The 56,211-nt window shown below is 37.8% G+C and overlaps 4 protein-coding genes and 1 long non-coding RNA gene across 5 annotated transcripts; 3 read left to right on the top strand and 2 right to left on the bottom strand.

Moving 5' to 3' along the window:
• Positions 1–664: 664 nt before the first annotated feature.
• Positions 665–2,112, bottom strand: LOC135077205 (tRNA (cytosine(38)-C(5))-methyltransferase). The gene is made up of 3 exons (XM_063971750.1): positions 1,919–2,112; positions 1,230–1,708; positions 665–1,151 (listed from the first exon to the last, which is right to left on the bottom strand). The coding sequence occupies exons 1-3, from the start codon at positions 1,977–1,979 to the stop codon at positions 693–695; spliced, it is 999 nt and encodes a 332-aa protein (XP_063827820.1). The 5' UTR covers positions 1,980–2,112; the 3' UTR covers positions 665–692.
• Positions 2,113–2,323: 211 nt separating this feature from the next.
• Positions 2,324–27,245, top strand: LOC135077683 (sphingosine kinase 1-like). Its single transcript, XM_063972247.1, has 3 exons — positions 2,324–3,207; positions 14,225–14,324; positions 24,843–27,245. The coding sequence occupies exons 1-3, from the start codon at positions 2,333–2,335 to the stop codon at positions 25,689–25,691; spliced, it is 1,824 nt and encodes a 607-aa protein (XP_063828317.1). The 5' UTR covers positions 2,324–2,332; the 3' UTR covers positions 25,692–27,245.
• Positions 27,246–27,278: 33 nt separating this feature from the next.
• On the bottom strand, positions 27,279–28,565 carry LOC135077684 (ankyrin repeat domain-containing protein 54-like). Its single transcript, XM_063972248.1, has one exon. It carries the CDS (start codon positions 28,436–28,438, stop codon positions 27,644–27,646), a length of 795 nt encoding a protein of 264 aa, XP_063828318.1. The 5' UTR covers positions 28,439–28,565; the 3' UTR covers positions 27,279–27,643.
• Positions 28,566–32,136: 3,571 nt separating this feature from the next.
• LOC135077331 (armadillo repeat-containing protein 8-like) lies at positions 32,137–41,505 on the top strand. The gene is made up of 13 exons (XM_063971858.1): positions 32,137–32,183; positions 32,246–32,365; positions 32,428–32,547; positions 32,610–32,729; positions 33,283–33,417; positions 34,078–34,180; positions 35,138–35,353; positions 36,030–36,101; positions 36,202–36,337; positions 37,435–37,526; positions 37,744–37,923; positions 38,475–38,621; positions 41,332–41,505. Exons 1-13 carry the CDS (start codon positions 32,137–32,139, stop codon positions 41,503–41,505), a joined length of 1,662 nt encoding a protein of 553 aa, XP_063827928.1.
• A 401-nt stretch (positions 41,506–41,906) lies between these two features.
• Positions 41,907–46,395, top strand: LOC135077682 (uncharacterized). The gene is made up of 2 exons (XR_010258489.1): positions 41,907–41,993; positions 42,679–46,395. It is a non-coding gene; the product is annotated as an uncharacterized LOC135077682 (long non-coding RNA).
• The last annotated feature ends 9,816 nt before the right edge of the window (positions 46,396–56,211 follow it).

The following is a 56,211-nucleotide window of genomic DNA, read 5'->3' as shown; positions in this document are numbered from 1 at the left end:
TCAATAATATATCAGATGTGTACTTAGGAATAAGAAAACATACAAACAGTAGGTATGCTGTAACAAATTTTCTAAGGTAACTTTCGTTCGTTCGTTCGTTTCAGCCGAAAGACGTCCACTGCTGGACAAAGGCCTCCCCCAAGGATTTCCACAAAGACCGGTCCTGCGCCGCTTGCATCCAGGAAGGTAACTTTATTCTGTTTAATTACAGATTTCGAAATAAGAAGTAAGAGCATAGGAGTGTGTATTCATACAAGTTTCAAGGAGATATTGAAATGTGAAAATGGGGAAACAGTTACTAGAAGGTAAATCTTACATCATGTTTTCTTATATGGCATCTTTTCAGTTACTAAATATGATCAATGTAATGTCTTATAATGATAAAAAATATTTTTTTTATGATTAAAAAATCGATTTTCATTTTATTTTCAGTTGTGACAGAGTGGCCTATTTAGAAGAGAGAGCATATTGGAAGTTCACAATCTGGTCTTTTATCATAGGCGCAATATCTTCTGTAGCAGTTATGCTAAGAATGAGAGTCCTAAACTACCGAGCCAAAAGAAGAGCTCGACAAATTCTAAGCAATGGATCTATTTAAAGTAAAATGGTTATTATAAGCATAAATTATTATTCTATTGTAAATTGTAATGCAATAAATAGTGTATCATAGATATAAAAGTATAATTTCATAATCAATCAAACAATATTTTTAATAATTCACTAATAACTTTGACATTAACACTATTGCCTAATAATCTGTAGCATTGCTTTATGGTTACTGTTTGTGGGAAACTATAGTCCTTTGGGAACGCCATTAGGGCTGATATCTCTTTTGGAGTGAAAAACCTTAATTTAAGTTCTCTCATAGTTTGTATGAATTCAGGACTACTGACTTCTGATGCATTGGCCTTTTTAAAGCACTCTTTGACAGTTTCTCTGCTAGCCTCTGTAAACACAGAACCCGTTCCTTCCATGTAATGTGAGTAAGCTTTTGTGAAACAACATGATCTTCTTGAATCCCTATGACATATGTCCAGAACGTTAGCCCTTCGTAATTGTTGATCATTTAATAAGAATTTTTCGGAAACTTCATCCTCCACAATGCTTTCTAAACAATATGGGTCACTGAATGGTCCTGGAAGGTTCTCCACCTAAAATTATTGTATAAATTAGTATGATTTATAAAAACAACTAGGTATGATAATTCAAGCAACTTTTTGATAACTTACTATTTCTGATTGTGGTTCAAATTTCCAAGGTTCTTTACTTCGTCTTGCTATGCAGTAGTAACGAAGCCTAGAATTAGGCATTCCAACAGAAATAGGATTGAGTAGAAACTCTTGCAATTTGAAATTGCACTCTTGTAGTTTGTTAATAAAAATATTTCTCACTATAGAACATTCAAAACCTTTCACGTTTTCCATTAAAATGTATTCAACTGTTTCAAGTTGGTCTAGAATATTTATAAGATAAAGGAAGGAGTCTGCTCTAGTGTCGTTGTCGTCTAGGTATTTACCGTTCCTTGTAAATGGTTGACATGGGGGAGACATGAGAATAACGTTCACATTATATTGGGCAATCTCCCTTACTGACATAGACTGAATGCTTCTGGTGATCTGATTTGTGCTGGGAAAGTTATGCCTGTACACCTCATTGGCAACTGTATTTATGTCTACTGCAGTTACTATTTCACCATTGAGACCGGATTCTGAAAATATGTATTGATTTAAGATAGTAATCTGTGATATTGGAGCTTAAAAAAGTGTATGGTAGTAGTATGGGTTTCAAAACTTCAGGAAAAAGTTTATATCTGGAAGTTATATCAATACAGTAATTTATTTCGGTCATATTAAGAATCTTCTGATAGTTTTCTATTTTCAAGATTGGATTAAAACTCATTCAAAACATGCTTGCTTACCATTCCAAGCACAATGCATGCCCCCAATTCCACTGTAAAGTTCTAAAATTCTGTGATGCATTTTCGGTTGGGTATAAAATAATAAAAAGGTCAATTTAATTAGGATTCAGGGATTTTTTGAATTGGATAACCTACAAAATACTTTGTTTATTAATTCATTCATCGGGTCGAGGAGTACTATACGTCAGCAGCAGCAAGCAAGCAAGCAAGCATATGACATTGACAGATGATCAGAGACAAAAAGATAGATTTTTTTAAAGAAAAAAATGTTTCATATCTGTGAACGACTAATCGATAACTCAATTGAATCATATGAGATATGGATTAAACATTCAATTGTATGAGATTACCATCCAACTGCAAAGTAATTTATAAAAAAAAAATTTACTATCATTTATTAAAAAAAAATTAGTCATGGCTGATTCACAGATGGGTAAGGACGTGTCAATCGTATTGGAAGACGGTTATTCCGATTCGAAAGAACATGTTTATCTCGAAGAAACATTTTATATTCTATCTAAAAAGAATTCTGTGTTCCGTGTTAGGCTTACATCCAAAGGATTGTCCTTAACAAAGGAGTCTGAAGGTTGTAAAAAGGAACAAACGATACTGTTGCACGATATCATAGGCAGCAAATGCATGAGAAGCAAACGTCGCCGCCCCGGAGCCAGTTCCTGTGTGTGCAGCTCATTAGTTGGCTCCCAACAGCTGAAAGTGGTCGATGAAAACAGCGGGGACTTGGACGAGAACGATATCAGCGCTTATCTCTACATTTATGCTTACATCCTGAAACAGAGTCGTCGTTCGTTGAAAAGGGAGAGGACGACCATAACACTGCGGTTCCGGTCTTTCGATAAGTATGAAGACAATAATAGAGAGGCTCAAAAATGGAGAACGACTTTGAAGTGTTTGATAGCGGGTTTGTCGATCACGAGCGTTCCACCGCCGAACGATAAGAAGTTGTTGATACTGTTGAACCCTAAATCGGGGTCTGGGAAAGCTCGGGAGTTATTCCAGACCAAGGTGGCTCCATTGCTGCAGGAGGCCGAAGTGCCTTACGACTTGCACGTGACGAAGTATGCCCAGTACGCGCGGGAGTTTGTGCGTACGAGGAATGTGTACTCCTGGCGCGGTGTGGTAGCGGTAGGAGGTGACGGCGTCCTGTTTGAAGTTCTCAATGGCATGTTCGAGCGGCTGGACTGGCAGCAGGCACTGGCTGAGGTGCCCCTGGCCATCCTGCCTTGTGGGTCAGGGAACGGACTCTCAAGATCAATCTGCCATTTGTACAAGTAAGTAAACACTCACCTACATCTAAACATTAACATACCTACTTTAAACTAAACCTTACTCTACTGAACATTAACATACTTACTGTTGTAACCATATACTTTGAAATAAACTATTCTATTCTAAACTTATTAGGTGGGGGCACTGCCGTGCCCCCAGATTTATACGTACACAAATAATCAAACTAGAATCTCTTAATCCATCTTATATGATTCTAATTAGATAAAAAAACGATTTCAGTAATTTATTTTGAAAAGGAAAATTACTACTAGGATCTTGTTATCTGTTAAAAACCTCAAATGGTTTTGAAATCATGCATCAAGGCTAGAAATTATAATTGAGATATTATCAATCAATTACCTACTAATCCTTTGATTAATCATTATTATTCATATCACTTATGTTGAGTTAATTTTAAAACTATTGTTTGTTTTCTTAGCTTTTATATTTATTTATATGTATGTCATAAATGCTTTGCTGTCTTTAAACTTATCTTAATATTATTTATTACCTATCTACATTATAGTTATATTTACTTAGTAAAATGCCTTGCAAACTAGAAAATAATAAAATAAAATTCAACTGTAAAATGCTGGAATATAGTTAACATTAATTATTGGACTACATTAAAACAATAACTATTATGTAGACAGGTAATTTATTAAAAATATTTTATTATTGTTAGACAAACTTGTTTTGACTTATAGCGCTTTCAATTAATGTATCAGCAAATCATGATATCTCATTTCTATTATCTTGATTGGTAAGTCCTTCATACCTACATTCTCAAAACAAAAAATAACTTAAATTAAAAGCAGGTCAATTAAATTAAATTATTGAGCAGTAATTTGGTACAAACATTTACTATACAACTGCCTATGGTCCCCTTGGCATTTACTTCTATTTTATTTTATTTGCCTTTTACAAGATTGCAACAGTGAGTCATAAAATAGGCAGTGTTGCAGTTGCAACTTGCAGTCATTGTTAAGACAAAGGCATTGAAGATTAAATGAATGCATTCAGACAGATGATTATCCTCTTTAAGAGGTACAAAGGACATTATTAGGTTGGTATTTTATTTCACTGCAGTATTCTATGCCCAACTTGCGTCACTCTTGCTTTTTAGGGTACATTAACAATGACGCGTTTGACATTAACTAAAATGCTGAGAACTTGGTTAATAGGTAGCTTAATGTCCAACGTCATTAACAATCATAATTAACCGCAATTTGCCGCAAAAACAATACTACGTCTCGGCGCGAGCTTGGCCGTAGGAGTTGCGGCATTTCCGTATTTTCGTCTCATAGTCATTCATAGTGAGATACTGGGTAGGTATGGGCAAAAGCGTCAGATACGCTCTGGAGGTAGGCCTATTGATTAACCAAAACGTTATGCTGCGTTTACACTGCGCGGAAATTAGCCAAGTCAAGTCAAAAAAACGGTATCCTTCCGTTTGGCCAAATTACTTTTCGCCAAATTTCACTTCGCAAACAACTTATCGCCAAAGTTTCATTTCCCAAATAAACTTTTAGCAACTGTACTTTTCGCAACTAATTCATTTGGTCAAATTATCATTTGGCCAAATTTTACTTGGCAAATGTTTATATAGCAAATGCTTTATTTTGCCAAATATTATATCCCAAATAATTTGTTTGGTCAAATTGACACTTCACCTACTTACCCACCGTTACCCACAAATCAAAGCATAAGCCACGATCGTGGTTTTCACAAGAATTTTATGTAAAACAAAGAGATTGCAGAAAATAGTATGGTTGCAGAAGTTGGGTATTGCAGAAAATAGTAGGTTAGGTTAGGTTAGAACCGTGACCCTTAACGCGCGAAGGCGAGCGAACCGAGCGAGCGTGCCGCTGCAGCGGCCGCCGAGCGCTAAAATCACCTCTATTGTTGGAAATTTGGAAATTTCGATAAAAAGAATGAAATATGAAAAATAATTTAGAACAAATTTTATATTAACTACACACTAAACAAAATAATTCCATTCTATGCACCAATCAAATTATTTTGTAAATAGTTTATCGTGAAATATTTTTGCCAAATGAAACATTTGGCAAAACATACTTTGCCAAACAATAATTTGCTAAACAATAATTAAGCCAAAAACGACATTTGCGAATTAAAAGTTTGCAATAAGTGGTTTTGCTAAATGAGAATTTGCCAAATGAAAAGTTGCGAAACGGTGTTTGCGATGTGATAATTTGGGAAACGTTTTTTGGCCAAACATTAGTAATCCCAAAAAAACAGTGGGGTGGGGATGAATTATGAATGAATTTCATCCCCACTCCTCTGTTTTTTTGACTTGACTCGGCTAATTTCCGCATAGTGTAAAAGCAGCATTATTCTTTTTTTACGTATGCATCTAATGCACACGCTAGTTTTCAGGGTCATACCTACTCTAAATTCGTCCGGTGCCGCCGATTGGCGCCAAAATCCTTGATCGTAATAGTTAACTTTCATACGTTTATTAAGGCCGGGTAGCAGAGAAAATGGCGAAAATGAGGTTTTCATTTTTCATTTTTGAGGTACTAAACAGTAAAATTAAAGGCTAAGATTTTTATTGGACATAGTTGAGGATATTTTCTAGGGCTATTAACGGATGGAAACACGATTTGATGAAGTTGACTCGATAGAATAAATTCCCAAAGTTACCTCTATTCGTTTTCTATTTATGGTTTTATTTTTAAAATAAGCGATTTGAGATTCTAAATCTTTTACTAAACTAAAGTTCAGAAATAACTTGAGGGCTTTTAACGGATGAAATTTTTATATTGCGTCTTATTTAGTTATTATGTTAAAAAATGTGGAAAAAATCGTCCATGACGGCTTGGACAATCTCAATCAGTCGCGCGGTGGCGCTTACGGAGGACGGACGCGTGTCAGTTTTTTGGCCGTGACAGTTCGCGATTTGTCAATATTTTTGACAATGATGACTTTGATGAGTCACAGTATAATAATATCAGTGTTACTGGAGAAAGCTTAAATTTTTGATAATTAAAAATTATCAATTTTGTCTACCTATTGAAATTTAAATCGTTCGCATCCTTTTAAACGAAGACTACTCATGATACATAGTACATTCCTCAAATATGAGACAAAACCAATGAGTTAAAATTACATTTTAATAGTACCTACATACAATCGTCTTACACTCTTTAGAAGAGCACACTGACACAAATAAATAATAAAAAATACTGTCTAAGGTCTGTAGCTAAAGATGGCAGATGCAGCAGATGTCAACGGATTTAAAACTGGAGTTCATGTGACTCCTTGTAGACTTGAGTGTCTAGAGCGTCCCTTCCTCCACCATGCGTAAGAATTTTCACAAAAATACTGTCTAAGGTCCGTAGCTAAAGGTCTACGCTGCAAGATGGAAGAATCTTCTAACCAAAAAGATGGCAGATGCAGCAGATGTCAACGGATTTAAAACTTGGAGTTCATGTGACTCCTTCTAGACTTGAGTCTCTAGAGCGTCCCTTCCTCCACCATGCGTAAAAGTTTTCCAGAAATACTGTCTGAGGTCTGTAATAAAAGTCTAAACTGCAAGATAGAAGAATCTTTTAGCCAAAAACATGGCAGATGCAGCATATATCAACGGATTTAAGACTGGACTGGCACCACCTTGCAATGTCATCCTCTCATTGTTATCTGTAATGTAAATTATTTTTAAAATGTATTTAAAAAATAAAATGTTCGTTTTATTATTTCAATAATCTGACCTCTCAACTCGATGGGTGCCTGGAACAAAGCCGCAATAGCCATAGCAGCAGTTTTCCGATTAAGTGATTTTAGTAAACTGCGGGTCCTTATACACCTATTGAATTTTTTTCAGAATTTTATCTTTGAAACTGCCTGATTTACCAAAAGCACTATGGATATTGAATCGTTATTCCCATTCATCATTTAAAATTTGTTGACCGGAATAATCGTGCCATATACAATGTTAAAACTTTTATTTAAATCTTCTACAAGCAAACGGCTATTACTGTATCCTTCAGATCAGCGCCCGAGGCTGCAATACACTATTGCTGTTTGATTAATTGCACACTTTTTACCGGAATAAAACCACAATGGACTCTTACGGAACCGACTTTCAATGTATGAAGCGGCAACATGTATTTCTACCTTTTTAAAGTATATTCTAAGCACTATAACCTTATGCACATTAAATGTTACTCCAGAAAAAATAACGCATCCTTTGATATACAAACCGTTTTGATACGCCTCGTAGTTTAGAATTATTCAAAATTGACACTAAATCTCTTCTCCTGTAAAATGTGTTTTGTCGATTGTGGCTTTATTCCCGGCACCCATCGAACTCAACTACACTACACAAACACCTTTGTTCGCAACTGTACTGACGAAACCTCGATATTATACCATTCATTTAAGATGGCAAGCTTTTTGCTGCGGTAATGCACTCCAGGTAACCGTGTGTGATGCTTATTGCTCATAGTGATTTTCGATACAGAGCCCCGTACATACGTTATACATAAATTATGGAAAGAAAACACCCAGACCAATACAAACAAATATGTATGCAATTTTAGTATGATATTTTTATTTATTAATAAACAAAAAGACTGAACAAAATTGATGCGTGTACTGATTAATGTAATTAACCACATGCAAAGCTTTGTGAATTGCAACAACTATAATTTATTATCCAAGCTCTAAATAATCGCTACTACGAGTAACTGATCATAAAATGTTTTTCCAATCGCTCAAGCTCCCGAGGATCTACCGATAGGTCGGGTGACGTAATCTTGAAATTCTTTTAGCCGGCGCGGAACTTCCGGAAGGTCGGGTGACGCCACGCCTCTTTGAACCGTGTTTACTTTGGCAGTTATATTCTATATTTATTCGATTCTAAAATATATTCCCAAAAATTTTGAAAGTTGTTTTAATTTGTATCACTTGGATATGATTTGTATTAGAAAGTGCTGTGAGTGTGACGTTTGAACGGAAGGAAGTCAACCTAACCTAACCAACTGCGTATTTCCAAACTGCGTATTTCTATACTGTGTAGCCGCGAGAGCTCTTTGGCGCGCTGTCTTCGGCGAAGTATTGCGCGCGCAGATTTTGTCAGCGCGAAATACCTACTTTAGCAGAAATACCAAGCCTTAAAAGCAATAAGAGTAGCTATAGTTTAGCGGTCGGGCCTAAATTCACCTTCTGCAACTTCAGTTAAAAACATGCTGGTGTATTAATCAACGGCTTTCTTTTAAAGAACGCACAAAGCTTAACAAGCGTAAAAACTCAATAAATAAAATATTTGCACCCATTATGGTACGTCGTACCTACACGTCATTAAAGACAAGCCACATGATCATACTGCAATATTTTTGTCAATTTTTACAATACAAAACAATGTGTCCTCTTTAATATTCGTTCAGCCTCAAAATTATTACATTTGTGGTTCTATTGTTATGGTTTTACCTTGAGAGTGGAACTAAAATGATTACAATATGTATTATTTATTTCTAGTAAATTTTTACCAGTTGTTTCATGCGAAAATTCAATTCTAAAGTATTATTTATATTACCTATCTAAGTCAGGTATAATATTAAATTCGAACTCCTCCTCTGTTCTTTCCCCCGAGACAAACTTGACCTTCACTGGTTGGGTTTTTATTGGCGGTCAAGCTGTAGATCCTGGCTACACAGGAGTTGCAGCGGTGGGAATGAGAGGTGGGAATAGTCCCGAAGGTATATTGTCATTTGTCTGTAAAAATAAATAGATAGTTTGGACTGTTTAGCAGTGTCGTATAGTTTACGAATCATCGTCATTAATTCATTATAGATTACTTAATGTGCTTAGATTAATGTGCTATTAAATTCGAAATCGTAATAAAAAGGCCATAATTAAAGTTTGTCCTTATCTATTCTATCCTAATCGTGATTAGTGAGGGTCGTAATTAGATAAAGCGCAATGGAATGATTGTTTGTGTTACAATACAAATTGACACTAAGATTATTACAGTAATGAGTTTGTTTACGAGTTCTTACCTATTTTCACCTGGGTAAACTTCCATTCCAGTCAATAGACACTATGTTACTGAGATATTGGACAGATCTTTATTGAATTAAAAATAGCATTTCTATTACAACAACTACGAGATTGCGACTGATGGAGATAAAAAGGTGATAAGTTGCAATTTGCATTTGAAGTAATATTCATTATGGACGTTCAAGGGGTGTTTTGTCCAATGACTGGAAGTTTACCTATTATTATTCTAACATTCACCTGATGGGATTTTATTAAATATTGGTATTTTTTAAAAAGATCAAGCTGTCTTATTTATCCTCCAATAATCACGCGAGTTAATGTCTCCCCGATTATGTGCTATCAATATGTTTTGGTAATTTGTTTATCGTGTCGTCTACTAAATTATTTGAGTTAATACAGACTAAGTTTGAAATAATTCGCTGTGGTCATGAGCGTCCTCAGAACTCCAGATTCTTTATTTTTATCGGTAGTGCGAGGCAAATGCGATTGGATACGCGTTTTCAGTTCCACCACTTTGTGCGTCAATTTCTTGTGATATATGAATGGTTAGGAGTATTGTTTTCACAATAGATTTTTAAGAAATAACATAATGTAACCAAAGAACCTCAAGTAGGTACAGACGACAGCCACGACTGACGACGCACAAGTTCCATGTCCTTGTATTTTATCCAGAAATGTAGGTACAGGGTGGCCCAGAAAGAAATTCACTTTTGAAAATTCAACGAAAAAAATTCTGTGTAACTAATTTTGTAGAACTTTATTCATTACAATTCAAAGAAAATGAAATGAAATTTATTAATAAATTTACCTTTATTAAATTACATCGTCCAGGAGATTTCCTTGACGCTTTCAACATTCGATCAACATACATCAAAATCTTGAAATGCGTTCGTCAGAATTACCTCGAAACCTATTTTCCATTTTTTGCCGAATGCTCAGCTTCAGTTGCTGCATGGTTGTTGGATTATAAAAGTATACTCTATTCCTAAGGTAACACCACAAAAAGGAGTTTTCTGGAGTGAGATCAGGGCTTCCTGGTGGCCAGGAGATGTCACCCCTGCCTAAATTATTTTTTTTGTGGGAACATGTCTCTTACAATCTAAATGCTCTCATTTTGAAGTGTGACACGTAGCCCCATCTTGATGAAACCAAGTGCTCCTGTCATAGCCTTGCGAATCTTGCCACTTTGAAATCAAAAAGCTTTTCAGCATGCCAGTATAGCGCACTCAAAAATTAATCATCCTTCCGATGCAACAAACCAATTAAGCAGGGGTGAAATCTCATTGCCACCAAGAAGCCCTAATCTTATTCCAGCAGACTTCTTTTTGTGGGGTTACGTTATGAGCAGAGTATACTCTAATTATCCAAAAACTCTGACGCATTCATCCATCCTGAATCCATTTCGAGGTAACTCAGATACCGAAAGTTTTCCAAAATTTTTATGTATGTTGATCGAATGTTGTAAACGTCAAGGGAATCACATGTACGTACGATCAAATTATTAAAATAAAGTAATTTTAAAAATAAATTGCACGAAATTTCCTTTAAATTGCAATAGTTGAAATTCTACAAAAAATTTAGGTACAGTTTTCGTTTCCTTAAATTTTCAAAAGTGAATTTTCTTCTGGGCCACCCTGTATATGTATTTAGGATGTGCAGTAAACTGTACGAGTTAGTGATAATTTTTAATTCGGAACATGCATAAGAAAAAAGTTATATTTTATGCATTAATCTTTATTTGACACAAAAAACATAAAAATAGGAATTAAAAACGAGAAAGTCAATTAAATATCAAAAACATACTAAAGTACTGCAGTAACTCAATGTTTTTTGTTTGCCAAAACTTTTTGTGATATAGGTAATCTTTATTTATGAAGATAATGTGGTATCAGTCGAAAACGTGTGCGTAATTATTTATCTGCGAGTTGATTTTTTTCACTGCCTTCACAAATTGTCGTCGTGATTATTTTGCTTCTTATGTTAGGTAGGTAGGTACCTACCTACCTTGCAGAGTTTACAGTCGTCTGTTGTTTTTCGAGCGACGTGGCAAGATGGCGACGTCTGGCAATTTAGTTATTATTTTAACAGCGGCAGGTCATTGATGTCATTTGTTTGTCTTTGGTTTGACCCCCAATAGGTTATTTCTTTACAAGCATTTATTCAGAATTACGTAGATATTATGTACTGTATGTTTATGATATTCGGAATACACGGATGACTGAAAAACCTTTGGATCTTCGTATATTTAAATTAACTATAAAACATTCAATGCAGGCACATAACATAATAATTATGATGCCCTTTCATTTGATAGGTAGGTACCCCTCTCGGGTACATTTATAGACATTTGGTTTTCCATCCCCACTTAATTACACCCCCTATAACTTTTAAACGATTTTCATCAAATATAGCTAAGAAGAACCACGAAGAACACTCGCGCTTATCGTCACCATAAACACAGACAAAAGTCATGATGCCACAGATAGATTATGCAAACAGACACGTCAAACTCTAAAGTTAAAACTTTAGTGCGTGCAATTTAACATAATCCAAGTTGTAAGGTAAACCGGCGACAGTAAAATGACTATGTCAAACTGTTTACTATGCTTGTTTCAGATTAATGATCCTAATTATCTCAGTATAATTCCGTTAACAATGCAACACAACTGGTACAAATATTTGAATAGTGTCAATTAAAGGGTCCAAGTGCAAATAAACACAACAATTAACCAAATCTAGGGCAGCCATGCGAAGTTGATTCGTCACTCGTCAATACACAAAGCAATTTAGGTTTAATTAGAGTCATATTCAGTCAGTTTTATTGCGAGGTAGGCAGTAGGACTTACAAAATGCGAACGATTGATTTCATCATTCGTCGTTTGCCGCTTTTTACCTGTAGGCTAGGCACTGCCTAATTGTCTAAATAGGTACATCCTAACTGCATTTCATGATGTTTTGTCACGGACTGCAGCGCCAGCCAGGAGATGTGGATATAAATGTTTAGGCACGGAATCATTATGCCCGTTTTCATTATCAATCCCTAATATTTAAGTGACCCCCATGAAAACAAAATTTCTGTTATGTGTTACCATAGGGGTCTCTTAAAAATTAGGGATTTATTTATTTAATGGTAAAAACGGGCAATAATCAATTTATATTCGCAAATTCAAATTCTATAAGTCTGTAGGTCCTTTTCAGGGCACTTAGCACGTCCCAAATATAGTTTCCCCTATTATTACGCTGCATGGCCGATATTTTGATAAAACCGGACCCTTGTATTTTTACAGTTCATCACACAGATAAACAGGATTATCTGTCAATAATATATTCTTTGAAACCAGAGGATTTTTTAAATGAAGATATAAAAATTAAAAACTGTAACCTGTGCGGGCAATGTCGTCGTGACTCGTGTGTCGAGTTAGTTATGAATAAAAACATAAACTAATTTATTGTTTTAAATAAAATAGCATGTCCTTTTTTGTTAATGAGTTTTCGACATTTACTTAGCTACAGTTGCACCACAATCACGGATATAATTTAACAACATAATTAAATAAATAATGAATTGAGTTTTATGCCAAGACTTTAACATTTACGTCTCGAACTCTGCGACATTTTTTTGTCTTTTTGTTCACACTTCAAAAGACAGCAATCCTTCAAATTAACCACGTTCATTATTACTTGTTCCACAGAACAGAATAATAACTTGTACATGAAAACTTTGTACAGTGAAACATCTGTTATTATTGCTTTGCCAAGGTCGAGTTGAGTAATTTTTGCGAATTGTGTTGTTCTGTCTTAATTTTGCTTAAATATATCGTGCTTAAATTAAGTTATTTGAAATAATAATTTAGTGGTAAGACAATCTAATTTAAAAAAAATCAAATATTGAAGATTTAAAAACAATTTGTAATAGTAGACATAGACATCCATAACACCAATGGACACATTGATAATTTATTCCAAATGATACCTAGTCCTAGTTCAAATGTTTGAACTGGAATAACCTGAACTCGTAATGAATATTAAATGATTATCTGCAATTATTGCAGAAACACCGGTTCTCAAGAACGACGTCCCTATGAATATCGTATTAAAATGAGATACACTACCTACTTCTACCAATAACATTTTTAATTAACAAATCAAATACATAGCATGCGCTATAGTCTTTTTCACCTAAGATGATCCGTATGACGTTTCGAGTTTGAAAGATTTAGAGATGTCACATAACTAAACCATAGCGATTTATCTATCGATTTATTTCGAAGAGTCAGTAAAACCTACTTTTAGAGAAATATTTTGTATAGGTGTTATTTAACAAAAAACATGTTTTTTTTAATTACAAATATTATTGTAACAATTTTTTATTGATAATATTCAAATTTCATGGTTCGTGTTCGAAAAAACGATTCCTAAAAAGTACTGGTTCTGTTTCTTTAAATTAAAAACTATTAATTTATTTTTAATGCGTTTATTAAAGTCAATAATCGAAAAATATAGTTGATTTTTGTGATGTTTTTAATAACTAAGTATTCACTTCAATCGATTAATGAACCGCGGAAATAATCGATTTTATTATACAAGAAATACCCCAGCACTAAATCTATTCCGTTTCACACATTGCGTATATTAAATAAAAAATATTTTTACATCGTATTTAATTAAAATATAATCAATAGACTCAGATTTTACTATATATTTCAAGACAAGGTAGTTATTTTTTTTGTATTATATTGCTAATAAAATACAAATATTTTTTCAAAAATATTCTGCATATGTAGTATGCGTAATATGGATAACCTTGAAGTGTCATACGGATCATCTTACGTGAAAAAGACTATAGATCAACTCAAAATGACTTGTAATTTTGTTTTTCAGTTGTTTTCAAAGTATTTTGCAATAACAAAATATGACACATGTGTATATTTTCATTTGTTTTTTTTTTTTTCAAGTTTTTATAGTTATTCATATTGTCTACTTCGATTGTTTCAGTGAACCATACATTCCACAAAACCTGACGGGGCAGGCGATGGCGTTGGCGCGAGGCAAAGTGGCGCCAATGGACGTCGTCAGAATCGAAACCAAAACAAAAGTGAGTATTGATTTGAGAAAGTATTGGACAGAAACAGTTGACTGCCGTGCCTTTACGCATCGTGCGTTTCCGTAGTTGGCAGAAAAACATTATCTTTTTATTTTTGTTTGACTTTTTATTTTTTTACATAATATTTATGTATGGCGGACGGCATTTCAAACTAAATTTTGACATCTTTGGAGGTGTTTCCATATAAAAGAAGAAAGAAGTTAAAATTTTAATGATCTAAATAAATACCAACGTTACGATGGCTTAATAGATTGTAGTTTTAAAATATTTTCCTTATGGGTAATTACCCATTTTTTGTACTTGGCTAGCTTACATAGGATTCCGTGTTTTTGTAGTCAACATAGACAAAAAATATATTATGGCTTATACATACAAACGGATTTAGTATTATTTGCTATCATGTAAACACCAAAGTAGTTTCGAGTTTATTATTTTATTATCTCTTATCGCAATGCTGTGTAGATTTAGATTCGTTAATTGAGTTAGACTACTTATATTTTTTCTTTTCACTAAGTAGGTACTACATTTAATTACGACTTTTACCGATCCAAAATAAATAGAAAAATGTTTTTGAAACCTGCATTTCCTTTTTAATTACTAGTAGCTGATTGATAACTCAGTATTTTATCGCAAAATATGCTCGTATTTGCCACAGTATGAAGGTATTATTAGCAATCAAGCCATACACACAGGCATAGTGTGTAATCAATGGATTTAGAGATTAAATGATAACAGCTACCTATCATTGAATGACGCCGCGTGTGTGGGTAACTTTACGATATTCGACTGGTCAGATTACACGCGAGCAGACACAACAAAAGGAAATTGTTTCAGAAAGCCAATCGGTAGTACGCTATCAGAGCCGTCTTTAACGTACTAGGGGCCCGAGGAACATAGGATCAAGGCCCGTGTCGTCTAAAAAAATCGTCATTATACTAAAACTTTCCAGAGATCACGTACAACTGTTAGTTATATAGTGTTGTATTTATATGTTACTGTTTAGCGTTCAGAGCAGACGAGGGACTTTTCGATCACGGGGCCCTGGGCACAAGCCCAGAATTCCCGGTAATAAATAAATAAATAGACAATAATAACTCAAAGTAAAAGTCAGTAAATTCAGAGTTTAGGTTTAGTTTAGTGTTATCCACTGCTAAATAGGCCTCCCCCAATGCTTTCCATGTTGCCCGGTTGGAAGCGTCCTGCGTCCAGCTACCTATATGATGTCGTCGGTCCACCTTGTCGGTGGTGGACGCGGACGTCCTATGGCTGAGATGATTATGATGATGATAATGATGATAGACCTCTTGAGATAGTAAACCACGCGTCTTGGTCGCATCTAGCATTAGACCATTCTGGGGAGGGCACGGGCCACCCGCCTCCCCCTTATATGTAGTTACGCGCACGCAGTTGACTGTATCTGGTTTTTTTTTATTATTATAAAAAATGTGTAGGCAGTAAATAAAATACTTACGAAACGCCATATTATCGTCATAATCTTGTACGATTAGTCACCTCACCATTTAACTTTTATGTACATTTTGAACTTTGCTCAGGACGTGGAGTTTTTTAAACTTCGGTCATGAACTCATGATGCGAATTATCTTATTTATGTTTTGGATCTATGTATTTATTAAAATGGGGATGATCGCCCCGGGTGCCAACCCATGCTACGCCGCCACTGACAGACAAAATTCCACGCGGGCGAAGCCGCGGGCGGAAAGCTAGTTAAAAATATAAGTAGAAACTTAAAACGTGTTTCTTAAAATTTGACATTCCAGCATGAAACTTTAACACCTGTTTAAACACACTTGGTGTACAAATTTTAATAAGATCGACATCATCTACATTATGAAATTGTGGATTGTGGGAACCGATTGGATGATAGTTTGTTTGTCAGCAAAAGGGTCACATTGACCTTAGGGCTTGCGTGGGTCGACGCCAAATGTAGGTGTTATCTGTAATGTTAGTAATTCTCCGAACATGGTATAGGTACTATACTAAATAAACAGGGCATGCAAGCAATACATAATAAAGAAACCGTTAGTCTACCTTTTTTGAAAATAGCAACATTTACCAAAGTTAAGTTAATACACATGCTGACATTTACTTAGGAATTGTGAAAATCCCGGAAACTTAGTTTGTCAGTGCAGCTAAGAAGCTGTTTACGTAATCGCAAATTCGCAATAATATTATCTCGACACTTTCTCTTTATTTCTGAACTCTGTGGCTTTGTTGGATAACAGAAAACAAACTGCACAGTGCAGATGCGGCAAAAACATAATATGGCAACAGTGCTGCCACCTGCGTAAATAACGATAACGATATTTTATATAGGATCAAGAAGGCTTTTTATCTGAAACAACTCAAGACTCTTCGATTCAAATTCAAGCACCCAATCCTCAAACCTGGGATTGGTTGTAGGTATTTTAGAAGTTGAAGTATTGTCCAGTATAGATTTATTTTTGAACAGAATTACGGGTCTAATGCTTGAAGGTCCTCCACTAAAGACTCATTGACTTCTACCACTTAAATTACATAGGTATTTAGCATTGGGTTGCTTACGACAAATTTCAAGATAGGTATTCAAGTATTGTTTGTTAAAAGATAAAACGTAACAGCAGCATTTTCATGTCAGTTATTGCCTTAAAGGTAGGCTACATAACTGTATTTTGTTTGTTATAGCACAGAATTCATAATAGAGTAGGTATTTTCCGGTTATCGCGTCAATGACCAGCGCAAGATTATATTATCCTTATTGAAGTTAATCTACAGTCATTATTGTCCTTATTTGACAACTTGAACCGGACTTAGGTGTAGTATTACCATACTATCCGGTTTTTTTCGGACTTTGTCTCCAAATGTGCACTGTTCATGGGTCAGTATTAGGAATTAACTGTTCCATCTGCCATGGGGTAGTCCAATAATTTATTCTATCCTCTTCTGTTTATAGTTTTCAAAACTTTATGTCAACTGTTATTATAACTTAAACTGCCGTAATAATCCACGCTGTTTGGGTTTGAAGCTGACCGTCCCATTCGAATTTCGTCTCGAATTCAAAAACCATTTTTGAATGCGAATGGGACGGTCTGCGTCAAACCCTGCTGTTCTTGTATTGCCATGCTTGATGTTAATTCGTGTGTTTTCTTAGTAATGTACCTCCTCTGTACCCTACATTAAGCTAGTACCTAATCTTATGCCCGTTTTCACCAACAATCCCTAATTTTCAAGTGACCTCAAGAAAACAAAGGACAATGTTCGTTCTCCATACATTGTTCGCCTAAGAACCAACAATTTTGACATATTACTACCCGAAAGCGAAATAATACGATTCTGTGTGTAAGAACAATGATTCCTGATGGACACTTGCCATAAAATTAATGATTAAGAATATTAAATCACAGCGATTTTATAATATCGATACCTCTGGGCTCAAAGGTCGTAAAGGACAAAGTACGACTTTTCAGGAGAAGCAAAAAACGTTATTTTATTTTTTTAGTCGACGATAACTTTTTTGTTTTTTGAGCTATTAAATTATGACTTATGAAGAAAGTGCTTAGAATTCACAGCATTTTCCGAAGAGGTATTGAAAAACTGGACTAGAGCTGTATTTACTAAGATAGATTTCCTTTACGCCCTCAAAATTACAATAAAAAGACCTTTACGCCCCTCAAATATTCGTCCTAGGCAAGTTACTTAGGTCGTAAGTCTATTTTTATTTCACAAAACTACAAAACTAAGGTAATAAATGACAATTTACATAGTTTTGTAGGTTTTCATGGGTCGTAACGGGACACCTAGGTAAGGTATTATGAAAGGGTAAATTGATGATTTAGCTTAAATATTTAATATTTTATGGTATTTCATGTGTAATATACCATTTCTTCACATATTTTAAATGAATTATGGTCTTTTAAATGAAATAAAATGATTTTCCGTAGCTTCATAATTTAATGCACACAACTTATGAAACTATTTAAATAGAAGTTTTGATATCTTCGAACTAGAAGAAACTATTTCCGATATAAAAGCAAATTTAGAAAATAAATATTATGACGCTTTTAAATAAAACTTCATAAATGTCTACTTTATAGGAAAAACCGAAACCAAATTAATTTTATTTATTTATTTAATCATTATTATTGTTTCGAAAAACTACAAATAGCGGACTTAATTCCATAGGGCAGTCTGTCCACCAGTTGACCTTATGATAATGCAGATAATATAATAGAATTATTAAGGACAAACGAAAACCAAACTATATTAATTATTTATTATATTATTAATAATAATTATTCTAAATTCTAAATAAATTAAACATTATTAATTCATAGTAGCTTAAAATTATGTCATTGTACTTGGTATAAAAGTAGAAAAGTTAGGTAACTAAGATTACAAGTAGGAAGATTTTCATTCCAGTAAAGTACATCCACTTACTTTACTCCTACATAAAACCGTTTTTAAAAGCCAATTATTTTTAATATAAAAATATAACTTCGAAAAAAACTGCATTCACGCTTTTTAGTAGATTAAGAGTAGGTGCACACCGTTGATTTTTAGTTGGCCGATAGTTGTGCCCGATTTTAAATTATATGAAGAATCGACCAAATCGAATCGGCGTAGTGTGCGCACTCCCATACATGCCCATACTGATCAACTGCCCGACTAAACTATCGGCCGACGAAAAATCAACGGTGTGCGCCTACTCTTAGTCTCAACATATATTTTCCCATGTTGTGTAAATATTTTTCCTACTAGTTATTCTTTATTAGCTGATCCAAATAACTTTAGAAACTATACTAATTTATTATAATTGTAACAGTCAAAACTCAAAAGTGGTTTTGACCAAGGGCGTTAGTCAAAATTACTAGGAAATCATTAAAAATAATTGTAAAGGGTAGTATTTGTGTGATTTGTGCATACAAAATAATGACCCCTAAGGTACTACAGTAAGGTGACTTTTTTTCTCATAATATTTTTAACAAATCTAGCTTTTTCATTTTTTCAATTTTTATGATGACTATACTAACTTAATTAGGTAATACGTTATTTTATAGCATGTTTTTATTTTCTTAAATCATCTTTTAATAATTATCTTTTACCTGACAAATACCTAGTTTCTTCAAATATGAGAAATAATAAAAAGCAACATTACTTTACCCGATGTGGGTAGATGTCATCATTTTATATGTATAAATCACATAAATTACACTCTAAAATAGTTTTATTATATATTTTTGATGATTTTTTTAGGTTCTTTCGTTTGTTCCAAACGCCCATACTTAAATACTATAAGAAACGTCTATAAAATTTACCTTCACAGTTATTTTAATATCCTCACTGTGTAGATTTTTTAAATATTTGTTTAGATAATCTAAAAGCGTAAAGGACAAATTATTTAGACTTGGGTATGAAAATGTAAGGTTGTATAGGACAATAGATATACTACATGTACATTATACGCCCAAAAATTTGTGTATACTTGTTCTTTACTACCATGGTAACTGTACTAAAAAATCAAATGGTATTTACATCCCAATTTTCACGATGAATTCTGTTTAGCTTATCAAAAATGATGGGTCGTAAAGGCACTTTTTTTGGGAATTTCGACAAACTAAATATACAGATCGATAGAGAATTAAATTCTGAGTAAAACTGTATAAATAACTCATTTTCGGTATTTTGTCCTTTACGACCTTTGAGCCCAGAGGTATCGATATGTCGTTTATGACAACATGGCGTCTAATGTATTGTGTGAATGTATGAACACCGATTCGCGAAAAATGTTTTGTATTGTCGTCACGCCGAGTCGCAGCCAAATAGTATAAAATAATAGAACAAGTTTTAGAAATACAACTCGGCACAGTGGCGGGGCAAGACCTAAATTTGATGTGGGCAAGACAGATTTCGCGAGGCCTTGTTCTGTGGCGACCTGAAGACGGATTTTATATAAAAAAAAAAGTCAACGGTCTATTCATGGACAGTTTCTGATTTCTTGATTCAGTGATTATTTTTAAAGGAATATTGCGCCAAAGAATAATGTTCGTCACTTAAAACCGTGTTGTTGCTTAATTTTGTGTCTGATTATGGCTGAATTTGTTTGAAAAAAAATATATTTTTTTAACTACATTGTTTAGCTATCAAGAATTTATATTTAATAGTCAATGTTTGCATTTATTGTCGTATTGTGATATTGTCATCTCCACCTTGTATACATTTTTTCAAAATTTTTGATGCGCGAGGCCCCTTGTTCCGCGAGGCCGTAGGCGGTGGCCCACGTCGCCTACGCCTTACGCCGCCACTGACTCGGCATTCCACTTTTATAATATGCCCACATATTGCACGTAAATAAACAACATGAATCGTAGGTTGTTTCCACCCTTGTCATCTGACACATGAAATAAACTCCTATTGTATTATAGATATCGAAGCCGAATCGTATATAATAATAGAATGGGTTTTGGAGATCACTCGGGGTTCCACTTTTATAATTATACCTACATATTGCATAAAAATAACACGAATCATGAGTTTTCTTTTCACCATTTACATCTGACACGAGATAACAAACTCCTATCTCCATGACTACCGTCGTAGTCTATGCCAAAGACTACAATATTTTAAGCAAGAAGTTTCAAACCTTAGCGGCTACAGTAACCCCTGGGCCACATACATCATTATAACATTCGGTCGACACCGGAACGAAGTCTTGCGATTATGCAAAAAAGCATCGTATTCTAGTGCGGCTAATCACGTTCAACCGGGGTTTTAATTCGACTAAAGTCCTGACTAAAGACTGGAAGAAAATACGCCGCATTGTATGAGCACTTCGTGTTCGTTAAAGCGGCTTCAGATCTAGAGCCCACATAGTTTTCTTTCCAATAATATCCGCAAGTAGCGCTGCATGATCTTTACAACAAAAACGGCAATAGTTATTAAGGTGCCAAAATTATATGATTACTTTGGCACGGTATTATACATGTTCGAAGATTTGTCATTTTCATTCATTTCATCATCATCATCATCATTTCAGCCACAGGACGTCCACTACTGAACATAGGCCTCCCCCAATGACTTCCACATCGCACGGTTGGTAGCGGCCTGCATCCAGCGCCTTCCCGCTACCTTTATCAGGTCGTCGGTCCACCTTGTGGTGGGTTGACATTGCAGAATATGACTTTTGATAGGTTCATCATAGAATTCGGCGGGGATATCCTGACGGAGGAAGTTCGAAAAAGGGCGGAACAAGATCTTATAATAATGCAAGGCCGAAGCTGTAACGCGCGTGCTCCTACGTGTAATCCGGCGAGTATGCAATAAATAGTAATGTCTGGTAAATAGTGGTAATACGTATCGTTCGTTCGTTCGTTTCAGCCGAAAAGACGTCCACTGCTGGACAAAGGCCTCCCCCAAGGATTTCCACGAAGACCGATCCTGCACCGCTCGCATACAGGCACCTCCCGCGACCTTCACCAGATCGTCGGTCCACCTAGTGGGAGGCCTGCCCACGCTACGTCTTTCGGCTCGTGGTCGCCACTCAAGAACTTTCCTGCCCCAGCGGCCATCAGCTCTACGAGCTATGTGCCCCGCCCCGTCTATGTCTATATGCGCTACGATTACAGGGTATCATTTTGCATAGTCGCAAGACTTCACTCCGCTGCTGTCAAATCAATGTCGCATAATGTTATCGCAATGTGTGTGGCCCTTGGCCAAATCACAGAAGCCTATGCGAAGAAAGAGCACTTGAATGACAATGAAAATCAGGGTTACCATTTTATAAGATCTCCTCACTATTGAGGGTAACAAAGTAACATTAATAATCTAGCCATTAATTACATTTATTACCTATACGAGAAAGTAAAGCAACATGCGGTTTTATTTTAATTTGTAAAATATTTGTAACAGTTTGTTCTAAGTTTATTTTTACAACAATATTGCTGTTTCAGCTGTCACTGTGAAGCTTTGGGAAAATAAATAAATAGAAAAAATATTAACATAAATATTTTATTTGGTTTTTATGTTCATTATCATAATATGCCAATTTAAGTTACACTGTGTGACAGTCTTTGACACTAAACAAACTCTTCAGCTTAATAATACCTACCTACAGGGCGTTTTTATAGTTACTCTTGCTGATGAAACAAGAAGGGTTGATTCTACTACTGAAATACAACTACTTTTATTACAGGACAAATATCAAATTCTCAAAAAAATTCACATCCTCGTGATGGTGATAATTTCTATGAAGAGGTTTTTTTTTTTATATTCGGTCTCTTGGGATAAGTTATTCCATTTGAGCAGTAGAATTAATCCTTTTTATTTGATCACATATAAAAATAACACAAGTGTTTAGGAAAACTTCTTCTTTGGTATGGTATCACTACGGAGTTATAATGGCGGCAACTCTGTATCACTGACTTGTAACTTTCAAACAGTATGAATAATAAGGGCACCACATTGGTTTTCTTTCTGAAAAAAGGCTTTCACTTTTAGTACTAACCCTTTAGCACTATTTCATTGAAATAAAAATACAATAAACGCACAGAAGACTGAAATTGAGTCAACTGACGTGACATTTATAATTTGTTGACATTATGACAGTTTGACAAGACTAGGGATTGAAAAAGTTTTAATTGATAAAGTAAAATGACAATTTATTAAAACGATTCACAAGGATATAATCGATTAAAAATATTTATAAAATGTTCTGATACTTGCCTGTAGCGATTATCCAATCCTGGTTTCTACTGAAAAACTACCTCGTGGCAAGATTTTAATAAAATAATAAAATCTTTATCTTCTCTTTCACAATCTATAAAAGTTCATTTGGTCTATTATTATACATGTGCTAAGAATGAGGGTTTTCGCGATTGAAAAATCCGCGAGATGGCAATACGTAGACGCGAGGTCCAAATGCTGCATGATTGGTGGATTTTGACATATCTGTCAATGTCATGTCAAAAATAACCAATCATGCAGCATTTGGACCTCACGTCTACGTATTGCCATCTGGCGGATTTTTCAATCGCGAAAACCCTCATTGGCATAGATTATGAGAGACTGGCAACTATACTAGGTTGATATATGTTTCTCTCACTTCAACTGGCATTGGATTCAACATCGGATTCTGACACTTTTACAGTTATGATACCATGAATATCAGTTTATGGTCCTAATTATTTTTATTTTATTTACGACCTTCGACCAGTTGGACACTTTAGATAGCTTCTTGTAATAGTGTCAATATCTTTTTAGCTTTTATAGCAAATCTAGTCTTCAAAGCAGTTTAATCGATTTATTTTATTTTCAAAATCGATATTTTATTGTCTATGATGGCCGCAGGAACATCACTATACATGGACTCCCAGCAATAAAGTACGGTAATGCCTCGTACAGATTTTATCGGCAAAAATTATGGAACTTGATAGGTTTTAGACCATGCCACGCACCAAAACGTCCGGAAGTTGTAATAGTATTATAGAATAAACGTTAAAAGACTTATTTATTTAATTTTTCAATGCTTAAGTGTCCATTAGAATGAATGGGTGCTTAATGTATTAAAAAAAATAGAAAATAATTATGATGGGTTAATGTTTTTGGGCGGTTTTTAGGCGGTTTCTGACAATGTCCTTTCCTGTTAAATGTTACCATAGGGGTCACATAAAAATTAGGAATTGATGGTGAACTGAAAACTGACAGTGTCTTAAGGTAAAACTTGAATACCTACGTAAGATAAGTCATCGGTCAATAACTTCGATCACAAATGCCGTTAGATGTGTTGAACATTATTACATAATTCTTAGGTAGGTATAGTCATAATATGGACAGGAAGTGATATGCCATACTCGTACGCTGCAGGAAAATGTATAGTGTTATTAATTAAGTTAAAGACAGCGGAATTGAAACGCAAGTCATGTAGGTACCTATTTTATGACGTCTGCAAGATGTTCTGTTTGCATTTTTTTTGATGATCTATGTAATTTGAACCATGTTTAAAGTATGTAGTTACAAAAACACAAATTTTAAATTACGGACGAATTTAATTTACTCAATTTGGCCGGTAAAACTATTAAGCCTAAAATATTATAACAATCCGTTTCCAAAGGAGAACGCTTAAAATATGTGTAGTTTAGAGATGATGAACAATTCTAGATTTATCTGTGATGATAGGATAGGATTGTTACATAAGGTTAACCGACTGCTCTACTCTAGAAAAGATAATCATAAATGCATCCTGCTAATAATACAGATTTGTATTACACTATTCAATTGAGCATGTCCGTCAATAAACGCGCTCGGATCGCGGATACGATTAGCCTCGTACGTAAGTGCTCTGTTCCACACTAGTAGCATCTACTAGGGCACTAATCGACTACTCAATGAATAATGAATCACTATGCCAGGTCAGGTAGACGAACTTTAACGATATACAACCTCGTGATTACCTTATTTATAAGCAATTACCACAGCATACACTGATTCCATCTAATCACCAAACATTTTCTATTTCAGATCATGTTCTCCTTCCTCTCCGTCGGTTGGGGCCTACTCGCTGACATCGATATCGAGAGCGAAAGACTACGGGCCATCGGCTCCCAAAGATTCGCGATCTGGGCCGTAGCAAGACTGGTCGGCCTGAGAAGGTACAGAGGCGTCCTGAGCTACGCGAAAATAAAGGATGTGAGCAATCTACCCAAGCCGAAGCAGCCGTTCACCCTGAGCCACAGCATAAGCCAGGACGGCGCGCTCGATTCCCCCGACGCGGAAGCGTTTATCGACTGCGACGACCACGCGGAAGTGTTCACGAGCGCCGTGAACGGTAAGCATCAGAGAGTAGATTCATGGTACTCCGTCAACTCGCGTCGGAGCGCGTTTTACAGCACACGCGGGTCTGAGTACCACAGCGTCACCAGCGAAGGCTCCGAGATGCGGTCGCCGGTTCACGCCTGCATGCACGGGCCCGCGTCGCATCTGCCGTCGCTCATGTCACAACTGCCCTCCCACTGGGTGCACGAGGAGGGCGAATTCGTATTGGTCCACGTGTCATATCAGTCCTACATCGGCGAGGACTTCTTCTTCGCCCCGCGGTCGCAGCTGTCCGACGGCGTGATGTGGATGCTGATCATCAAGTCGGGGGTCAGGCGCTCGCAACTCCTGTCGTTCCTCTTGAACGCTGAGAGCGGTACGCACGCGGAGATCGACAGCGAATACATCAAAATGGTCCCCGTCAGCGCATTTAGAATAGTTCCTGAAGGGTCGGAGGGCAACCTCGCGGTCGACGGCGAGGTCGTCGAGTACGGCCCGATCCAAGCAGAAATATTCCCTAACATAGTTAACGTACTGGTCCCGGATACTAAATAACGAATAACTCCAAATCGTATTATTTAATTAAACGCGGATTATTCTCGAACCGTCTGATTTAGTTAGTTGAAACAAAACCGAGCCGACTAAAGTGCAAATGTGCAATAAGACGGAAATATCATTTCAGGAGGTGTAAAATTATGGTTGTGCCAGATGATATCTAAATTATCTACTTACCAAAGTAATCGCAATATCACAGAATTGAATTTATCATTCCTTATATGTGATTATTTTAGATTTATATTACAATATCAACAAAATTATTCGTTAATTGGTTCAATAATTATATGAATGTGATAATAATTTTGTAAGTTATTTAGTTTTCGAAAATATTTGTTTAGTAAACTAGTCAAGCTTTGAAAGATTTTTAATATGAAGAAGTGCCAAATATTTTGCACTATAAAGCATTCACTTGTTGACATATTATTATGTTTACAAAATTAGGAATTGATTGTTTACGTATGAGTATTTGCTCAAGCGGGACATACCTAATATGAGTACATTATTCCTACTTGTTATTAGCTAATTTATTAAACAGTAGCTTGAAGCAATAAATTTACATTACAATTGATTTAATACTTTGGATGAGCCTTTAAACTCTTAAACTTGCCGCTAAGAAAAATAATATTTATGTTAGTTTGAGTTTAGTTTTATGTATAGTGGGTTGGGTCCATTTTTAGTACTTATGACTAAGTATTGCCTGGCATCGTCAGGTTGGTCCCGTGGGGTGTTGTAACAACAGTTTTATTTTAAAGTATGGTGATTTTGGTCGGGCTATAACTAGCAGTATTAATTAATATGATAATAGACAATTATTTTTAATCCTTCTGTGATAATTCATGAATTCTGCCATAAAGTCCATTTGCAAGTATCAAGTGCAACAATAGTAAAACCCCGGTTATTGCCTAATGTGTTTTTTATGCTTAATGTTTTTGAGATGTGATAAGTTTATTTTTTGGAGCTAATATATTCTGCTAATAGACAATTGTGTTACACATATACTACGATGTACATATTGTAAAATAATAGTTTAGTTTATGAGGTAAACAGGTCGCCATTGCCTTTGGAGCATGACTGAAAGAACACATTCCCTCCTGGATATAATTATCTATTTTATTCTGTTCCACTGAAGCAATGGTTGTGGAGCATGACTGAAAGAACACATTCCCTCCTGGATATAATTATCTATTTTATTCTGTTCCACTGAAGCAATGGTTGCCCAAAACCATGTACAATTCACATGATGGCAATTTTGCACATAAACAATGTAAGTTAACATACCACAATAGTTTTGCACAAATTATATTTCCAGGTAATATAATTATTTTATTTTAAGAATGTTTATTAATTGAGTATGTATTAGGATGTATTCTTGCTCATGTTGTATAGTAGCCTACATTCCATGGTTGTCAAAGACTTATTCTGGGCTTTTAATAATTCTTGTGGACATATTAATAATTCTTATCAAAACATGTCATAGTGAAATTTTAATAATGCAATGTATTATTGTAAATAAAAGTTTATGAAGTTGTTAATAAATTATTATACATTTCATTCTTTGTATTTTTAACAAAATAAAACAAGTAATGCGAATCAAAAATCTTTATTATGCGAAATCAACATGTGATTAGATGTGTTTCTTACAATGAGACAATAAAACTATTTTCTGCCTAAAACCATTTACTTAAAATTCTAAAGGGTCAGTAAAATGCTAAGTCAAATTGACATGTGCTTATTCTAGCAATAAGCATAACATTTGTCTTAGTGCATATAACTTTTAAATCAAACCCTTGAAACTTACAATGAATAAAATTTTAGTGAGAACTTAAACTAGTTCTTTCTTACATACTAATAAATTGTGAACTCTTATAAATAGGCAGTTACAAATATGAACAGTCTTTAAAATATATTTATCTACCTAGTAATGCAAACGATCACAAAGTTCAACAAAGTTATCTCAGCTTTAGACAGTCAAGACTGTCGAGTAGGTTTTGTACTTCGGAGTCAACTTGTTCCCGGGTGCTGACCTGCTCCAGTCTCAGCCGCACCGACTCCAGTTCTCCCGCATCGGCTTTCTGGATTTTCATATACTTCAGCATCATTTCAACAACCAAACAAATCTCGCCAATAAGCTGCCTAGTCTCCTCAAAATGCCCAGCACCGCTGGGACGCATTTGAATCAGTTTCAGCTTGCTTTGAGCCAGCTGTATTGGGTTGCGACCATTCTTGTCGTTGGAACTGACATCAGTGCCAGCATCGAGCAATTCTATTACAACTGGTATGTGATTCGTGCACGCAGCAAGATGAAGGGGTGTATTCCCCAGAGTATCCTTTATATTAGGGTTAGCACCATGTCTCAGGAGTACCCTAACCACATCTACATATCCTCTGCAAGCAGCTAAGTGAAGTGGACTCCTTTTAAATTCATCTGACGAATTGGGCTCCGCTCCAGAAAGTAAAAGTTTCTCGACAAGTTCTGTGTTGTTTGTTCCCGCAGCGAAGCGCAGTTTTTGATTTCTCCAAGCGGCTCCTCCGTAACGATAGTTCAGTCTGCAGTGTCTTGCCTTTGTAGAGCACTTTATCTTACCGATATGGTCATGTGGTTCACCAAAAAACTCCACGGGCATAGCCTGGCCTACTTGGTTGATCGGTATCGCTGGGGGATTGAACTCCAATGTACACTGGGAGTGATCAAATATTGGGTTGTCGCTGCTTTCATTGCTTGTATCTACTCCAGAGTCTGCCATGGTTGTTTCACTGTTTTTAACAAAATATCATGTTACAATTTCCTGGATTTCGAATAGAAAAATATCACACAATTTCTAGAGTTGTCTGTCAACAAAAATCAACACAGGCGTCAGCTGTCGCTGTCAAATTAAATATTGTCTATGACGGTGTTTTTTTTTCGAAATTCTTCAATTAGCTAGGGTTGGGCTTGTGTAACAATTCAATTGACTGAGATAATGAATTCAATCATTCAATGAATTATTTGGCACGTTAATTTCCGAACGAAACACAAGTTACAAATGACAGTTTATGTACTGACAGCGTATTCGGCCTCGGAGGAATTTTGAAAAGATATTTTTACCATTATTGCTGCGTAAATCTTATACAATACAATGCAGCAGCTAACAGTGTTCATGGTAAGTGTAAATGTAAATATTGATATTAAATGTAGGCGAGTGGATTTTTATATCACGTCAGGTAACCTATAAACGTTTGTCTGCAAGGATATTGAAAGCTCTCGGTCGTATATCGACGAGTTGTACTCGCCGGACAGCGGCAAGATCGTGGAAGCCTTGGTGACGCTGAAGAACTCCGTGATCGGGAGCAACCGGCAGAAGAGTTCTGTGATCCAGCAAGGAGTCGTACCCCGGCTGCTCCAGCTCATGTCTGACGACACTCTGGACCCAAATATCCGACTGGAAGCCACAATCACAATAGGTAATAATACTATATTCATTTGTAATATTGACTCAAGATAATTATGCCTGTTTATTTATTTTTATTTACATAACTTTTAAGTTTTTACTTGCTGCAACTTCAGATACAATGCAAATCTAAACACAAGTGTTTTTTGTATGGTAACAGTAATTTGTTCCTAAATGAGGTCCTATTAAGTCTTTCAAAATTAATAATAATAACATCAACACTTACATATTTATTATTTTACTTTGAAAGGATCTTTAGCCAAAGGCACACCAGAGAATGTGACCTCCCTGGTAGAGCAAGGCACAGCCACAGCGTTGGTGGAGGTGCTCAAAACAGTGCCAGTTGAAACAAAACTCGCTGAGGCAGCTCTATGTGCGTTAAGAAGCATATTTCTTCACCCACCTGCCCCAATCTCGTCTCTGCCAGCAGATATGAGGCTACTCACCAGACTGACACGTAAGTTTACATTAAAATACACTAAATTTTAATATTTAAGTTTATATTTCTCTAGAAACATTGTTAATAGTCTTGAACTTAGGTCATTATCATTGATAATACTGGCTGTATGAGCATACTAAAAGATACTATGAGACTCCAGTTTGCAATGTATTGCTGTTATCTTTTCTGGTAATAACAATAAAAACTTGAACTTTAAGCTTCTATACAACATTGTATAAAAATTTACCGATTATGGCACATTTGGTGATTAAACAACAGAACTACAATATTTATATTTATTTTGCTAATTTATGACCATTTCTGTATTGCCAGAGAATGTTCGCCGACAGCATAAGATTGCGCGCGTCGTCCGCATTCTGTCAATTTTATGAATTTTGCTTTTTGTATGAATTTTATAGTTGTTGACCATGGTATCTACAGACATAGCCCGCGATTGTTGACCAACGTTCGTTCCCTCATTCTGTTTATTAGAAAAACATTTATTTGGTTCGAACATACATCAATTATGCCATTTCTATCATCAGAAATAGCCCGCGAAGGCTCGCCAACAGCCCGCGCGTGCGTAGTCCGCATCCTGTCCATATGGTGCGGCGGCGCGCGCGAGCAAGAGGCGCTTTGCGCGGCCGGCGCCTGCGCGGCGGCCGCGGCGGCGTTGGCGGCCGGGCCCACGCGCACCGACCACCCGCCGCCGGCCAGGGCTCTGCCCGCCTTGGATCTACTAGCTGCGATGTGCTTCGAGAATGCCAACGTGTCACAAGTGGCTCTGAACACGAGGTACAGTCATTATAGCACACTACAAGTTGCGGTGATGGCTCTGCTCGCCTTATACTTGCTAGCTTGTACTGGCCCACGCGCACCGACCACCCGCCGCCGGCCAGGGCTCTGCCCGCGTTGGATCTATTAGCTGCGATGTGCTTCGAGAATGCCAACGTGTCACAAGTAGCTCTGAACACGAGGTACAGTCATTACAGCACACTACAGGTTGCGGTGAGGGCTCTGCTCGCCTTATACTTGCTAGCTTGTACTGGCCCACGCGCACCGACCACCCGCCGCCGGCCAGGGCTCTGCCCGCGTTGGATCTATTAGCTGCGATGTGCTTCGAGAATGCCAACGTGTCACAAGTAGCTCTGAACACGAGGTACAGTCATTACAGCACACTACAGGTTGCGGTGAGGGCTCTGCTCGCCTTATACTTGCTAGCTTGTACGGGCCCACGCGCACCGACCACCCGCCGCCGGCCAGGGCTCTGCCCGCGTTGGATCTACTAGCTGCGATGTGCTTCGAGAATGCCAACGTGTCACAAGTGGCTCTGAACACGAGGTACAGTCATTATAGCACACTACAAGTTGCGGTGATGGCTCTGCTCGCCTTATACTTGCTAGCTTGTACTGGCCCACGCGCACCGACCACCCGCCGCCGGCCAGGGCTCTGCCCGCGTTGGATCTATTAGCTGCGATGTGCTTCGAGAATGCCAACGTGTCACAAGTAGCTCTGAACACGAGGTACAGTCATTACAGCACACTACAGGTTGCGGTGAGGGCTCTGCTCGCCTTATACTTGCTAGTTTGTACGGGCCCACGCGCACCGACCGCCCGCCGCCGGCCAGGGCTCTGCCCGCGTTGGATCTATTAGCTGCGATGTGCTTCGAGAACGCCAACGTGTCACAAGTAGCTCTGAACACGAGGTACAGTCATTATAGTACACTACAGGTTGCGGTGAGGGCTCTGCTCGCCTTATACTTGCTAGCTTGCACGGGCCCACGCGCAGCGACCACCCGCCGCCGGCCAGGGCTCTGCCCGCTTTGGATCTACTAGCTGCGATGTGCTTCGAGAATGCCAACGTGTCACAAGTAGCTCTGAACACGAGGTAATGTCGTTGTAGCATACTACAGGTTGCGGTGAGGGCTCTGTTCGCCTTATACTTGCTAGCTTTGCACGGGCCCACGCGCAGCGACCACCCGCCGCCGGCCAGGGCTCTGCCCGCCTTGGATCTACTAGCTGCGATGTGCTTCGAGAATGCCAACGTGTCACAAGTGGCTCTGAACACGAGGTACAGTCATTACAGCACAGTACAGGTTGCGGTGAGGGCTCTGCTCGCCTTATACTTGCTAGTTTTGCCCGGGCCCACGCGCAGCGACCACCCGCCGCCGGCCAGGGCTCTGCCCGCGTTGGATCTACTAGCTGCGATGTGCTTCGAGAACGCCAACGTGTCACAAGTAGCTCTGAACACGAGGTACAGTCATTACACCACACTACAGGTTGCGGTGAGGGCTCTGCTCGCCTTATAGGTACTTGCTAGTTTTGCACGGGCCCACGCGCAGCGACCACCCGCCGCCGGCCAGGGCTCTGCCCGCCTTGGATCTACTAGCTGCGATGTGCTTCGAGAATGCCAACGTGTCACAAGTTGCTCTGAACACGAGGTACAGTCATTATAGCACACTACAGGTTGCGGTGAGGGCTCTGCTCGCCTTATACTTGCTAGCTTGCACGTGCCCACGCGCACCGACCACCCGCCGCCCGCCAGGACTCTGCCCGCCTTGGATCTACTAGCCGCGATGTGCTTCGAGAATGCCAACGTGTCACAAGTGGCTCTGAACACGAGGTACAGTCATTACAGCACACTACAGGTTGCGGTGAGGGCTCTGCTCGCCTTATACTTGCTAGCTTGCACGGGCCCACGCGCAGCGACCACCCGCCGCCCACCAGGGCCCTGCCCGCGTTGGATCTACTAGCTGCGATGTGCTTCGAGAATGCCAACGTGTCACAAGTGGCTCTGAACACGAGGTACAGTCATTATAGCACACTACAGGTTGTGGTGAGGGCTCTGCTCGCCTTATACTTGCTAGCTTGTACGGGCCCACGCGCAGCGACCACCCGCCGCCGGCCAGGGCTCTGCCCGCGTTGGATCTACTAGCTGCGATGTGCTTCGAGAATGCCAACGTGTCACAAGTGGCTCTGAACACGAGGTACAGTCATTATAGCACACTACAGGTTGTGGTGAGGGCTCTGCTCGCCTTATACTTGCTAGCTTGTACGGGCCCACGCGCAGCGACCACCCGCCGCCGGCCAGGGCTCTGCCCGCGTTGGATCTACTAGCCGCGATGTGCTTCGAGAATGCCAACGTGTCACAAGTGGCTCTGAACACGAGGTACAGTCATTACAGCACACTACAGGTTGCGGTGAGGGCTCTGCTCGTAAAATGTCTAGCTTGACTTAGCTTAGTAATTTTGAAGCTATATTTGGGATGTGTAAAAGTATTCTGATATACATTGAAGCATAAACTCTGTTTTGCATGTCACAGAGTAATGTTGACCTCACTGTAATTACTGTAAATGAATTGGGATGTTTGCCAGAAAACCAACACTGTGAGGCCAATAAAATGGACAAAGTAATACTGACTAATACTCTTTGTCTTTTGTTTCAAAACAAAGTATATTCAAAATTGCTTCTTCACATTTTGTTGCGCGTACGTCCGGTTTCTCTGACTGCCATATAATCAAGGTTTTTACTGATGTCTCAAAATCCTCCCTTTATGTATATACCACTATACAGGGTGTTACTAACGCCGTTGGCAAACTAAATTTAACGTCCCATTTACGGCGACGAAACATTGATCCTGTTATTGCTCAAAAACCCACCCTATCCTACCTTTACAAAGTGCTAATTCGTCTGGTAAACTAATCATCTCGTTTTCTTTACAGACACGGCGACAAGACAATCCCAGAGTTGCTGACGGCGCTAGTGTCGCGCGACAAACCGCTGCCGGTGGCTATGGGCGCGGCGCGCTGTCTCACCTTCATACACCGGGCGGGCGCTCTGCCCGCAGACGATAATAGGTAATTTTCTTATTTAATTTACTATATCCCTTTGTTCACTTAAAAAAGAGGAGGTTCTCAATTCAACCATATTATTGGTTTTTCGGCCTGTGTACCTACCATGAGTTTACGTTAGGTGTGCTCGCTAGCGAGTACGTCAAAAATCTCTATGAAGATTTTGTTTCTTGAAAGTAGCCGCTAGGCGCGCTGCACAATATGTCATACAATTAATGTCATTTTTTACGCAGTCGCTAGCGAGCACACCTAACGTAAACTCATGGTAAGCACACTGATCTTCATTTTTCAACAAGTGAGATGGAGGCCAAGAGTTATTTTGTTTTAGTTTTAAAAAAATGATAAAACTATAAAATACCTACTATCCAGCAGTAGATCAATTCTGAATGTTTTGTATTATTTTTCATATATTTTCGCCTCAGCCATTATAGCCTACTTATACTTAAGGCCTTTTATAAACAGCTAATTTTTACAAAGATAAAAACGTAATTCAGTCAGTATCAACAAGATCAAGTCAGTCGTAAATCTTCACTAAACGCAGCGATACAATGATTGCACTTTCGTGGCTGTCTAACATTTTTACAAGGTTATATCGTTGCAAAACTTTGCAGTGTTTGAAAGGCCTAAATGTAGAACGTCAAAAAGTAATTTAAATATTTGTTACAGAGTGGTATTCGGGGCCTTACCATGTCTAGCACGACTCTGTACAAAAGAAATACCGGAAGACATCAGGGCATCGGCCGCCGAAACTCTAGCATACTTGGCTGAGGTATGATCTAAAACTTTGTTGGTTTTAATTTATAAAAAATAATTAGTGATGACGGCTTTGTAACTTTTTGGTCAATTAATAGTGTTTTAGTTACAAGTGTTATGATTAAACTCATAAAAATTTACATATTTAGTAGAAGTCAATTGATAACCTACTTAAATTGTACTTCTATTACACCTTTATACAACAAAATATTAGATTTTTACGTAATTCTTATTATTTACTGTAATCACAAGGAAGTATGAAAAAAAAGGAAACTTCGTACAAGTAGTAAGGAAATGGTAATGAAATGATTGTAGAACAATATCACTTTTAAATTTATTGTGCACTAATGATATTTTTAAGTATAGCTATTACCCGCGGCTCGCTACATGTTTTTTCATGCCTAGCATTACGTCTAGTCTAGCTAGAATATGTACATGAAAAAACACCTGTATCTACCACGAAAAACTTTCGAGTTCGAATCGTTTGCGTATTCGAATCGCCATCAAATAAATTCCTTTTTTTTAATTACAATGCGACCAAAAACTTAATTTAAAATAAATAAAGTTTTTAAGACCAGAATGAAGTGTCTTTTTAGAAAAGTTGTGATTTCGAATTAGCGGGGAATGGTGTCAAATATAATTATTGGCACTGACGGGATTGCTACCATGTACCTTAATTTTGAGTTCCCGTCAGTAATAATAATTATGTTAGTGACCATGAAAGTTCAAATCAATATTATGGTATACTAGCTTTCCGCCCGCGGCTTCGCCCGCGTGGAATTTTGTCTGTCACAGAAAAACTTTAAAAAACCGGGATAAAAATTAGACTCAAACTAGGTATCTCTATGCCAAATTTCATCAAAATCGATTCAGTGGTTTAGGCGTGAAAGCGAGACAGACAGATAGACAGACAGAGTTACTTTCGCATTTATAATATTAGTATAGATTTGACACTGTCTATTTATCCCGGCAGGTTGACACTTCTCTCCAGCGACTAGCAGCGATATCCAACCACCTGATGAGCTCGCTAGCGGACATCGTGAACTGCGCAAGCGCCGCCGCAAAGCAGGGCGCCTTCAAGTGCTTCGCGTCGCTCGGCGCCAACGACGAGGATATCAGGAAGAGGATCATCGAGACGCACGGCCTCATGGTGCACATTGTCAATGGGATGAACAATCCTGAACCGGCTGTGAGTTTTGTTTATGGTTTGTAACATAGCGAATGAGAAGTAATAACATAATTATAGATCGTTTCATCCACGAAGGCGCGCCCCACCAATTTTTGGCCGAGAGAAGCGCGGAGTGCGTGGAATTTGATCCGAGCGTCATTATTGTAGTGTGCGTGTGCTGTGCACTCATAGATATGTAATATAATTTAGCGTGTACCGATAACACTTAATTATTAGCGGAAGAATGGTGGGGCGCGTGGATGAAACAATCTACAGGGTGTTGGGTAAATGGGTATATGAGCTGCATTTAAATTATTTTAATTTTCATACAAATCGGATTTTATAAAATTTATTTTGTATGAAAATTTAAAAAATTAAAATGATGATATCAAATTTCTGACTTCACCATACCATTTATATGCCCATGTTAACATGGGCTAGTGTCGGCTCATATACCCATTTACCAAACACCCTGTATAATAATAGTATTTTGAGGAAGAATGATAAATGTCCCCGTCCTATCCTGGCTTGATCATTTACCAATGCTTCAATTTAAAATTTACACCGCACGGCGTCGTTCGCCGTTGCTGGTTTCAAACTATGATGGCAACACGTGGGACATAATAAAAAAAAGACAGAGTAACTCGAAGTGTGAAATGTATAGAAAATTTAATGCATAAAATTCTTTGTAACACAGGTGAGACTAGCCGCTGTGAGGTGCCTGCATTCACTTTCAAGATCAGTGCAACAGCTACGGACAACATTTCAGGTAGCTCCCCCGACATACTTCATTATTATAAGTGCGAAGGTTTAATTCCACCTTCGCACTTATAATAATAGCATCTAAGTTCATAATGGATTGTTCTCAGGATCATGCCGTGTGGAGGCCGCTGATGCAGCTGCTAAGTGACTCTCCCGGCACAGAACTGTTGACCGTGGGCTCGTCGACACTGTGCAACCTCTTGCTGGAGTTCTCGCCCGCCAAAGAGCCAATGTTAGATCAAGGTTTGATACACTAATGTCTTTGTGCGTTCTCACTTGGCATTTCATTTTGGGGAGCTTTGCTTTTATGGTAAAATTTTGTCTATGGTTAGATAGATTGTGGTCTCTTTCAAGCTAAATTGATCCCTATTATATATATGATAAGACAATTTGGAATACACAATATATAACCTCTTGCTGGAGTTCTCGCCCGCCAAAGAGCCAATGTTAGATCAAGGTTTGATACTCTAATGTCTTTGTGCGTTCTCACTTGGCATTTGGTTTCTAAGAGCTTTAAATTGCTTTAGGTATTTTTTTGTTTATGGTTAGATCCTTTTAGATATTTAGTTCAAGCACAGACCAGACTATAGCTGTGATTTTATTTGAGCAATATTGTGGGTTTAGATGTGATATTCTAACTTTACCGAGCGCGAAATAAAACATAAGACTTGAAACAACGGTCGTTTACTTCCGAACGTAATAGATCGATACAATCGAAAACCAGTGGCGCGCGCGCAGGCGGGCACGGGCTTCGCGTGGGATCGTAGCTGCGGACTGGCGAGCGCTCGGTTTCTGCGGCCGGCGCACGGCGCGCGTCCTTGAGCCTAGTGGGCGAATATGTATAGCTATACGCAGATCTATTGCGATCGCCGCACACAAGGTATTGACGCGGTTTTGCTTGTCGACGAAATATTATTTTATATGCGATTAATAAATAGTTTAATTGCGTGATGTATGAATGAATTTATTTAATAGTTAAAGTTTAGATTAAAGTTAATAGAATAACCACTAATATTATAAATACGAAAGTTTGTATGGACGTATGTTGCAGAATTATTGCTATTACATCAGAATACATTTATAACGATCTTTGACAAACCAAATCCAGTAAAATAGAATAGATATTGTAACGAATCACCTACAGTGGGTATGCAAACCAATGAGGTTCAAGATATCATGTAAGTTACTATAGTTTTCACTCGTTTGTTTTATGTTTGTCCATTCATCAAAGCTTGTGTAGATGTTTGTCAAGTCACGTTAATAAAGTCGTCTTGTGGTGTTTAGTAAAATTCAACGAAATGACTAGGTACATCGATTGATCAACATTAACCGTTTTACAGGTGCTGTAGAAATGCTGTGTAATTTAACGAAAAGGCCAGAAGCGGCTTTGAGGCTAAACGGAATCTGGGCACTAATGAATATGGCTTTTCAGGTAATTTTGATTACAAATTCGTTTGGAAACTTCGCTGTAAATAGCTATTACCTATTTCCTAATACATATGTGACAAATTATGTCGTAGCGTTGTTATTATTTTAACATACGCTACAGCTGACTCCATCGATCTCATACTAAAATTTGTTCACCATCATGAGTAGAACCCAACCTGAATATTTGGGAACGGTTTTAATATTTTCTGTCTCTGTTCCAGGCGGAACAAAAAGTGAAACAGCGAATCCTGTGCTGCTTGGGCACGGAACAAATGTTCCGGTTACTAGGCGATAGCGATACGCGCGTCATCATGAAAACTTTAGGGCTGCTAAGAAACCTTCTCTCCACGCGGCAGCATATAGACGCCATCATGAGCGAGTACTGCTCGCAAGTCATGCAGGTTTGTGATAATAAGAACAAATTGAGTCAATGCATTAAAAAATCACTGCTGATTGCCGTTTTTTTAACAACTCGACTCCGTCAACTCGACCTCTTGACAACCCAACTCTACAACTCGACTCCTGAATACTGAACTCCTGACAACTCGACTCCTTGTCGTGATACCGATAGTTGTATGCCTTTGGTTATAAAAGGCTAGTTTCCTAAATAAAATATTTTTCAAAAATTTATTAAAAAATATTGTACACGTAACATTTTTATTTGTCAATCAAACAAATAATTACGAAGTTATGATACGTTTGCAGTTCCGCGTGACGTCACAAAGTGCTACACGCCTTGATGTCACAGGCCTCTTCTTTTGAACTTTGGCGCGCGTTACCTCTCAATTTTCCTTAGTTTAGAAGTTTTTTTGATAAGTTAACCGACGGACTAATTCAAACTCTTGCTTTTTTACCTAGGAAACATCCCTATTCGTGCTTTCGCAGTTTAATCAGTACCAAACACTCCTCTAGAGTTATGAAAAGCCATTTAAAAGCCTTGTTTTATCCCCAGGCAGTGATAGTAGTCCTGGAGGGTTCGTACCCGGCGGAGGTTAAAGAGCAGGCGCTTTGCATCCTGGGCAACATCGGCGACGGCGAGAAGGCCAAGGACCTCATCATGGCCAACGAGGACGTGCTGAGGAAGCTCGTCGATTACTTGGTGAGTTGGGGGATGAGATTGCGTAGAAGATTGACTGCAATGAGGGTTTTCGCGATTGTTAAATCCGCCAGATGGCAATACGTAGACGCGAGGTCCAAATGCTGCGTGATTGGTGGATTTTGACATATCTGTCAATGTCATGTCAAAAATAACCAATCATGCAGCATTTGGACCTCGCGTCTACGTATTGCCATCTGGCGGATTTAGCAATCTCATTCGGACGGAATAAAGCCGGGTCTTGATATGAACATTTGATCACCGTATTCGTATCGCATTCGCATCTGCAGCGCAGGGCTATTCCGAAACGCTGTTTACGTAGTTTCGGGTCTTTTCTGTCACCGTCGCTCATGGTGGCATTCCGTTTTGCGTGAGAGAGATGGAAACATTCAAAACTTCGGATAACGTTTTTCGGAGTAACCTCGCTGATACGATACGATATAACCAAAGTCGAGTCGGTTTTTTAAGGGATGTTGTGTTTGACTCAAAGCTGTAGCCAGTTTGATACGCGATGGGACCACGCAAATGTTACATACTCGTATGAGACAAGGCATTTGATTTCTTATTTTCCTACTAATATTATAAGTGCGAAAGTTACTCTTTCACACAAAAACTACTAAACGGATTTTGATGAAACTTTACAGTATTATTCTTTATAACCCAGAATTACATATAGGCTATAATTTACGACGATCTGTGACGAACTAAATTTCACGCGGGTGAAGCCGCGGGCAAAAGCTAGTATTAACATAATTTCAAATATCCTGACATATTTCCGACTTAAAAAAAATAACTACAAAATAATCTTCAAGATTTTTAACACAGTAGTGTTGCCGAACTATCGATAGTAAAACTATCGATAGTTTTCATTCGAAAAAGCCTTCTCCATCGATAGGCCTATCGATAGTATCGATACTGTCGATACTATCGATACTATCGATAGCTCAAAACGAGGCAATACTATTGAATATGTGCAATACTATCGATACTATCGATAGTATTGTTGCTCGTGAAGAATAAACTATCGATAGTATCGATACTATCGATTGTTCTAGACTATCGATAGTTTGGCAATTTACAATAGTATCGTTTACAATATTAAATCGATAGTATTGCACATACATGGACCTATAAAAAAAGTCGGACGGATTCTCATCAACAAAATACTGTGACATTAGGATACACCAGCTTGCCTGTACGTACAGGCCGGCACGCACACATTCACACCCTGATACACCACTTCGAGTGCAAACTTCACACAGTTGACACATTAAAGCAGCGAAAAAACAACACGAATACGACATGTCTTGTGTGATGAAATTGTATAAAAACCGTTCTGTTCGAACAAACAAAAATTAAGGAATCACATTTCACAGGCAAAATAATAATCCAATCACTTATTTCCCGACATTAAAATATTGAAATTAATTGAAATCAAACGTCATTCACTCGAAAAAATAATACGTCAAAGACCAGTGTTCTCAGTTATTTACGTGGGAAAATTACCCGAAATATGGGAAATTAATAATGATTTTAGGACTTTTTAGTTATGTATTACGCATACTATGGAAATAAAATAATTATTGTGTTTTAATGGGATATATTTTTATAGGCAAATTTGATCCTTCCCAAAAATGTGGAACTGCGAAATTCAAATTTTCTTACATTGATTGCAAGTCAGTGTCAGGTTGTATGTTAAAAAAAATCTATCAGAGATAATAATAATATATTGATGATGCATAAGATTATGATTATAATGTACACAAGATTCGTAATTTGTAACTGCGTGAATCATTTTTGATCAACATTATGTACAGTCACGGAATGAAAAGGTTCGTCAGTTTTCAAATTGATTCCTTCAACGAATCGCGAGCACATATTACCTTTTGAAACTATGTTACAGAATAATCTCGAGTTAGAGAAAATAATCTTTAACTGTTCGTCAGTAAAGTTCAAAATTATTCAGATCAAAGTTGTTTGACGATTTATCTTGTCAAGAAGATTATTATGATTGATAAACTAAAACCTTCTTGTTGGTTCAACCTGCCATTATTATTTCTTTTAAATAAAAAAAACTATTGTCAATTGGTCAATGTCATCATTGCATTGCACTGATGGGATAGAAAAATAAACAAGCAAAACCTTATTCGTTAGCAAACGTCATTTTATTTAAATGTCAGCGGCACTGTTTCTTTCACTGTTATGTTGGCAGGTTTGACTCTTACAGTACCTAGTGCAAGCGAAAACCGACACTAAGGTGACGAACCTTTTCATTCCGCGACTGTACATACCCTGACACACTGACTTGCAAACAATGTAAGAAAATTTGAACATTGAAAATTTCGCGCCTACCTCAACGCATTCACCTTTCATCCTTTTAAAATGGCACGGAATAATTCTGTCTACATTTCCAAGTAACATCTGCCGATCTATGTTTTTCTTAAAATAAATGGGTAAAATGTTTTGGCTAACATGGCATCCCTAAATTCACTCACACAATAGACAAACGCCAAAATTTTGCGTCACAGTTTTGTTGTAGCGCGAGTTCCGTCCGCCTTTTTTTATAGGTCCATGTGCACATATTCAATAGTATTGCCTCGTTTTGAGCTATCGATAGGCCAATCGATAGTCTTGCGATAGTTTGACTATCGATAGACTATCGATAGTCGACTATCCATCGGCAACACTATAACACAGTCCTTTATCTACTCAGGCGCACCCCGAGAGCAAACTCCAAGAAGCAGCGTTATTCGTGGCCGGCAACCTGGTGTGGCGCGGCGAGGCGGGCGCGGCGGCGCGGCAGGCGCGTCTGGCCGACCTCGGCGTGCTGCGCGCGCTCAAGCTGCTGCGAGCACGCCAGGACGCCGCGCACCTGCACGACAAGTGAGTGGCTGCTGAGAGAAATGTGTGTGGGGAGCAACATGCCGCCTGGTGAGAGTAATGCCGCTCGGCAGCGTTATGCGGCAGGCGCGCCTGGCCGACCTCGGCGTGCTGCGCGCGCTCAAGCTGCTGCGAGCACGCCAGGACGCCGCGCACCTGCACGACAAGTGAGTGGCTGCTGAGAGAAATGTGTGTGGGGAGCAACATGCCGCCTGGTGAGAGTAATGCCGCTCGGCAGCGTTATGCGGCAGGCGCGCCTGGCCGACCTCGGCGTGCTGCGCGCGCTCAAGCTGCTGCGAGCACGCCAGGACGCCGCGCACCTGCACGACAAGTGAGTGGCTGCTGAGAGAAATGTGTGTGGTGAGCAACATGCCGCCTGGTGAGAGTAATGCCGCTCGGCAGCGTTATGCGGCAGGCGCGCCTGGCCGACCTCGGCGTGCTGCGCGCGCTCAAGCTGCTGCGAGCACGCCAGGACGCCGCGCACCTGCACGACAAGTGAGTAGCTGCTGAGAGAAATGCCGCCTGGTGAGTGAAATGCCGCCGAGTAAGCAAAATGCCGCTTGGTGACTGAAAAGCAGCTCAGCAGACCGTGAAAGAAATGCCGCCTGTTGAGTGAAATGCCGTCGAGTGAGCAAAATGCCGCCTGGTGAGCAAAATGCCGCTTGGGGTGAGTGAAATGCCGCTTGGGCGAGTGAAATGCCGCTTAGTGAGCAAAATATCTTAGCATCTTAGCTAACCAGGCGGCATTTCTCTCACCAGGCAGCTGGTGAGAGAAATGCCGCCTGGTTAGCTAAATGCCTTCCCAAAACAATATCTCTGATTGATCTGGGCGTGATGCGTAGGACGCTGCACGACGAGTGAGTTGTAGGATTGTGAGAGAAATCCGTGCGGTGAGCAAAATACCGCCTCGTGAGCGAAGTGCCGCTTAATCAGTAAAAAGCTGCTCAGCGGAACGCCAGTTGGTGAATGATATGCCGCTTGTTGCGAGAAACACCGGTTGGTGAGCAAAATGCCGCTTGGTAAACGATATGCTGCCGCGAGACAAGACTGGCGGATCTTGGCACGTTACCTATGTTTTATATGTCCGCTAGGCAAAATACTGCGTTCAAAAAGATTGTTGTTTAGCAGAATGGATGGATATTACGATTATTGAGTCATAATTAAATGTTGTTTGTTCCAGGGTAAAAACCGCCTTAGCGCAGTTCAACGAGTTCCCATAATAACGCGGGCCCGCCGGCGCTGTCGGCTGCGGCGGAAGTGACTCGGCGAAGTGTTGCCAGGCGGTAGTGTTGCCAGGCGGTAGTGTTGCCAGGGCGAATATTTGTTAAGTGACAGGTAAACATTGTGATTAGTTTATTATTATTTTGTTTTTGAAATTATTCACTTTTTTTTGTGTCGTGTATAGTCTGGTCTGCGAGCACGTAGAATTTTGTCCAATGACCTCAAGCTACCCATCCTTATCGCTCAAGCGTAATTATATTGCTGTCGCGAGACTGTGCGACGGGCGCTTGCAGTGAGTGTGCGAGCGCAATAGCAACATAATTACGCGCGAGCGATAAGGATGGGTTGCTTGGGGTCATTGGACAAAATTCTAGTGCTCACAGACCGGACTTTACAGATTATATCTTGAAGTTCTTTATTTTGCACTAACGCCCGTATTTACAAACTATGCATGCTTAAGTGAAGCAGAAACGCTATGCGTAGTCGAATAGAGCTCTGTGATTGGTTCGTGTGTGTCACTTCGCCACTCAAGTATTGTCAATGATGATGTTTTTGCGACCCTGTGCGTCTACGCGCACTGTGAGACCCCATAGTTATGTTTGTGAATACGGGTGTAAATGTCACAAAATACATTAAAATTCATGCTTTTATAAATCAAAGTACAATTTGAGCAATATCTGTTAGAAGTTTAGTTGTTTAGACGCTCATAATGTGTCCATACCTTCGTCACTTTGGTTTTTTTAAATAAATCATGTCGTACCAGGACATGTCCTTTAAGTTATCTGTGTTTCTTAGTCATTAGTTTATTGAGACATGATAATATTAGTCCGTAATGTCCAGTTATATTATACACCTGGCAACACCACCACCATGGATCTAAGTAATGTAAATAGCTAAGTTCGCAATAGATTGTTATGTCGTGGAACTGTCGGAGTAATTTATTTTAATTTATCATTGACCTCAATTCTCAATTAATCATTATTTTCAATTCATAATTTCATTGTTGTTGTTTTTTTTAGTCCGTTAATGTGATCTTCATTTGTCTTTAACGAACTTTCTCGTCAGTATGAAATCTCGAAATAGATTTGAGACTGAAGATTGCGTTACGAATTCCTTATTATTATAATTATGTCATTAACTTTATTGTACAGACAATAGCACATCAGACAACATTTTCGTTGCAAAATAGCTTCATTTGCAATGAGGGTTTTCGCGATTGAAAAATCCGCCAGATGGCAATACGTAGACGCGAGGTCCAAATGCTGCATGATTGGTTATTTTTGACATGACATTGACAGATATGTCAAAATTCACCAATCACGCAGCAGTCAGACACCACATCCACGTCCCGCCATCTAGCGGATCATTCATACGCGAAAACCTTAATTAAATACGACCCCACAGTGTTTATGTTGATGTGCTGTCGTTTGTAGTTTATTGAATTTTCTGTTTGGGTATATCCAAAGAGTGCACATAGGTTATTTCCAACGACAGAGGTGCTAGAATCCCTCGCAAAAATTATATTTTTGTGAAACTAGCAATGTAGTCAAACTACGGTAGCATAATGTAGGTAGTTGTTGGCTAATGGGTAATTCAATTTTTATATGCATCTTTATTTCTATTTCGCTCTCGGTACGTCGCGGATAAAAATGGGTTTTGTTTAATATTATAACTTCTGGTAACTAATTTTTCGACAAAATATTTTTCGTTTGTATTCCGTGACTACATTCAAAAAGGTTTAGTTATAATGACGTCATAAAATAGCTTTTGAGGGTACCTCGATTTATTGTAAATTGTGTCATGTAACTAAAACCTAATGGCCTGTATATATTTCAAAATACTAGTTACTAAATACTAAATACTAGTACAGACGATAGCATATCAAGCTAAATACGTTCAACTAAAATCTAACATAGCTAGTCGTACAAAGCCAGTCGAGTTAACTGCGCACCTGGCAGCCGTGACGTCACTTCGAACTTCAACGCAGACAGGGTGAGTGGAAGAAAGTCGCATTCCAGCGAGGTGCGCAGTTGGTTTGTACGGATTGTAATTTTACCACCTAAAATGAAAAAAAAGGTTGGACTTAACAACAATAATAATAAGCTCGCCTTTTGTACCTCGTACTTTTATGTTTTGTGCAATAAAGATTTTAAATAAATAAATAAATGTGTAGTCTGATTTGCTGTCGTCTGTACTTCACATTAATATCTTCCACAAAATGTAATTTTGGTATTTTTGTATACCTATGCTAACATGCCACAGTAAATTAAGTCTATAAGTCATAATATTATTAGTTTTGGTCAGATACTTTCAATTATGTAAAATATATTTATTTATAAATCGAAAATTATGAATCTATATTAAAAAAATGTATTTAAAAAATTGGTATAATAATTTTGAAAATTGCTCTAAACCTTCAACTCATTGGTAAATACTCAAGGATGTATGAATTGGTTGTAGTTATGTTACTTTTCGCCGTAATTTATTGTTTGTGTATAAATAATCTAATTTGTCATAATGATCTATTGTAAATGCAACATTATAAATATGTATAAATGTCCCGATATGTAAAGTATTATCGTCTAGTGACGTCATGGCTGTAATAGGATAACGCCTTGAATTTAGGTTTTTTAGCCTTCTGTAACTCTTTCCGCGGTAGTGAACGGCTATAGCAGTCATAAATAAAACTTCTATAGTGTCTTGGCTACTGTCGCGGAAAGTGCTAAAATCACATGTATAATTTTTACCTTATTATTTTATTTCCTTCTACAGGGTGTTTTCACTGCTCTTGATGTAACAACATTGGTATTGAACATCAATAAATAATTTGAATGAATAGTCGATCGTTAGATTCATAACTTTATTTCATCACCCCTTTTTAGGAAGTGAAATAAATTGGTAATTATAAAATAATTATTTTTGTTTGATTTTGGACGACTGATAGGCTAAAATCAAATAATGTAAATGCATTATATTTATAGGAACTGGGTTTAAAACCAAATTCCCTTTTTTGTTTATAAAATGTAACTTCCATATTTTTTGTTTTTTTGGAATTGTATAATAATTATAAATATTAATATGCAGCTCGGCAGCTTTCTATAATATTGTAAGAAGATAATTTAACTAAATGATAATATATTTTGGTTATAATACTACATCAGTGGCCCTACTCTGCAGAACAATTTCATTTTTGGGTATACCTAACTGTCTTGCTCAGTTATTATGGCAATTCAATTCGAGTGAAGGAGATAGGCAGATTCGGAAGTTCAGAAATCGTCTTGCAGCATAGGACCTCTGTTATTGATAACCGTAACAATCTCAGTAATATGAGAAAAAGTTAAAAATCATATATTTTTTACAATAATAATAATGTAGAGGCTCAAACATTTTTTTGGTTAGTGTACTTTCTTTTTGATTTATTTATTTACACATTCACTTGTGGTAATACTGCCGAAAATTTTCACAATACTAAGTCATGATGCTTTATTTTGTTCATGTAATAACATCAATTTATATACTTTATTCATATAGTGCTGCTGAATACCATTTTCGCGACGAAATCGAAGCTTTTGCTTTCACATGACATTATCAAATCTCTTGAAACAATGTATTGCGTTATTATTGAACGAAATGTCAACATTTTTCATGTTAATTAAAAAATAATGATTATTGCGGATTACTGTTGTTTTATTGTCTATTTAAATTCTAATATCTGTAAATTCTACAATATTTTGATAGTCATACAAGCCCTAAAAGGCTCATTATTAAACTATGCTATTAGGTTGAAAACTTGTGAATCTTTTTGCTTAGATAGCCAATTGCTAAAGGGTACGTCACGTACGCCTGTCCCGTTAGTAGAAACGTGCTTACTTTGGGCTAGGCCTGTAACTAGACAACAATCGACATTATCGTCTATTCAAATAAAACCCCAAATGGCCGGGCTATAGGCGACATGGAATGTCTTTAATCTTTAACCTTGTCATGGAAGTTTTTGTTAGGTTCAGTTGGTGACACATTATTAAAACCCTAAATTACGTGGCTTTTTTTATTGCACTAAGGTCATGTATTATCATCATCAATCATCATTCTCTTTAGACAGATACAGCAAGTAAGACAATTGAAGATCTGAAAGATTTTGGAAGAAGAATGAGGATTTTTGGGTTCTGCACCTAAAAGGAAAATATAGGAGGATCCGTACATACGTAGGACCACCCCGTTGTCAGCATGTTTTAAAAGTAAATCTAAAGAGAATTATTACGTCCTTTTCCATATACAATATATTTCCCGAACCACGTTTTCACATTCATCCCGAACAAACAATATGACACAGATACTTTAATTTTACACGCATCAGTTTATTTGCTGTTTGCAGAATTTCGGAGTTTCATCCGCAAACCGCAAAAAGTTTAATGAGCCGCAATATTCGTTTCAGAGGATCATACCATATACGTATTTTATTCCCACACCGCGGGTTAGGTCTGCCCGAGAGATTAAAGTTTAACTGATAAATCATTTCGATTTTTTATCACCAGCGGAACGAGCTCAGTTGAGAGATTAATTGAATTTTTTACGAGTTAATTTATTGAGAGAACGTTATTAAAACTGCAAATACTATCAGTTCAGTTATTAATCTTCTTTGAGGACTCTTCTAACGTGTTTACGAGCATTATTAGGGTTATTGAAAATTCTTATTACTCTATAAAATAATCGCACTGAAGTCTCCATTCCATTAAACCGGTAACAATTAATATCATTTCAGCTGAATAAATTATGCAGTTTTTAAATTATGATTTTAATATATCTGCATTTAAGAGCCATTTTAGGAAACTTTGCGTAGATTGTTCCGAGGCTGGTAATCCGAAAAAATTACTGCTCTACCTACAAAGAAAGAGGCCCTTAACTAGTTGAACTCTTTGGAGTACATTCCAAGTGGCCGCCTTATCAAGGCCGTGAACTGAAGCACTGGTTCATGGTCTAGCTTCGAGAGCTCGCGACCTCGGCTCGGTTCTTCAGGCGCCCTTAAAATCTGCAGCCCGGCGAAATCTATAATCATTTAATTTTCTTCAATAATATAGAACTACCACACTGTGGGATCTTATGTACGAGTTTATAGGTACTAAGCTACTTTGAAAAGAAGTTCTGATTAAAAATTAATGCTTTTTGTTATTGTAAAGAAATGTTAACAGTCGTATTTGTAACTGTATTGTACACGGGCTAAACCCATGAGTAAGGGGCGTAATGGTGTCAGGAATCCGTGTCGAGTGTGATTTACCTGGCGCGCTAATGGAGTGTTTCCCCGAAAGCTGCCATCACGCGAAACACCGCTAAAATCCAGTAAACTGACATTACAGCCATATTACAGGTTTTTGTCTTGAAGTCACTTATAAGAAGGGGCGGATGAAAGAAGCGTGAATGCCACAGTATGAAATAATATAATATGTTAGGTGCAGGCCAGCTAAGTAGGCAGCGAAGGAAAAATCTACACCAGGGAAAGCTGGAAGAACACCACGTAAGCACCACCTAAAACAAGAAAATGTTCTAGTTATTTCACTGGTTCGATAACTTCCGCCTATGTATGTGTAGCGTAGCTCGTAGTTAGTAGAGTTCGGATACTTGAAGAGTGTATTAGATATATTTGAAACTTTTACAGCTTTCGACACTGAAACTTACGAGTATAGTGTTATTGAACTAAATTCGATCTTGTCCATTACATCGCCAGAGTCGAAATTGACTTTCAAAATGTAAATAGTGAATTATTTCGTAATTCGAAATGGGTTTCGCATTGCAATTGCCATGGTCATCCCCCCAAAACGTTAAGAGAGACATATTAGAACGGCATAATGGAATGGGTCCAGTTTCTCTCTCTTTAGGTCCATCCCGTCCCCATTTTTATATTCATAGTGGTCGTAACGACAGCGGCGGCCATTGCACGTGGCGTGGCACTCGGCATGGGGCCGCAAATTGAGCCTGAATAATGCACGCTGTCCCCGCGGGTAGGCCAAAGATATTGGTTAAATTCTGGAAATGGAATGTATCAACATCGATGCAGTTATGAAGAAATTCTTGATGAAATGCATCTCACTTCTTATGCAACTTTATCATCTGCGGGTCCGACGCAGAATGTGCACTTCCAAAAATGAGCACTTCGCAGAATGCGCACTTTTCCATGATAATTTTATGGAAACGAAACTCTTTAGCCCTTTATTGTTTTATAGAAAAGTGCGCATTTTGCGAAGTGCACATTCTGCGTCAGACCCGTGCTTACTATTATAAGAATTGTTACATTTTGTTCCGGCTATCAATACTGAATCAAAAACCGATCATAACTTTTTCTCACCAACTTCCCTCCTCCTTAGTATCATTTTATCATAATTTTCCAGCCTACTGGACTCGCATAATTCATCGCGGCATTTTTATCTAACTCAATAAGGTCGTGGGTTTGTTTTCAGAGCTTCAGAATTAAATCATTAAAGCGCTCTTTAAGGATACCGCTTTACGTTATGTAGCGCGGAACATTTTTAACGAGCCGTAATATTACGTCAATGGCTGAACTTTGCTAAATGCTTTTGAACTTGTATAATGCTTGTTTTTCTACTGGCCCAGTTTTTCTTTGCGTCAGATTGCGGCGCTTCTTGTTTACAAAGTTTTCTCATAGATTTTTCCGTTTCAGTGCATTTTCAGTTGCGCTTCATGTGGGCACAATGATTTTCTGTGGCTTCTATCGTTCTATGCATAAATGAATACGAAAAACAGAAGTCTGTTATTCCTGTATGTAGGTGTAATTTTGTTGACTTTATGCCCCATAGCCTTGGTACTAGTACTTATTCTGTGCCCATAGTTGGTTATCTAGATACCATGCGAAAAGTATGTATGTTTATGTGTGTAATAGATATGACAGTAAAATATAGATTTTATTTAAGACGTATTTTATTACGTTACCTACTGACTGGTGGCCTAAAACATATAAATGCCAAAACCACAATTTTGTTAATAAACTGATAACTAAACCAGAATTAAGCGCCTCGTTGTAATAAGTGTGCTACGGCTACGAGTGTGCTACGGCTACGAGTATGCCCATCTGCTACGAGCATTAATCTTTGCTACGAGTTGCTACAATTAATTTTCCTCGTAGCGAAATATTTTATATCGTAGCACATGATATTCACAGTATTTTAATAAAGTTATATTTTGACGCAGCAATTAATAAGCTTTTTTGGCTAATTATTTTTTGTTCCGTAACTTATGAATGCTATTAAAAACTAGGACTAATCAAAGCTGTGGATTTGTTTATTGTAGAAATTAACATTTAAAATGCGTGTTCTTTGTCTACAATGCGATCGCAGGATATTGGAATATTCATGGGGGGAGTCCCGAGGCGTCCCCGTGAGGCTGGCCGCGGATAAACAACGTCTTGGCGCTGCATTATTTAATATTCTGACCTACAAAGGCGAGGAGAGCTGGCCAGGGCTGTCACAAATAAGTTCTCTTATTAGAGATCTAAAATGTTTGACTAAGTTTATGAGGTGGTAAGAGTAACAAGTACACGAGCCCTAACTAAGAAAGTCTGCTACATTTAATTGTAGTAGTTTAAAAAGTAATTATGTAGTTAGTTAATTGTGACATCGGACGGAACATTATACGGTAATAAATTGTCATATTGTAATGATTATTTTAGTCTTATCATAACTACGTATGTAGGGTTTCTGATTTCTCGACCTATTTTTTTTCTCGAGTTTCGTGAATTCTCGAGGCCAAAGTCTCGAGTTTTCTCGGGTCTCGAGTCTTTTAATTAAAATTGTTGAAATCGATTGAAATTTGCTAAAACACAGGTTTTTTTAAATCTAATATACAAAAAAACAAAAACCCAACTACGTAAAAATGAACTGAAAAGATAGGAACAAGACAAAGTGTTCACAAATGCAGTCGAAGGCATCAAGGACTATTTTTTTTGTTGGTGATAAGTAGTGGGTGATAAGCCGTGTGGTGACGGCAGAATAGAATACATTTGTCACCAACCCCTACTCTTCCCGCGGAGGAGGCTCATAGTCCAGCAGTGGACTGTAAAGGGCTGTTGATGATGATGATGATAAGTGTTGTTGCTTCCGACTGCATTTGTGAACACTGTCTTGTTTTTATCTTCTCAGTTCATTTTTACCCAGTTGTTTTTTTTTTTAATAATATTTTTATTTTAATCTTTTAGTTAAAGAAAATACATTTTGCAAGCTATTTAAAAACCCTTTTTTTGATACCCCACTCGATAGGTTAGATATATTTTTTTAATACATATTATAGCGCTAAAAATCGGCCATGTTAATATATTTACAGTTAAAACAAATCTAACGATAGTCTTTAGTGACACTCGCCGGACTGAGAGGAATCGATTGACGTGCGAATCATAAAAATCGACCCCGGAGTTTGGTCTCTATAGTGCTTCAAAAACATACATACATAGGCTGTTAAACACATTATCACTCCTTTGCGTCACGCAGTAGGGTAAAAAAGGAAAGACTAGACCAGTCTAAAAGAAACGTTAACCTATTAAATAATTAAAATCTTACTTTTGTCTAAGAAAATAGACTTTCAAGAATATTAAAGCTTCAAATTCGAGACTCGAGAATTCTCGAGCTCCGGTATTTTTTTCTCGTCTCGAATGAAGCCAAATTTCTCGAGTTTTCTCGAGTTCGAGAAAGCTCGAGCAGAAACCCTATACGTATGCTTTAAAAAAAAGTAAAATGCCTTATAGTAATTACTATTTCTTGTAAGTAAACCAATCCGGTAAAACACTGCAAAAGCACACGCCTACAACCGCCTACAACACTGCATAACTCGCCTAAAGGACGCTTTAATAAAGATCCGTTTTAGAAAAACATTCAGGTTACAGACGAGCGGCACACCATGCTTAACACTAAGGTATCATAAGTAGCTGAAATAGATGTTAATTAGTAAAAAATAGTCTGATGTGTTGTTGTCTGTACATATAGACTGGGCCTTTGTGGCAACCCTAGAGTAGCACCTTCATTCCGTGTGTTACGGGACTTACGGGTCTCCAGGGCGCCGCGGGACAGCAGAATAAATCCCGCGCCCGCTCCGAACCCCAGACATCGTTGATCGCGATAAATAAACCCCAAGGCTATCGAAAAAAGATAAAATTAAATCCAAAATAATTATTTCGTTTCAATTGTCCGACTTTTAATTAATTTCGTTCGTGTAATTGAATGTTGTTTCACGTTTTCGATTTTCATTTGGGTCAGGTTTTTGTTTTATTGGGCGAAGGCTTAAATAAAATGCTGATATAAAAGTGTTTTTTGATTCTTTCGTGTTTACTCTGAACAACGGTATCGTTAAAATAACGTTACGCAACGATGGATCATCGATGTAGGTATTTATAGTTAACGAAACTGCCTAATTTTCATTCGTTAACCTGTCGTAATTATGTAGTTATTTTATATAGGTAATTTGCAGAATGTTAAAGTTTTCACAGTTGATGATATCTTCACTAATTACTTCTGAATATAGCTCTAAAATACGAGTAGATTACTCGTATATCTTTTGTTACTAATACATTATTGTGAAGAACAGATTTTTTTGCTAAACGAAAAAGAAGTCCATTTTTTTGTTTCCCCATTCACTGATATTTTCTGAGATATTTACTAGATCGCTCCTGGTGGAATTATTGGACAGTGAGCATAATATTCCCATCTCTGTAATGTTCGGAAGCTGTGCACAGCGCGTGGTAACAAATCATACGCGAGCCGCGAGCGAAAATACTGACTAATACGCATACCTATGGGACAATGGTTTTTCTCGCTTTATGTACAACAATATTTATGAAACTCACAAAGTTATTACTAGTGTTTAATATTTTCTATCGTCAAGAATGTAACAATATTGATAAAACAAAAGATGAAGACAGAAAAGTTTGAATAAAACTTGTGTTGTTGTCGACTACTCTCATCTCAACTCACAACATTATTTTGCACAGGAAGCAGCGTAGGTACCTACCTACTTCTATTATACCACCAACTCCACGACCGAAGCCGTGAACTCTGAAAGGTTTCAAAACATTTGACAAACAGACTTATAAAGGCGGCAGAATCTCGTTATTGTGAACAATAACGATTTTGTTTCGAGTTTCGGGGCTCCGATGCTGGAACACTCGTCTCTCTCCGCTTACAACAATGTGAAATGTCTGTACATTTACGTGTGTTGGTGTGGTATTATTTAGTGGTGTTTAATTTCTACGGCATTGTGTTATTTGGTTTAGATTTTCTGACTGATCTAACTTAGCAGTCGTGATGGAAATTAAAATATTATCGTCCGAGGATTTGTTTCGGATTTTAAACAAAACGCGTCCGCCTTTTGAGCAATAAAGATGAATTCTTGTGACTGGAATAATTAATAGTTATTAAACAAATCTAAGATTACCAGATTACTTAGGTCATAAGGGTAAAATTTAGTCACTGATTCGGAAATAGAGTGCAAGATAAGACTACCATGTCTAGCGATTCAGAATGAGCGCCGAGCAATTTATCCTGGCTCGTCCGAGATTCGGCTCGGATGCCCTTTATCTCGCTGATGGTCCATTACTGAGTGGCATTACGCAGCATCGCTGTTTTTGTTCCGTTGACTTATTGCCCGAGAAAATGTCGGAGGAAAATCCGCAGCGTCGTATTAAAGAACAAAGCTGCTGTTATTGTGCTGAGCAGCCGGTTAAGCACACTTTATAATGCTGCGAACAAAACGTTGAAGTTTTGCATGTTTGTTATTTTACTTTGTTGCGGGGCTGGTAATTTTTCTAAGACGTTTTTCTAATTTATTTTGATTGTTGTCCTGCTGCGCCAAAAGATATTTCGTTGAGAAACTGGACATCGCGTGTATTTCTATTGTGCGTGGATTTTTTAAAAATGTTTTATAAATGCCGCTAAACAAAGATTTTTTTTAACTATGCGGTTTTCAAACTTCCCTTTTCCAGTTTGTAAAAGGCTAGAAACTTTGCCACCTGACAAAAACGCTGACATGCCCGTGCCAAAGCATAAGCGGAGTGATGTCGCCACGTCATGTAGCGTCACGCGCGTCATGTAGTGTCACGCACGCACGTCGCGTCGCGTCACCACAACGTGTATTTGCATCGTGTTGAATATTCACAGCGTGACGTCTGCGACACCGACGACCGCGTGTATGCTGAAAAATATATTAGGACACTTAAAAGTTAATTTGGGGTGTTCTAGACTTTTTTTTTGTCAAAAGTAAAGTTAAACGCATTTAAATACACTTCGTCCACAAATGCTAATACTATTCCTGGGCAGCACTTTACATGTAATGCTCGTAGTGCCTGTCCACACGTAGAATTTGTGGTACATTACACGTAATCTTACATTAGGTACACACTACACTCGTCCTAGCTTCGTAAAAATTCCGAATAAGCAGATAATTACAAAAACCTTATAGTCACAAGAAAGTATTCAGTTGAAACAACTTACAAAACGATGGTAGTAGAGCATGAGTCTCGAGATTGTGCCGTAGTTCGTTATACGTAAAAGTACTGGCTGTGGTCGTGACTACGTAGTAATTTAAAGTCTAGTTAATTTCAAAAGGTGAAACTTTACATAGAACCCTAATAACCATGCTGACGTCAAAAATAATTAAAAACTTTACGACCACGAGTAATTAACCCTTCATACTAGAGTTAATAAAATAGTAACCACTTTTCGCTGTATAAAGCTGTGCTGGAGCTATAATAAAAAGCAATGTTGGTGTTCGAATGAGGTGTTCCATGCAGACGAGGGTTTGACAAAGTAATTCCTGACGCGTCACTCCGCGACGCTGACGTCAGCAATTTGCTGAAGCTGACTATTTTAAATTAGAGACGTGACAAGAAATTCCAGGAATCGATAAATAATTTAGAATTTAGGGGTTTAGACTAAACTCAAGATGTATGTGTACTTATCTAATACCTACGCTACGTAATAATGACGAATTCTATAATTATTTTCAGACAGTTTGAATATCAAATTCGTGTAGCTATGAAGTCTGTTGTATTTATCCCTATTATTTCAATAACAGTAAATCATTTTGTATCCATCCATTTTCCGTTCCAAATTCCATGAACTCGAAAACGTGATTCAATTTAGTGTATTTGCAGAAATAAAGATTAAAAATCCTTGTCCAAATTATCGAGATCACAGCATCACTATTCCATTCAAGAATATTGCATTGAGTACGCATGCCAGATGAGCACTTGTATTGAGGTTTCAAATAGAGTGTCTTTTCTTGAGAGTTTTCTCCGCTGTCATTCAAATGAAGAAAACTCGGGACCTTTGAAAAAAGTTTTAAATTACTCTTCTGTGATCTTTATCTTCCTTCTCCCTGAATGAAGGTCGCAATAATTTATGGGATGAATGAATTGGACGACTTTTGATCTCATTAATTCAGCACTTGGTCGAATTTAGTGGCGTTTGATGCGAGGAACTTTAGTAAAAGTTCCGTATGATTAAGCTAACTGAGCTTCCTACCTAGAGATTGCACTTTTATGAATAAACCTCGCTTATTACAGGGTTACACGTTTTGGTGTGACTCGTTGGGAAAACAAATTCCAACCAGTCACACCCCTACTCGTTAACCTGTGTTTTCTTACTGTAAGTTTTAGATTACTCAATTATTTTGACTTTTTGTGTAAATTGTACCTTGTTTCTTTATAATGAAAGCTCTTATATCCTGATATTAAAAGTATTTAATGTTTGTGATTAGTACCAGTGTGACTCGATATGATTTTTTTTCCCGACGAGTAACAGGGTTATTCGTTGGGGTGTGACTCGTTGGGAACAAGCTATAAATCTGTAAAGTTGATATTCGACGCTTGTTTTAGTTCACATTTACGGTGACATTGCTTGTTCTAAAAACAGAGCGTGTGTTGACTTTATTACATCAAGCTAATGAATCCATTCACGGCTGCTGTCCAGGGAAATCAAATACCTGTCTGTTGTGCTGTGATACTGCGCAAACAGCGGGGAATAATCCAATAATGATCCCGTTCATAGAGCTATAGGATTGGCGTGTAGAGCTCTCGGTGACGCTAAGTGAGCTTTACAACATATCTGGCTCGGATAGGAATACGATTTGTTGGGTGTTCGATGAAAAGTTTGATAATAAACAGGGCATGTATAATCATGCTACTATTAAGAAATATATCAAATAGACAAAACGAGAAACAGAACTAAAAGTTTCACTAACGTCTTTTCATCCTTCCGTCGTTTCTTAGCCTAAAAGCAGCGCTGAGAAGAAGCGCTGAAGCAAACTTTGGGCTAATTCGTAACTAAAATGTGTCTAAGGATCTCGCGCTTTCTCGCAGCTACCAATCATGTATCACCTGGCTCTAAAACGCCCTTATGGTGTAGGTATTTGTGATCTGTTTGGGTAGATTTTATCATACCTTATTACCTATTGTCGGAGTTTATAGGCGTGTTATGAATTTGTTAACACATAAGTAACAAAT

This window comes from Ostrinia nubilalis, chromosome 13 (assembly GCF_963855985.1).
Source record: "Ostrinia nubilalis chromosome 13, ilOstNubi1.1, whole genome shotgun sequence".
NCBI lineage: Eukaryota > Metazoa > Arthropoda > Insecta > Lepidoptera > Crambidae > Ostrinia > Ostrinia nubilalis.
Note: the sequence above shows the minus strand (reverse complement) of the source record. Positions and strands in the feature narration are given on the sequence as shown.

Excerpts from the sequence above, each read along its gene's own strand:
- LOC135077205 (XM_063971750.1), bottom strand. The coding sequence starts at position 1,979 with ATGCATCACAGAATTTTAGAACTTTACAGTGGAATTGGGGGCATGCAT. Across the intron at positions 1,709-1,918 it reads CATGCATTGTGCTTGGAATG|AATCCGGTCTCAATGGTGAA; the intron begins GTAAGCAAGCAT and ends ACATATTTTCAG. Across the intron at positions 1,152-1,229 it reads TTGAACCACAATCAGAAATA|GTGGAGAACCTTCCAGGACC; the intron begins GTAAGTTATCAA and ends CAATAATTTTAG.
- LOC135077683 (XM_063972247.1), top strand. The coding sequence starts at position 2,333 with ATGGCTGATTCACAGATGGGTAAGGACGTGTCAATCGTATTGGAAGAC. Across the intron at positions 3,208-14,224 it reads TCAATCTGCCATTTGTACAA|TGAACCATACATTCCACAAA; the intron begins GTAAGTAAACAC and ends CGATTGTTTCAG. Across the intron at positions 14,325-24,842 it reads GAATCGAAACCAAAACAAAA|ATCATGTTCTCCTTCCTCTC; the intron begins GTGAGTATTGAT and ends TTTCTATTTCAG.
- LOC135077684 (XM_063972248.1), bottom strand. The coding sequence starts at position 28,438 with ATGGCAGACTCTGGAGTAGATACAAGCAATGAAAGCAGCGACAACCCA.
- LOC135077331 (XM_063971858.1), top strand. The coding sequence starts at position 32,137 with ATGTGCTTCGAGAATGCCAACGTGTCACAAGTGGCTCTGAACACGAG. Across the intron at positions 35,354-36,029 it reads TGAACAATCCTGAACCGGCT|GTGAGACTAGCCGCTGTGAG; the intron begins GTGAGTTTTGTT and ends TTTGTAACACAG. Across the intron at positions 38,622-41,331 it reads GGAAGCTCGTCGATTACTTG|GCGCACCCCGAGAGCAAACT; the intron begins GTGAGTTGGGGG and ends TTATCTACTCAG.